General features: G+C 51.2%; 2 protein-coding genes and 1 pseudogene across 5 annotated transcripts; 2 read left to right on the forward strand and 1 right to left on the reverse strand.

Annotated features, from left to right (window-relative positions):
* The first annotated feature begins 6,260 nt into the window (after positions 1-6,260).
* NLRP5 (NLR family pyrin domain containing 5) lies at positions 6,261-36,787 on the forward strand. The gene is made up of 14 exons (XM_036013534.1): positions 6,261-6,267; positions 7,918-8,268; positions 11,397-11,474; positions 12,922-12,978; positions 13,889-15,467; positions 15,900-15,923; positions 16,698-16,868; positions 19,342-19,509; positions 25,316-25,486; positions 27,352-27,522; positions 30,493-30,663; positions 31,768-31,938; positions 33,662-33,832; positions 35,996-36,787. The coding sequence occupies exons 1-14, from the start codon at positions 6,261-6,263 to the stop codon at positions 36,177-36,179; spliced, it is 3,474 nt and encodes a 1,157-aa protein (XP_035869427.1). The 3' UTR covers positions 36,180-36,787.
* Positions 31,242-31,347, forward strand: LOC114511752 (annotated as a pseudogene).
* Positions 36,788-42,194: 5,407 nt separating the features above from the next.
* On the reverse strand, positions 42,195-59,433 carry ZNF787 (zinc finger protein 787). Of its 4 annotated transcripts, none has more exons than XM_036012737.1 (4): positions 59,042-59,433; positions 57,230-57,342; positions 48,927-49,015; positions 42,195-43,607 (listed from the first exon to the last, which is right to left on the reverse strand). In XM_036012737.1, the coding sequence occupies exons 2-4, from the start codon at positions 57,262-57,264 to the stop codon at positions 42,541-42,543; spliced, it is 1,191 nt and encodes a 396-aa protein (XP_035868630.1). In that variant the 5' UTR covers positions 57,265-57,342; positions 59,042-59,433; the 3' UTR covers positions 42,195-42,540. The 4 variants fall into 4 exon arrangements, with proteins under 4 accessions (XP_035868630.1, XP_035868629.1, XP_028385416.1 ...); XM_036012736.1 differs by having other exon boundaries at positions 57,230-57,366; XM_028529615.2 differs by lacking the exon at positions 57,230-57,342 and having other exon boundaries at positions 59,042-59,429.
* Positions 59,434-70,227: the final 10,794 nt, after the last annotated feature.

The raw sequence follows: 70,227 nt of genomic DNA on the forward strand, positions 1-70,227 counted from the left end.
AAAAGAGAATGTTTTCTGACCTGGCTGGGTGGCTCACTTGGTAGGAGCATCATTGGGTACACCACAAAAAAAAAAAGTTGTAGGTACAGTTCCTGGTCAGGGCACATACCTTAGGTTGCAAGTTCAATCCCATGTCAGATCACCATATGGGAGACAATCAATCGATGTTTCTCTCTCCCTCGCTTCCTCTCTCTCTCTCTCTCTCTCTCTCTCTCTCTCAAATCAACAAACATATACACAAGTGAGGATTCAAAAAGGAGGACATTTCCAAGGAAGACAATACAGTGTCCAGGAGGGCATAGGTCCCCTGTGTTTAGTTCTTACATCTAGAGTAATAAGAACATTGGGCCCTGGCTGGTGTGGCTCAGTGGATTGAGCACCAGCCTGAGAAACAAAGGGTCACCAGTTTGATCCCCAGTCAGGGCACATGCCTGGGTTGTGGGCCAGGTCCCCAGTAGTGGGTGCACAAGAGGCAACAACACACTGATGTTTCTCTCCCTCTTTTTCTCCCCACTTCCCCACTAAAAATGAATAAATAAAAATCAAATATTGAATGTGAGAGGTGGGGTGGGTAGGGCAGGGGAGAGTAATGGGGGGTGGAGAATGGGGACAACTATGTAATTGAATAATAAAAAATGAAAAGAAAAAATAAAAAGAAAAATACAAATGAGATCAATCCATGAATACTGTAAAACCAATCAGAGCGAATTGTCTCTGCTCGCAGCAGGCTGAACCGACCCCAGACTGGATCTAGAGAGCAGGGACCTGCCTTCTTAGTCTTCTTAAGGAGGGGACTTTGAGAAGCTGCAGGAATGAATGCCTAGGGAAGGGACTCCACATCTCCCAGTCGACCCCAAACCTTCTCCAGTCAGAGATGTCCAGTCTGTGATTAAAGGGCTTAGGCCAGCATTTGCAACTCAGTGAAGGAGAAAGCAATAGCAAGATTTCCTTCCCATTGAAAGAGTCATCTTTTCTACACAAAGTAACAATCAGGTGTTACGTGAGTTTCTCAACTCTCTAATGGGGTTTTTGTTGCAAAAGAGGAGAGGAGGTCCTCAACCCCACTCCATTCTTTGCTATTGTTTTCCTTTTTTTATTCTTCTCCTGAGGATATGTTTACTAATTTTTGAGAGAGAGAGAGAAACAGCAATCAGTTGCCTCCCGAGAGAACTCACAACCTAATTTTGGTGCACGGGATGGAAAACCAAGCAACTGAGCCACCCGGCCAAGGCCTTTTTCCTCTTTTAAAATTTATTTTTATTTTTCAATTACAGTTGACATTCCATACTGTTTTATAACAGCTTCAGGTGACACCCCCACCCCACCCCATTCTTAAGAGGCAGACAAAAAGCAGGCCCCCACAAAGGCAAGCCCTGTCACGGATTTGCTCTGCTCCTTCTGCAGCACCCCGAGTGGAGGAGCTGGAACGGAAGGACGCAGGGCCCCAGTGAAACGCCCCCTCCCCCGAGAATGAGCAGCTCCCTCTCTGGGGCCGTGCACTCAGACGTGGGTCCTGCAGAGCAAGGCACCGCCCACTGACATGCTCCCCCAAACGGCCCAGAAGACACCCCCTTTCCTAAAGCAATAAGAGAGCAAGCCTTGGGGAGACCAGGGCAGAGAGCTAGGCAGCGCGCCCCGATCTTGGTGGCACGCAGTGTTACACAGGGGACCTTTAAAAGTGCCCCCAGCCCCAGGCATCCTGACGACTGGAAGCGGGTGGGGCTTAAACTCCTGTATTAGAAATGTTCCCCCAGTTGAGTCTAACCTGACGTGGCATTGGGGAAGTATCGGTAGGAGATAGCATTACATTTCACAATACGTAAGTGTATCAAATTAAGCTTCAACCCACACAGCATTGCCAATTCTCAATTAAGCCAAGGAATAAAAAACTAAAGTAAAGTAAAGTAAAATAAAATAGCCCTGGCTGGTGTGGCTCAGTGGATTGAGCTCCGGCCTGTGAACCAAGGGTCACTGGTTTGATTCCCAGTCAGAGCACATGGCTGGGTTGCAGACCAGGTCCCCAATAGGGGGCGCTCCAGAGGCAACCACACATTGATGTTTCTCTTCCTCTCTTTCTCTTTCCCTTCCCCCTCTCTAAAAATAAATAAATAAAATCTGTTTTTTAAAGATAAAGCAAGATGAGATAAGATAAAATAAGATTTTGGGAGATAACCAGTAATGCGGAGACTGGAGGCTCAAGACAGCTGGTGTTTCTGCGCCCCAAGGCAGACACATTCAGCACGTTGGAGAATATTTATTGGACAACAAACAGAAATGCCCACTAGGAGTTGACGGGGAGCCCAGGTAAGAGAGTTTTATGGAGAAAGTCGAGGGAACAAACCACATCCTTAGAGAGCGGTCAATAAGTGACCACAGGTGAAACCCGCGGACAGCCAGCTGCAGGCTGTGCTCACTGCGAGGCCCTGGGCACAGGGGCTCCACGGGCAGGGCACGCAGATGCGCCAGGCAGCTGCCCCTCATCCCCCTGCGCCTGGTCCTTCGGAGGGAGGCAGCCAATGGACAGCGACGACGTCACCACCCGGGATTCCCCAAAAACTATGCTCGCGTGGTTGCTTCTTGGGATCTGACCCTGGAGGTAAGGCGTAGAGTCAGGTGAGTATTGTCTCTGTTACTGATTCAAACCCGAGCCGCAGTCGGTGCCCCTTCCTCTCCGAAGTCCAGGGGCCAAAGACACCCTTTGAAAGGATGGCATGTCCCATCTCCCAAATGAAACACGCCTGTGTGGCGTGTTTTAGGTACGTGCCTCACCCCTTGCAGTCCCTGCGTCTACAGCAGAGGACAGAGCTGGAGGAGGGGGGCGGGGCGTGACTCACAAGGTCAAGGTCAGCGGGTATCCGGTCCTCGGTCTTCGTTCCGTGGGAGCCCAGAGGCATTCCTGCGTTACCTGTGCTCCCCCGCGGACGGTGGCTCGCAGTCCCCTATCCTGAGGGTGCCCTTTGTGAAGGGAGGGGACCGAGTCGCAGACCACTGGCACGGCTTTGCCTGGGGCCGCCAGGGTCGAGCCCGGCTTCCCGGCCAATCCCTGGAAAGGGAGCGGCTTCTGGGGGTCACGAAACACCTGTGAGGTCCCAGGGGAGGCAGAGGGCGGAGAAAGGATGGAGACAAAGCGAAGCTTGGGCCAGTCTCGTAGGCTTCGAAAATGGCCTTCACCCCACCCCCCACCCCCGTCTTAGTTCACCTCCCTCCGAACTGCATTCCCGCCCCGCGGCTAATCCTTCCACTTGACCCCACTCACCTGTGTCTGTTGGGTGTGATTGACCGGCGTCCCCTCTCTGGGAGGTACTGGAAGAAGTACAGCTTTTCATCAGCTGCGTCTTGAAAATGCTTTTCATAGAAATACTCGGAGCTATTCGCTGAGCCAGAACTTTTTGACTCTGTGGAGGGAGGACGGTCAAACGTAGACAATGAGATTATCTGCAGAAAGTGTGAGGGTCGCACCGCCCACCTGCTGAGGAGGGGCTTAGACAAGAGTAGGCACGCATCGATTTCTGTTTCTTGGTTGCTCCAGCTTTTGTATATTCTTAGCAAGGAGCAACCTATAGGTTTTCTCCTTCCTCTCGTCCTCAGAGGAGCCCTCCTGCCCTGACTGGGGTGGCTCAGCGCGTGGGGCATCCTCCCACAAACCGAAAGGTCGCTGGTTTGATTCCTGGTCCCAGCACGTGCTTGGCTTGTGGGCCAGGTCCCTGGTTGGGGGCCTGTGACAGGCAACTGATTGGTGTCTCTCTCACACATTAAGGTTTCGTTCCTTCTCTTTCTCCCTACGTTCCCCCCACTCTAAGAAAAAAATAAACAAAATCTTAAAAAAAATAATAGCTCTCCCTGTGCCGGACTTTTTTTTTTTTTTTTTTTTTTTGCTACTACCACTAAGGGTTTGTGGCTTTTTATAGTCTCGGTTCTCTTCTTGCATCCCTAGATCCCCATGTTTGTGCTGTGTGTTTAATTCAAACATTTTCTTCAAATCACTGTGTATATATAAGTGGGTGTGGCCACCTGAAACAGGTTCTCTTTAAAATAAACTTCCTTCCTTAATTTCATCACTTAACTGAATAGTTCAGATATTTGTGTGTGTGTGTGTGTGTGTGTGTGTGTGTGTGTGTTGTTTTTAATCTCCATGTATACAGTTGCTTTTATGTTAGAAGAAATCTTAATTTTAATTTTAACCTAGGAAATTTTATATTTTTGTGGTTAAGATGCAACCTTTTGCCCTGGCTGGCGTAGCTCAGTAGATTGAGCGCGGGCTGGGAACCAAAGTGTCCCAGGTTCGATTCCCAGCCAGGGTATATGCCTGGGTTGCAGGCCATAACCCCCAGCAACCGCACATTGATGTTTCTCTCTCTCTCTCTCTCTATCTCCCTTCCTTCCCTCTCTAAAAATAACTAAATAAAATCTTTTAAAAAAAGGGGGGGAGGCCAAAAATTAAAAAAAAAAAAAAGATGCAACCTTTTCAACTTGTTCTTAGAAATATGTTGGGGGGGTTGTTTGTTTGTTTGTTTGTTTTGTGTCTTAACTACCAATTGGGAATGTGTAGAAACGCTTGTTTTCTTGCTAGAGTTCTGTTTTGAATAATCTAGTACGTAAACTTCATCATCTGTCCATCGTCAGTAATTTCCTCTTTCTGCCTCCCTCTCTCCTCCCTCATCATTCATGGATGGGTGATGGTAATAAACAACTCGATCATTTTAGTAAAATGCTCTTATTTTGACTAGCTTGCACTACAGTGCTATTTTCACAGAAAATGCCTTTTAGTATTTTATACCCACCTGATGTGAAGGTATAAAGTAAAATGTGTCCTTCAGTTCACCCATCCAGTCAATCCATTTCCTTGCTCATCCCCCCAAAATAGTGAGTGGACTGGGTTGGGGATGTTAATGTGTTACAGCCACAGGCACCATTTGGCACTGGCTGTTGGGCATTTTTAAGGATACAGAGCATTTTAAAGAGAATGAATGAACACACCTGTTCTTGACCAATTAGCTTTCACTCTTGCTGTCCCAGACAAGCCTGTGTCTAAAAATAGTTGCATTTAATGTGCACAGATCTTGCCAAATTGCCCTCTAAAGAGACACTCCTGGGGACACACCCACCCACCATCAGGCACACCTTCTTTTCAGCCTGCAGCAAAGCAGTAGGTAATCAAACATTATGGACATGGCCAGTTCGACATATAGGACTTGGCACCCACTGGCTTCATACAGCCAAGATATCCACCCCACCCCCCCACCCCCCCACCCCGACTTCTACGGCCTATTTTCACCTTTTTATAACCTGCCATTTATCATTCTTATTGGTCATCATTATCATTCATGACTACATCGGTTTCTCATACAAATGAAAGCCACATCCTTTTTTTTTTTTTTAAGCTTTTCAACTCTTGCTCATTTTAATGAATTGAACTATTGGTTGTTTTCACTGACTAGAGGAGTTCCTTCTATAATGTATTTATTCATTGTCCTGTATTTCAAATGTATTTGCACCAGTTTACTTTTTTTTTAAAATCCTCCCCTGAGGATATCTTCATTAGAGATAGAGGAAGGGAGAGAAAGATATACAGAGAGAAACATCAATGGGTTGCCTCCAGCATGCACCCTGACTGGGAATCGAACCCACAACCTTTTGGTGGACAGGATGACACTCCAACCAACTGAGCCACCCAGCTCAGGCTGTACCAGTCCATTTTTTAGGAGAGCTTTAAAGTTTTAGGGAGAGGGGAAAGTGGGCTGAGCTGAAGAATTTTCTCTTTTCTACTATGGATTATGTTTGGGGGTTACCTGTGAAGTAGGAATTCACAAACAAATATTTTTAAGTAGCATCTCTTATGTCTCAGATGCTCAGAAATGGTGACCTTCTCTCATGGAAGTTAACAGTCTTGCTCAGACACCAGCAGAATAAAGAAGCTTTTTTTTTTTTTTACCAGAATTTTATGGTCTTATTTTTGGCTTTTATAAGAACTCGAATGAGCTTCTAGTCCCAATAAAATTGTCAGCAGAGCTTCTTGGATGAATTGATATTCTGAAAATATACACTCTCTTTCCCATCCAGGTTTTTATCTGTCAGAAGCATTTTTAAAGCTTTCAAAACAAACACTTCACTTTCCTAAAATACATTTTTAGCTCTGTCACAGCTACATCTCATCTGATGTCTTTTGTTTGCTGACTAGTTATTAGAATTAGGGTGGAATTTTATTTTATCACCTAGGGTGGTATTTTAAATGTCAAATTTGTTACCAACCCAATTTAATGATGACTTGTGAGTTCTAATAGTTTTTCGAGGGATTTCCTTGGCTTTTTTAGGTCTGCAAATCCACTTGTGAATATTAATATCAGATTTTCCTTTCATACTTTTTCTCCTTTTTATTGAATTTATTGGGGTGACACTGGTTAACCAAGTGGTACAGATTTCAGGTGCACAATTCTACAACACGTCATCTGGACACTGTGTTGTGTGTTGACCACCCCAAGTCAGGTCTTCTTCTGTCATCATTTACTCCTCCTTTACTGTCCTCCATCACACCTCACCTCTCTGCCCCCAGCAATAACCACACTCTTGTCCATGTCTATGACTTTTTTCTCTTTGTTTTCTCTTTTTTGTTCAACCCTTCCACTCCCCTACCTCTCCCCCACAGCTATCAGCCTGCTCTCTATCTATGAGTCTGTCTCTATTTTGCATGTTAGTTCATTTTGTTCATTAGAATCCACCTATGGCACTCGTATTTCTCTGACTGGTTTATTTCACTTAGCATAATACTCTGCAGGTCCATCCATGCTGTCGCAAAAGGTAAGGCTTCTTTATTTTTTTAAGGCTGAGTAGTATTCCACTGTGTGAATGTACCACAGCTTTTTTATCCACTCATCTACTTGGGCTGTTTCCAGACCTTGGCTGTTGTCCTTTAACACGGTTATATCCCTTGATTCTTCATGTAACTGCTTTTCCAAAGAATAGATTAAATAATGCTGAAGAGAATACAAAACTGAGTAGTAATGCTGATAGCTGACATCTTCATCTGATTCTCTCAGCAAACCACTGCCTGAGGACCAAACCCATCCTTTTTTTTTTTTTAATTGATTGATTTTGTTCCTATTTTGTTCCTCAGTTTATCTTGTTCTTTAGATTCCACATATAAGTGAGATCATGTGGTTTTATACCAAACTCTCGACTGTGTTTATGTACCTTCATGTTACCTTAACGAGCACAACAGAATTGATCTAAAAATCGTGTCACTTATCTGTCTCATGCTCTGTAACTAGCATTTTTTCTTTAAAAAAATCTTTTTTCAATTTTTCTTATTAAATTTTCACAAAGTATCTGATGAACTTCTTCAAAGTTGATTTTTATGGTGAATCAATTTGAAATCCTCAATACCTTCAGTTGGCTTCTTTCTGCTGATATAATTAGGAAAATATTCTCTTTGTAGGTACGTATGTGAAAATATGTTAGCCCAGATATTTTCACAAGTGTATTCTTTTGCCTCCAAAGTACATTGCTTCAATAAAAATTTTACAACAAAACTCCTAAAAATAAATATAAAAACTGTGCAACTGATTTTCAGTAAGTGAGGGAAAATTATCTGCTTGTTCCCCTGAGTATTCACAGATTAACCAAAAGCATTCACTGATGAGGGTTTTGAGTTTCACTCTATGACTGGTGCTTTTCTGGGAACCAGGGAAATAGGCAGGAAGACATCCCAGAGCTTATAATCTAGTAACAAGATAGATACCAGGTCAAGTCCTTTTTTGTCTAGGAAGCATGATTACCTGTGTGAACTAGGGTTCTCTCGGTGTGTTTAACAAAGGCGTAGAGAACGTGGTCCATCTAGTGAGCTGATAGATGCTGGTTGTTTCAACGTGATCACTTGATTCGAGGCTGTCCTTTAAACTTTGTCACTGCCCCCCCAACCAGGTCCCGTTTGCTCCCTGCAGCCAAAGCATCTTCCTTTCCATCAACACCGCAGCCCTCAGCCCTGTGTTGAGATGGCAGAAGCCAGCGCATCCAACTATGGACTGCAGTGGTGTCTCGGGCAGCTGGGCAAAGAAGAGTTTCAGACATTTAAGATCTTGCTAAAGGAAAATGCTGCAGAACTGGTCACGTGCTCTTTTCCATGGGGCGAAGTGGATGACTCCAACACAGAACATTTAGCCTCCATCTTGCAAGAGCATTGCAAAGCACTTCTTGTCTGGAAGATATGCATGGACATCTTTCACAAGATGAACCTGCCAGTGCTCTCTGAGAAGGCGAGGGATGAAATGGAAAGTGAGTGAAGGCATGGCGCCAGTCTAGAGGTGGGAGCTGGGCGGTGGGGGGGGGGGGGGGGGGGGGGGGCGGTCTCAAGGTCCCATGGGAATGGAGAGGGCACCACTGTTCTCTCATTGGGTCCCATCAGAGTGTGAGCCCCAACTCTGAGAAGTGACTCACTGGTTACTCTCTGGCTGGAAATTCATGTTGTCTCTAGCCTGTGAAACAAAGAAGGAGAAGAAATAGCTAGAAGGACCCTCACTCTACCTGGACAGAATTTGGTTGACGTTAGTAGACAGGATTTATAGTTGTACCTACTAAACTTGCATTCTGGAGCTACCCCTTGTTATACTTGTAACTTGGGGCATGTCTCCTCCTACTCTGACCCTTGGGTTCCATGTCTTGGAACAGAAGCTGTGATGCTCCTATGTGCTGTGACAAAGGTTTGGCTTGACAAGATAATGTAGAGAGCCTTGGCTGGTGTGGCTCAGTGGACTGAGTGCTGGCCTGCAACTCGAGGGGTCATGAGTTCAGTTCCCAGTCAGGGCACGTGCCTGGGTTGTGGGCCAGGTCCCCAGTAGAGGCCATGAGAGAGGCAACCACACATTGATGTTTCTCTCCCTCTATTTCTCCCTCCCTTCCCCTCTGTCTAGAAATAAGTAAATCTTTAAAAATAAAAAGAAGATAAACAGAGAAAGTGGGTAATAAAGCTTCCTCTGTTTACTGACAACACTGTGGTGGTTGTACCATGAGTGCCCCCCTTATTTCTCACCCCGAGTAGAGGGATTAAGGTTTGAGGAATGCTTCTAGGGGTTGACCTTACTCAGACCATTGGTGCTGTATTAGAGCGATATACTTAGATCAATGGGTGGATTATCTGGAGGTATTTAGGAGAAAGGTAGTAGGAAGAAAAAAAAATAGCTGTCCTTTTTACCAGGAAGAATTCTCTTCTTCAACTGTGGACCAAAAAACTTAGCAAAGAGTCCCAGATGTGGGCAGGCAGACTGGCCCTGGAGAGCCCAGGTACCACATGCCTCAACATGACTCAGCATCTGTAGCTACAAAGGACATTAAGAGATGCCCTGTCTCCCAAGCTTCAAAAAACAAGCCCTGTGTGAAAAGCTCATTGGTATCATTCACAGGCAATGAGGGTTATAAACATTAAAATGATGGTTGATGTTTACTGAGTTAGTCCCCCAGCTTTGGCTCTATGCTGTCTGTGCCCTGCCATTGAACCTCAGACCTACTTGACGAAATAGGCTCCCCATGGCAGAAGATAAAACACAAGTTGTACCCCCAAGTTCCACAGTTTGACCCAAGTTCATGTGTTAATGCCTGACAAAGATGAGGCTCCTCATTAAATATTCATTTAGCATATATTTAAATTTTCTTGTGTTCTGCACCAGAGAGTTTCAGCTTTCAGTGCAGCAGTGAGGAGAAGCATAAAGGGATAATCTTTTTAAATCCTCACCCAAGGAGACATTTATTGATTTTGAGAGAGAGAGAGACAGACAGACAGACAGACGGACATCGATGCAAGAGAGAAACTTTGGTTGCCTCCTTTCTGTGCTCTGGCCGGGGATTGACCCCAAAACATTTCCATGCATGGGACAATGCTCCAACCAACTGAACCACCCAGCTAAGGCAAGAGGTGATTTTTAAAATGGAAGGTGTAGAAAAATATGAAAGTTTCCTATTTCAGACTAGAGGAAAGTGAAGATTAGAATCACTTCCTAGAAGAAGAAAGGTTTAGGCTGAGAGAAAAATGAAGAAAAGAAGTTAGTCAAGCTTCCTGGGCGTGTTGGTGGTGAACACTCTGAGCTAACAGCTTTATGAAGGGTTCGACAAAGAGCCAGAGCAAACCATGCAGACTCCGAGGGAACACGGCAGGAAATGACAGCAGAGAGATGGACTGGCTATCAGACAACAGAGCATCTTGAAAATAATTTTAATAGCAAAGAATAAGCAATTAAATAGCTATAAAGGGGTGGGGGTAGAAAATAATCCAATAGCCATTTCATCATTGCTACTGAAGGGTTGCATAGTCCAGAAAGAGTCATGAATATGTGTAAGGAGGCCCGTTGGGAGGCCATGGGAGAGAGAGAAGTGTGGTTTGGACAGGGAGGACAGCGGCAGCTGAAAAGAAAGAAGTAGAAATGGAGCCCTGGTTATTGTGGCTCAGGTGGTTGGAACATCATCCCATGCACTGAGAGGTTGTGGGTTCAATCCCTGATCAGGGCACATACCTGGGTTGCAGTTTGATCCCTGATCTGGGTGTGGGAGGCAATTGATCAATGTTTCTCTCTCATCTTCCCCTCTCCCCCTCTCCTCCTTTCTCCTCCTCCCTCTGTCCCTTCCTCTCTAAAATCAACAAACATATGCTCAGGTCAGGATTTTTTTTTTAAAGAAGTAGATGTGAGGAGGACTACATGCAGAGAGAGAATGTGGTACTGAGGATGATATCTAAGCTTCTGGCAGGAGAAACTGGGTAGATGGGATTCCATTGCCTCAGGAAATGCTGAAAGAGACATTTTGCAGCAAGTAGACCAAGGAAGGGGAGACCTCGTGAATTGAAGGTGTAACTATTTGGATAACTCTCAGGCATCTAGTGAGGAGTTCCCTAACTAATCTGAAGTTCAAGAACAGTGTTTAGGATGATTCCTGAAGATAAACATTTGGTAACTACAATATACTGCCCCATTATGTGGCTTACCTCAGACCATACAGCAAAATGAGGACAGAAGTTCAGGCCCTGGCCAGATAGCTCAGCTGGTTAGAGCATTGTCCCAATACACCAAGGTTGTGGGTTTGATCCCCAGTCAGGCCACATACAAGACTTGACCAATGAATGCATAAATAAGTGGAACAAATCTCTCTCTCATCAATTTAAAAAAATAATTATTAAAAGAAGTTTGTTTCCAAGTTCAAAATTGGAGCACTGTTCACATGGATGTCTGTTGCTTCTCTGTGGTGGTGGTGGTGGTGGTGGTGGTCCCCAAGGCTCTGCCTCCATCCCAGGCTGGTCACAAGATATACTGATTCATCTTGGTTCCCCTCAGTAATCAGGGCAGAGGGTGCCCTCATCCCTGGTCAAGGTCATTGCTGCAACATTGTGGAAACTGTCTGTCATCTGCTCTGTGTTGCAGAGTCTTCACTGGCTGAAAGACTAGGAGATTCTCCACCCCCAAAGACTGATCAAGGAACCAGCGTGAAGGGACTTCCAGGTCAGTGTGGGGCAGGGGTAACACATTTTCTACCTTTGTCATGGGCCCTGCTGTCCATGGAGCTACTCTCACCAAAAGCCCATTCATTTTTTAGTCAGTTTATTCCTGATTCTTTCTTTACTCTGCCCTCTGCCTATTTAATCAGAAAATCATGAGACCTAGCTCTGAAGTGTGATTCGTTTCTACACATTCTTTCCCATAGCCTGTGTGTCAGAATCATCACCCTTGACTCACTAACCTGTTTCCACTCTGGTTACATGAAATCCATTTTCCCCTCAATAAGGACCAAAGTGATCTTTTAAAAATATCCACCTGAGCCCTGAGCATGTAGCTCAGTTGGTTAGAGCTTCATTGCAATAGCCACGGTTGTTGGTTCGATCCCCAGTCCAAGTACATACAAGAGGCAGCCAATGAGTGCATGAATAAATGGAACAACTAATTGTTTCTCTTTCTCTCTCTCTCAAATCAATCAATAATTAAAAAATTGTTTTTTGATTTTCCTTCTGATACTTTTACTCCCCTGCTTAACAATCCTGAAATGGTTTTCCATTGTATCTGTGATCAAGTACATGACTTTTCTGTAACTGGTGAGTCTAACACGATCCTTATGACTATTTTTAAAACAGGGCAATTCATTCCAACCTCATCTAAGACAAATATGTACGTAGCTGCACTTGTAGGCAACCATTCCCTAGTAAGTATACATAGTGGCTATTCTCAGTAAGTGTTAGCTACAAGAGGTTGGAGGCTGTGCTGTTCTTTACCAGATCACCTCATGTGATCTTCAGAGCAACTTCACAGCATGGGAACTATTATCCTTGCTCCTGTGATAAACATACAGAAGCATGTAAGCCTGGTTTTTTTTTTCTTTTTTCTTTTATTGTTTTTTTCCTTACGTAAGCCTGTTGAGTTATGTAAGTCCTCACCAATAGTGACAAAATTCACATTTAGACCAAGTGTCTGACTCCAGACCCTTAATGTTTTTTAATGTTTAATTGGTTTTTAGAGAGAGAGGAAAGGAGGAAGAGAGATAAACATCCATCTCTTGAGAGGCAACAGATGTTAATAGGCCTCTCATACAAGCCCTGACCCAGAATAGAACTTGCAACCTTTGGGTTTATGGAATGATACTCCAACCCACTGAGCCACACCACCAGGGCTCCAAAGCCTTACTTTTTAACAACTAGATTTGACCTCTCATTTCAATGACTTATCCAAAGGTCTCCAAATGACAAAAAACAGAAATAAGACTAGAGCCCAAACCTTCTCATCTTGAACCCAGTGCTCATTTTACATACACTCTAACCCTCTAGTTGAGCCCGTGGCTCCAGACAGGTCAGAAGACAGAATCCGGCATTGCAAACCATGTCTCAGGGACTCTGCTGGTCTGACCTGGGTAATTCACCTAAGTGTGCGTGAGTTTGCTCTTCTTCCCTCTCTTTTGCAGAAATGTCACAAGATATGGAACAAAATGGTACCACCGCAACAGAGACAAAAGACCAAGGTAAAGAACCTTGATTGATTGATTGATTGATTGATTGATTGATTTTGCCATCTTGGAATGAAGCTGATGGGTGCGCTGTCTGAAGAGCATAGATGCTGGGAGAGTCCACTCTCCTTCTATCCATCCTCGTTTGTCTCTGATGTGTCTGTCCCTTCCCTCAGAGCTCTGGGGATCCCCACCACAGGTCCCCGGATGTCTACTGTCATTATCAGCAGCCTGTTTTTGTAAAGGTAAATTTCAAATTCCCAAGTTCATCTTACAGAATTTGGGCACCCAGGACCAGTCCGTTGGGCAGGTGCTAAATAGAGAGACAAGTTGAGTGACTTGTTTATTTTATTATAGATTTTAATCCTTAGCCAAGGATACTTTTATTGATTTGAGAGAGAGAAAGGGAGATGGGGGAAGAGAGAGAGAGAGAGAGAGAGAGATGTGAGAGATAAACATTGATTGTATACACCCCGACCTGGATGGAACTCTTAACCTAGATATGTGTCCCAATGGGGTGTCAAACCCTCAGCCTTTCTGTCTATGGGATGATGCTCCAACCAACAGAGCTACCCAGCTAAGGCATGTATAAGACTGATCTCTCTCTCCCCTTTCCTCTCCAAAATCAATTTAAAAAAAGAAAATCCTCAGGTGAATATTAAGGAAAAAAAAGAATATAAGGTCTCAGCTATTAGGTTCTGAAAAGAAAGATCAGGTTAAAGGGACAAACAGAGTTACTTGGTAGAAAGTCCGCAAGCCTTTGAGGATGTGATCTTTGAGTGAAGGGATGAGGGATGGAGCTCATCACCAATAGCATGTTTGCTGAAGAGAAACAAAAAGTCTCATACCCATAGAATGTCTGAAATTCAGCCCACCTTCAAACTCTGCCTCCTGCTCTCCCTTTCCCTTCTCTGGCCCCATGTAGACCATGGAGGTGATGAGTGGCTCTACAAACGTCATGTGATGGAGAAGTTCACAGGGACATTGGGTGCCCACCACGGTTCCGAAACCTTTGCCTCTGATTGTCCACAAATGCAAACATTATTTAGGGTCTTCACGCCAGACCAGCAGGGCTTCCGGCCTCTCACCGTGGTCCTGCACGGAAGACCAGGGGTAGGGAAGTCGACTTTGGCCAGAAGAATCCTGCTGCACTGGGCCCATGGGGAGCTCTACCAGGGCTTGTTCTCCTACATCTTCTTCCTTAATGCCAGGGACATACTGTTGAGGGAGAAAAGCAGTTTTGCAGAGTTAATTTTCAGGGAGTGGCCAGGCTCCTCAGACCCCACGACGAAGATCTTGTCCCAGCCAGAAAAGCTCTTGTTTGTGATCGATGGTTTTGATGACCTGAACACTGCCTTCGAAGATGCCAACGTGCATCTTTGTACCGACTGGACAGAGAAGCAGACAGGGTCCATCCTGATATATAGTCTGCTGAGAAAGGTCCTGTTCCCAGAGTCCTCCCTAATAGTCACTGTTAGAGATGTAGGTGTGGAAAAGCTCAAAGCCATGGTCACCACTCCCCAATACCTCTTTGTTGAAGGAATCTCGATGGAAAGAAGGATCCAGTTGTTCCTCAAGCACATCAAGAATGAGGACCAAAAAATGCAACTCCTGCACTCAGTGGTAGACAACCACATGCTGATTGATATGTGCAAGGTGTCCACCATGTGGTCACTCCTCTGTCAGGCTCTCGAGCTGCAGGTGGCATCAGGAAAGAGCCTGCTTCCTACCTGCCAGGTGCTCACGGGCTTGTACACTACCTTTTTGGTGCACCAGCTCACCCCTCGAGATGCCCCAGGGCGTGGTCTTAGTCCGGAGGAAAGAGTCATTCTGAAGGGTTTGTGCCGGATGGCCGTGCAGGGTATCTGGACCATGAAGTTTGTGTTTTACCCCGACGACCTGGCCATCCACGGACTGACAGAGCTGGAGCTCTCCTCTCTGTTTCGCAGAAACATCCTCCTCCAAGACACCCATGAGGACAGGTGTTTCACGTTCCTGCACCCAAGCCTGCAAGAGTTCTGTGCTGCCTTGTACTACGTGCTAGAAGGACTGGAAATGGAGTGGTATCCCCACCCTCTGTATGTGGAAAACATGAAGATATCGAAGGAGCTCAAACAGGTCAGCTTCAACATCCACTTGCTCCAGATGAAGCGTTTCTTGTTTGGCCTCATGAACCAAGAGCTGGTGAGGACGCTGAAGGACTTGCTGAGGTGTCCCCTTGCCCTGGTGGTGAGGCGGGTGCTTCTCCACTGGGTCTCTCTGTTGGGTCAACAGGCCAACACCTCCTCGACTCTGGACTTCCTAGACGCCTTCTACTGTCTCTTTGAGACCCAAGATGAAGAGTTTGTCCGTTCAGCATTGAAAGACTTCCAAGAAGTGAGGCTACTGGTGAGCCGGCCGATGGACCTCCTCGTGTCTTCCTTCTGTCTCCAGCATTGCCAGAACCTGCAGAAAATTCGAATGGACGTCAGAGAGATCTTCTCAGAAGACGAGTCTACTGAGGCACAGCTGGTCACTCTGCAAGGGTGAGTGTGTCCCTCTGCATTGTCTTTCTGTCTCGAGGGAGGTGTTGCTGTGTTGAGGTAATCATGGCTGCAATCAAGCTAATGAACATGGCCATCACTCACCTGGCTCCCATGTTCCTGTGCATCTGCAGGGTGAGAACACTCGAGACCTCCCTTCCTAGCAAATCTCAAGTGTGCAACACCCAACTGTTAATGATAGTTCTACTTTAGCTATCCCTTTCCTGCAGCTGAAACTCTGTGCCCTTCGCCCCATCCTACCCCCACCGCCCATGCCCCACGCCACGCCACGCCCCTGCCTCATTGCCACTGGCAACCACCAGGCACCCTCTACCTCTGTGACTTCGACTGCTTTAGATTCTGTAGGTGAGATCATGTGCATCTTTCTGTATCTGGCATTTCTCACTCAGCATTATGTCCTCTGCCTTTACCCATGTGGTTACAGATGGCAGGCAGCTCCTCCTTTTTTAAGGCTGAATAATATTCCATGGGGTGTGCACAACCTTCTCTCTATCCATTCATCCATCCACAGATATTTAACTTGTTTCTGTACCTTGGCTGTTGTGAGTCATAGAGTACAAATAATCTCTTAGGAGCCTGATGTTAAATCTTGCATATAAGTGGGATTATTGGATTATATGGAAGTTATTATTATTATTATTAATCTCATTGGAGAATATGTTTATTGACTTTTTTTAGAGAGAGAGAGAAACATTGATGTGAGAAAAACATTGGTCAGTTGCCTCCCATATGCACCCCGACCAGAAATCAAACCACAACCTAGATATGTGCCCTGACCTAGAATCGAACCCACAGACTTTTGGTGTAAGGGATGATGCTCCAATCCACTGAGTCACCCAGCCAGGGCTATGTTTAATTCCTTGAGAAATCTCCATACTGTTTTCCATAGTGGCTGCGCCATTTTATGTTCAAAGGGGAGCTAGAATTTAAACACAATCTGATGCCACAGCCTGAGTCTCCCAATCATCCTCTCCATACCCCTGGGCACCCAACACTCAGGACACAGAGGGAACAGAAGGAGTGTGCACATGCAGAGCATGAAGCGACATCCCTGAACTGTCCTCTGAGCCTCTAAAGCCATCCCTGTCTTGTTCTGATAGCCTGGTCTCTCTTCTCCGACACGGTTGTGGCCACTGTTCATGATCAAATCCATCCTGTGCAGGCAAGTGTTTCTTTCCTTCTCCATTGCAGGGTGCAGATCAAGCCCCTGGTGAATGAGTGGTGGAAGAACCTCTGCTCTGTGCTCAGCGCCCAGCCAAGCCTGCAGCAGCTGGACCTCAGCAGCAGCATCCTGAGTGAGTGGGCCATGAAGACCCTGTGCGTCAAGCTGAGACAGCCAACCTGTAGAGTCCAGAAGCTGATGTAAGGCCGCTCAGCCCCTCTGTGTGTCTTGTCACAGGTCTCCTTGCCCAACTCCCAAGACCAACCTATAAAATGTATTTGGAAAGGACATGTGCTATGGGAGGTATAGGAACCAAGTTCCCAAGAGCACAGAGTGGGGAGTGACTAAAGACCTTGTGGGTAGGGATTACTGAGGTGGGGGTCATTTACTCAGGGTTTTGAAGGATAAATAGGAGTTTGTTAGTAGGGGAGAAAGGAGGGAAGTTCAATTCAGGCAAGCAAATGATTTACAGAAGCCCTTAAATCACTCCTTAGTGTTTTTTAGGCTAATCCATAAGGTCACAAATATTTGAACGTCTAATAGTTTCTGGGTCTGTTGTAGACCCCAGGGTACTCACCAGGCACCTGAAGTGGGAGATGAAGGGCTCATTGAACTTCAAAGGTTCGATTTAATTTTCCTTCCAAGACCAAGGAAAGCCCATGGGGCAACACAACTAGGTTCCTAGTTGCAAACATCGTACCCTCACTGCTCTTCCTGCCTTTTTTTTTCTTTTAACATTTTATTTATTTAGTTTTAGGGAGAGGGGAAGTGAGGGAGAAAGAGAGGGAGAAGAAATATTGATGTGTAGTCGCTTCTCATGCGCCCCCTACTGGGGACCTGGCCTGCAACTCAGGCATGTGCCCTGACTGGGAACTGAACTGCCCACCCCCTGGTTCACAGGCCAGCATCCAATCCACTGAGCCACACCAGCCAGGGCGTCTTTCTGCCTTCCTTCAACGGGGCTGTGTCAAGGAGTGTGGTGATCCCAGAATAGCAAAGGAGGCCCTTGTCATCTTCAGTCCTGCACCTGTCGCTGTTACCTGACTGCTTTTCCTCTCCAGTAGCTGTCCCTGTTTTAAACTCCAGTCACACCCTGTGGTTTGTTCTAATCTCAGTTGTCACAGCACTTGTAATACAACAGTGACTCACGTCACGGCAGAGATTTAGGGATCACAAAGGTGATAAGTAAACCCCACCCCCCCACGCCTCTTCAACTTCCGATTTCCCTAATAAACAGCTCTCACATCTCACCTATTTTCCATGAAATTATATGCCCATATGGGTGGATGAATTTTTTTAACCCTTTGGGTCATGTTATACGTACTATTCTGACATTTGACTTTCTTCTTCGACTTGAGCTGTGTGAAGTTCTATTTTTTTTGTGGGGGTGGGTTTAAGATTTTATTTATTGAGAGAGGGTAAGGGAGGGAGAAAAAGAGAAAGAGAGAAACATCAATGTGTGGTTGCCTCTCACACGCCCCCAACCAGGGACCTGACCCACAACCTAGGCATGTGCCCTGACTGGGAATCAAACCGGTGACCCTTTGCAGGCTGGCACTCAATCCACTGAGCTACACCAGCTAGAGCTGGAGTTCTGTTATTAATGGATATACCATAGTTTATTTTGGGGGCAAGACGGGGTTTTTTTTAAGTTTTTATTTTTCAGTTTTTGTTGATATTCAATATTATATTACTTTTAGGTATACAGCATACCAGTGATTGGACATTTATATAATTTATGAAGTGATCCACCCCCCGATACTTTCAGTACCCACCTGGCACCATACATAGTTATTAGAATATTCCTGACTGTATTTCCTGTGCTGAGCTTGACATCCCCATGACTGTTCTGTAACTGCCAATCTGTGCTTCTCAATCCCTTCACCTTTTTGCCCAGCCTTCCAACCCCCTTCCCCTCTGGTGACTGTCAAAATGTTCTCTCTATGAGTTAGTCTGACTTTGTTTGTTCATGTATCATATTACATTCTTTTTAACAGGTTTGGGTTTTTTTAAAGATTTTATTTATTTCTAGAGAGAGGGGAAGGGAGAGAGAGAAACATCAATGTGTGGTTGCCTCTCACATGGCCCCCACTGGGGACCTGGCTTACAACCCAGGCATGTGCCCTGACTGGGAATCAAACCGGCGACCCTTTGACTCACAGCCCACGCTCAATCCACTGAGCTACACCAGCCAGGGCCCATATTATATTCTTAAGCATATCCTTTCGTGTGTCTCTGGTGACCGTCTCCTCTGTTAGCCTAAGCTTCAGGAGAACAGAGTATTCACATTGAAAATACTCTCCTCCCAGTGCCCGCTGCACCACAGGCACTTAAGTATTTGTTGCTTAAAATTAAATAAATGCACCCTGGCTGGTGTGGCTCAGTGGATTGAGCACCAACCTGTGAACCAAAAAAGTCACCAGTTCGATTCCCAGTCAGGGCACATGCCTGGGTTGTAGGCTGGATCCCCAGTTGGGGACAGGCAAGAGGCAACCAATTGATGTTTCCCTCCCTCTTTTTCTCCTTCCTTTCCTCTCTCTCTAAAATAAATAAAATATTTTTTAAAACATTAAATAAATGCAATTAACAAAAGATGGGAGTTGGGATGGGAGGGACATGGAAAGAAAACATTATGATGCACCTAATTCACACTCTCTTATTTCTCTTTCATAGATTTAAAGGTACGCAGATTACCCTTGGTCTCCATCACCTCTGGAAGACTCTCATCATCAGCCCCACTATTAAGTACGTAAACTTGGAAAGCACTCACCTGAAGGAGGAAGATTTAAGGATAGCATACGAAGCGCTGAAACACCCTAACTGTGTGTTGGAGTCTTTAAGGTAAGTCCTGACTAAGGTTTTTGCTTTTATGATTGTGTGCGGGAGGGGGGGTTGTCTTGTTGCTGTCATATTACTCTTACTTTTTATTTTGAAATGATTATTCAGGATGAGTTTCAGAAATATTGCAGAGGGTTGGAAGGATGGCAAAGTCGGGCAACAGAGGGTGGGAATGGTCGTACAGCAACATGTATGTACTTAATGCCACTGAACTCTGCACTTAAAAATGCTTAAAATGGTCCCTTTTATGTTGTGTCTATTTTACCACAAGAAAAAAGTAACTTTTGATGTTTCATAAACATTTTTAAAAATCACAGAGGGGTCGTGGGTTCCCTTCAGCCCATTTCTCCCTATGGCTGTATCTTATATGACTGTAGTACAATGTCAAAACCATGACCTCGACAGAGTTACGATGAATGTATACCCCTCTACGTCATTGTATCACATAAAATGCCAGTGTGTGTGCATTTGTGAGACCACGGTGTGACCATGATACACAAAGGCCACCCCCCTCGTGTTGCAGACACACCCCACCCTACCCCACCCCCTCAACCCCTGCCCATAACACATGTATATGGAATCATACAGCATGTCACAGCCTGAGGGTGCCTTTTTCTTTTAAGATTTTATTTATTTATTTTTAGACAGAGGGAGGGGAAGGAAAAAGAGAGAGAAACATCAGTGTGTGGTTGCCTCTCACATGGCTCCCACTGGGGACCTGGTCTGCAACCCAGGCATGTGCCCTGAGTGGGAATTAAACCAGCAACCACTTGGTTTACAGGTCAGCACTCAGTCCACTGAGCTACACCAGCCAGGACATGAGGTTGCCTTTGTTTGTTTTTTACCAGCAGATATCCTTGAGATCCACCTGACCCATTCTGTGTATCCTTAGCGTGTTTTTATTTATTGATTTTTAGGGGGAGAGAGAGAGGAGAGAGACTGATTTGTTGTCCTACTTATTTATGCACTCATTAGTTGATTCTTTTTTTTTTTTTTTTTTGAAATTTGGCTAGGATTTATTTCCTTCTTATTTTTTTTAATATATTTTATTGATTATGCTATTACAGTTGTCCCATTTCCCCCCTTCTCTCCCCTCCACCCTGTACCCCCCTCCCACCCACATTTCCCCCTTTAGTACATGTCCATGTGTCATACTTATGAGTTCTTTAGTTTCTACATTTCCCGTACTATTCTTCCCCTCCCCCTATCTATTTTCAACCTACATTCTATGCTACTTATTCTCTATACCTTTTCCCTCTCTCTCCTCCTCCCACCCCCCTGCTGCTAACCCTCCATGTGCCCTCCATTTCTGTGGTTCTGTTCCTGTTCTAATTGTTTACTTCGTTTCTTTTGGTTTTGCTTTAGGTGTGGTTGTTGATATTTGTGAGTTTGCTGTCCTTTTACTATACATGCCTTTTCTTTATCTTCTTTTCTTAGATAAGTCCCTTTAGCATTTTATAAAATAAGGGCTTGGTGACGATGAACTCCTTTAACTTGACCTTATCTGAGAAGCACTTTATCTGCCCTTCCATTCTAAATGAGAGCTTTGCTGGATAGAGCAATCTGGGATGTAGGTCCTTGTCTTTCATGACTTGGAATATTTCTTTCCAGCCCCTTCTTGCCTGTAAGGTCTCTTTGGAGAAATCAGCTGACAGTCTGATGGGAACTCCTTTGTAGGTGACTGTCCCCTTACCTCTTGCTGCTTCTAGAATTCTCTCCTTCGTTTTTACCTTGGCTAATGTAATTATGATGTGCCTTGGTGTGTTTCTTCTTGGGTCCAACTTCTTTGGGGTTCTCTGAGCTTCTTGGATTTCTTGAAAGACTGTTCCCTTTGCCAGATTGGGGAAGTTCTCATTTATTATTTGTTCAAATACGTGCTCAATCTGTTGCTTTTCCCCTTCCGATTCTGGTACCCCTATAATTCGGATATTGGAACGTTTAAAGGTGTCTTCGATGCTCTTAATCTTTTCCTCAATTTTTTGAATTCTTATTTCATCATGCTTTCCTGCTTGGTTGATTCTATCTTCCTTCTGGTCCACTGTATTGTTTTGAGACTCATATTCCTTCCTTTCACTATTGGCTCTCCTCCGCGTGTCTTCCTGCATCTGTTTTATGGTAATCTGCATTCTTTCATCTAAATTTCGTCCAAAATCAACCAGTTCCGTGAGCTTTCTGATCACCAGTGTTTTGAACTGTGCATCTGATAGATTGGCTAATTCTTGGTCGCTCAGAAGGATGAGTCCTGGGGGACTGATCTGCTCTATTGAAAACATGGTTTCTTTTTTTTTTTTCCCCTGTCTCTCCTTTTTTTGTTTTCCGGTCTGGTTGCTCTGGTTACGGTGGGGGGCGGAGCCTTAGGTGCTCACCGGGGCTGGGCACCCCGGTCGCTAGATTGTGACGTTATATGTGGGGGCGGGGCAGGAGCGGGGGCGGGGCAGGAGCGGGAGCGGGGCAGGGGAAAACAATGGCGGTAGTTCCGTTCCCCTGGACTCAGACCCTTGTCTGGGCTTCCGGGCTGCGAGTTCTGCCCTGGTCCACAATCGCTGCCCCTCTGGGTCTGCCAGCCGCAGCTTGCGTACTCAGGGATCACCGCTGCCTTCTTACATGCCCCATGGCTTTTGCGCCAATTTCTCGCCAAACCTTCCCCCGACCTCCGCACCCTGCCGACCCGAGCCAGCCCCGCGCCCGCCGGCTCGTCTTCTCCTACCAGTCCAGATGAACGCGTCTACTTCAACTTCTTGGCTGCCCGACTTCCATTCAGATAAATCCTCTGCCGGATCTGGGTGTTATTCTGATAGTAAATTATTGTTGTAAATTATTGGTTTTCTAATCTTAGTTGTACGAGGAGGTACGGTACGTCCACCTATTCCTCCATCTTGCCGGAAGTCCATTAGTTGATTCTTGTCTGTGCCCTGACGGGGATTGAACCTGCAACCTTGGCGTATGGGAACAACACTGTAACCAGCTGAGCTACCCAGCTGGGACTGCGTGTTTCTTTTTATTGCTGGGTGCCCTAGGGTGGCAACCATGTACCACGGTCGGTGTCACCGTTCTCCCTTCCAGGGACATTTTGGTCATCCCAGGTTTGGGACTGTGACCACAGTTTTGTACATCCTGGGGCCAGGGTGTTGTCAGTTCGAGTGACCTGGTCTGAAGGCACTGCCGTGCCCAGGGTGTCCTGAGACAGAAGACGAACTCTGTCTCCAGCTTTATTTTCTGACACACACACACACAGTGCAGGGAAGCTGTGTAGCTCGCAAGCATCCCTCTTAAGAAGGTAACCCAAGGCAGCCAGCCAGCCAGCCAGGGCATGATAGGCCTTAAAGAACCCGAGTGCACAGGTGTTTGCCCAGCACAGGTGAGTGTTACAGCCATCTCTGGGAATGAAGAGGAAGCAGCTGCTGAGTCTCTCTGGTGCTCCAGCTCAAAAAAAAAAAAAAAAAATAAGGAAGAGACACGTTGTTAGAAAAGATGAGAGGGAGAGAGGCTACTGGGGACCGAGAGAACGTGCAAAGTTCTGTGGTGGGAGGAACCAGCCCTATTGTGGTGACTCCGAGGACAGGGGTGTTGTTCTGGTTCGCTTTCTGCGGTAGTCCCAGACCTACGCACTGAGTGGAGGGGAGGGGGGATGGTTGATTGGCTCACCCTCCAAATGGGAGACAGCTCAGAAAGACAGACCGGCAGATGTAGTAAAGCGTTTTGATTGCAAACTCACTGTGAGGTGCAAACTCAATGTTCTCATGCATTCAGCAAACAGGGAGCTCAGATGATGTTCTTAACGTTATGCGTTGGGTCCCGCGATGTGCAGAATGAATGGGAGCAGGTTCCTTTTCTCAGGGTGCTCACAGACTCCCATGGGTACACCAAGACCAAGGAACCCCCCAGTTATTCACCATCAACACGTGTGTTTGGAGGACTCGAAAATGTTGGTCTACAATTCAAGAGTCCGCACTTGAAATCGTGGTCTATGCAGAAGTGTATTCCTAGGTCCTGGAACAAATACACACACAATGCGTAACAGCTCAGAAATAACAGAAGGGTATTTCTTGACTCTACAGAATTAGCCCAAGGGGGTTTCAGATGGACGTCCAAGCGAGCAAAGATTCTGCCATTAACACTTCCAAGACCTTGCTGGGCACAGACATTCAGCTTACAGAAGGAGGAGGCGCTCCAAAACCTCCCCTACCCATTCTCTGAGCTAGAACGCAGTCATGTGATCGCTCCTGCTGCAAGGAAGCCTGGGAAATGTAGTCCAGCTCTGCCTCCACCTGGAAGCAGGAACAGCTTTGCACAGTTTTAAAAAAAACAAAAACAAAAACCACCCAGCTGCGCCAACAGAAGGAATCCTACTGTTTGCAGCAACCTGGGTCGACCGCAAGGGTATCCTGCTGAGTAGGCAAAGCAGACAGAAAGACAAATACTGTAGGATATCACTTACACATGGACTGTAAAATTACTTTTAAAAGGTGAATCTGTGAAAACAGAGTAAGACGCCAGTTACCAACCAGAAGATATTATTTAAGGCTACAAACTTGCAACTTGTAGACAAGTACCATATTTTGCTGTGTTTAATGCACACCTGTGTCTAGTGTGCAACCCCTTTTTTTGGCCCAAACTTTTAGGGAAAAAAATCTTTCATTTTAATTTTTTAATTTATTTTTTTATTTCTTTATATTTAGATACTTCTGGAGGGTTGCATTTTAAAGGGATTTTACCATTTATTTTTGAACATATTATGGTACAAGAAATTTTATGTAACAAATAGTTACCAAACACAAGAACAAATAAAAGGTATTCCAGGTACTACCCCTGTAGAATACACATCCTTATTTTTCCCTCAAAAATTTGGGCAAAAAAAGTGCATATTATATATGGTGAAATGCGGCAGATCGTGGGCATACAATGCATGTACTAATGATTATAGACAATGATATTGCATAATAGACACCAAACTTGCTAAGAGACTTGCTCATTTATTTATTTAGGTACTCAAGTATGTGTTCATTTACATAAATTTTGGGGAGAAATCTTTGCCTGAAGCTGAATATACTATACAAATATGTATTGGCATTTAGACCTGGCATTAAAGACCTATATGTTCTATAAGCAAAAAGGATATAAAAGTTTTGTGTTAAGATTAAGCCACTCTACTAACTAAAAAAATAAAAATAAAAATAAAAATAAAGGCAGTAAGGTGTTTGCCTAATGGAAAGCAAGCAACTCAAGAGAGCTGGAGGAGGGCTTCCTGGAGGAAGGGTTTCCCTGGGCTTTCTTTGCAGAGAAAATCACTGCCTGTTCTCCTAAGGGACTGGGTCATGGTTATTCCCACCGCAAGAAAGAAATGGTAACTATGTGATCTGATAGAGTGGTAACTATTTCTACAATGGCAATTATATTACCATCGCTAAATATATCAAACCCCCATGTTTATACATTACACTTACGGTTTTGTATGTCATAAATGGAGTGTTTGCAGGGGACCAATGCTGTGAATAAAATCATGCTGGGGAGAGGGAGAGGGGTGAGGTGGGGCGGACAGGGTTGAAGGTAATGAGACAGGCTTGCTTGGAAGAAAGAAGATTCAGGAGTTCTGAACAAGAGCCTAAACTGCATAAAGACTTCGGCCTGGGGACGAGCAAGGATGCTACAAATAGAGGAACAGTAGGTGCTCAGACTCGGAGGCCACAACAGCCAAGGTCCAGGCGCCAGCCAGAGGGGGTGACAGGAGACGCTGGTTTGCAGGGAGTGGGGGAAGCTGGGTTGCCTTGGGGACAGACGAGGGTGTGATTCACTGGAGCTGTGTCTGCAGGTTAGATCACTGCGGATTAACCCACCCCTGCTGCCAGCTGCTCTCCCAAATCCTGCTGACCTCCACCAGTCTGAGATGTCTGAGCCTCGCCGGAAATAAGGTGGCAGGCCTGGGCGTCGCGTCTCTCTGCGAGGCCATGAAGGTCTCCCAGTGTTCCTTGCAGAGGCTGATGTGAGTGGGGCTCCCTTTCACGGGGGTTGTTTGGTCTGAACTGAGGCCGACCATGTACTGGGGGAGGGGAGGGGAGGGGAGGGGGGCGGGGCGGGGCGGGGCTGGAGAGGGGAACTGGCTGATGCATAAGCCAAGAATTGCAGTGGGAGTTCAGATCTCGTGGGAATGCTCCGTTGTTGAGGTTTGATAGAGACCCAATAAGCAACACCTGTGTCTTCACAGAGTCATAGACTCGAAGATGGTGGTTACTTAGGGCTGGGGGGCAGGGAGGGGGCAGGAGCGGTGGGTGGCACATGAAGAGATGTTGATCAAAGGGTACAAACTTTCAGTCATAAGATGAGTAAATTCTGGGTGTTTACAATACTGTGTGGTATACTTGAAAATTTCACCAATGCTGAAACCCCAGGGAGGCAAAGGCTTGTGGTTAGACCTGCTGGCTGAGCTAAGGGTTCTGTCTCCCATTAACACTGTCTTCACAAACAACCTAGCAGGTAGGAATTGCTTCCCTTCCATTCCCTGACAAAGAAAGTCGGCTCTAGCAGAAGGAGGGAGGTCTCTTGTCCAAGGTCACACAGGGAGTGCAGGGCACAGCCAAAGCAGGAGCCCTCAAGAACGGATCCATTCCCTGGAGCTGTCTGTCCTCCAACCTGGGCAAGGTGGTCTCTCCACACCGCTTCCAAAGCGTGTAACATGCCTTCTTCAGCAGAAGTTCAGTTCTAAAGCCTTAGCAAAGGTTGAAAAGCAAATAATAACATAGAGTACCCTTTGTAGAAGGTAATAGTAGGAGCAAGATATCTTCTCTTCATTAGTCTTTAAAGGAGGAAAACAAAACACACACACACACATACACACACTTTTTATCCTCCCTCTTAGGTTCCAGGTCTGGGGCCTACAAATTAAGCTGATAATACACAAATTAGCAAGAGAAAAAGCATACAAATTTTATCGATGTTAATTTTGTAAGTATGTGAGGATGTCCCAGAAAGGAAGAAACCCAAGGAGAGGGTAGACTCAGGAGCTTATATACCATTTTAACAAAAAAGCAATAAATTATGGAGAAGTAATTAGACAAAGAAAAGGGGATGGGGGCTTCTAGGGCTGATAAGTTGTGGGAACATGACTAGGACATATATGGGGAGAATTAAAGGTAGATAAGGATTAAATGAAGACTCCTCTCTATTGCTGGTGATGAGGGCCATTGTTCTCCCCTGGTACAAGAGAGGGAGACACTCACACAAGAGAAATCTTTGCCACACTTTTAGGCAGGTGGTGGGGAAGGCAGACAGTTCTTATTGTTTCTGCTTTTTCTCAGTTGCCATTAGCTGAAAATAATCTAAAAGTGGCATATTTTGGGGTGTCTTCTTGAAGTCCAACCCAACCAGCATCCCCGGGTTCATTTATTTCACTTTGCCCACAGGCCACAACAGAGGGAGTGATAAACCCTGACTTTCAAAGTCTGATTGCTTCCTAAGCTTCAAAAAATGGACGGGTGATCTCATTTACGTCTGAGGGTCACGACATGTTGAATGCAGGTTCCCCTAAAGAGCAAGGTCACTTGTCTTGGCAAAAGCCTTGCCCTGTAGCGCAAGTGGGAGCAGAAACAACCAGATGAGCGAGCAGAGTCACGAGGCCTGTGGGTTTCCCATTGTAGGCCCCACAGTTCTAACCCGCCACCATGCTCAGCCCTCTTGTTGGACGGAAGCATTGCAGTTGAGTGCCTGAGGTAAACACAGACACGATATGACATCGCCATATATCTGTGAGGGCGTGCCAGCCATGGGAGTGACATTTCTCTCCTCTTGCATGCAAGCGAGGCATGTGATGCACGGACCTCCTCATTTATTTTCTGGGCTGTCTTCTTGCAGACTAGGGAACTGCAGTCTCACAACCGCCAATTGCTGGGACCTGGCCTCGGTGCTGTGCTGCAACCAGAGACTGACACACCTGGACCTGTCCGTCAACACACTGGTGGCAGAAGGTGTGACTGCATTGTGTCGACCCTTAAAGCTTGTCAACTGTGCTCTACAGAGGCTGAGGTGAGTCAAATGCACTCCCCTGCGAGGACTTGGTGGCTTTGTGGTAAATGGCATGTGACTGTCTCAAAAGAGTGGGGAGGGAGCAAATGCTCAGGAGGAGGCGCCTGCCACGTGACCCATCGTGTCCCTACGAATCACCTCCTAGAGTTCACACGCCCTTGGAAAAATCTCTGTGTGTTTACATTTGCTTGTGGTGGAAAGTTGTTTGTCCAAATACAGTCGATTGTCACGATGTGTGGTATTCACATTCTGTAAAGTCAGAGAGAACATTGAATTACTGAGAGTGGACCCTGATACCCTGGGAAAACACGGGGTTCAGTTCCTATTGCCAAGGTCATGACATTTTCATCCATGGATCCATAGCTAACCTTGTTGGGGGTGGTTTTGGTTTAAAACCCTATATTGAATATGTATTGCGGATTCATTAACATTGAACTTGTGGTCAAGAGTGGTATGAATCATGCCTGAACAAAGCCTATGCTATACGTGTTTTTCCTCCTTAAAACACATCCCAGTTTTCTTGTTTAACTTTATTTTTATTGTTGACACTATTACAGATGTCCCCATTCCCCACCCCCCACCGTTGCACGTAACCACCCAGCACCTGACCCCCTTCCCTCTGGCCATCACCACACTGCTGTCTGTGTCTACGCGTCAAGCATATATTCTCTTTGGCTAATCCCTTGCCCTACCTTCTCCCAGTCTCCCCTCCCCTGCTTCCCTCTACAGCTGTCAGTCTGCTCCATGTGTCCACGCCTCTGTTTCTATTTTGTTCATTCGATTCCGCATATAAATGAGATCATGGGTTGTTTGTCTTTCTCTGACTGGCTTATTTCACTTAGCGTAATTATTTCCAGACCCATCCATGTTATCGCAAAAGGTAAGAGTTTCTTCTTTTTTTACAAGCCGTGTAGCATTCCCACTGTGTGAATTTTTAGCCACTCAGCTCCTGATGGGCACCTGGGCTGCTTCCAGAACTTTACAATAGCCAAGCTCTGGAAACACCCTAGCTTTCTTGTGCTCAACACACTAGACCACACTTCAGCTCCACATCTTAAACAATGAAGCCACAAACCCCCCAAAACCACAGAGATGCAGAAAATGTGGCGTTCTCTGAAAGGACATTTGTTCACTGCAGGAGGAGAACTGGACGTGAGTTCAACCTTAGCTGGGAACGTGAGTGACAGGCAACTCCCATTTTTCTGCGTGTGTCTGTCAAGGACTGTGAGCACCATGAGTATTGACGGGGGGAGTCACCGGTAAATCTGAGTGAGAAGGCAAACTCCCAAATACAGAACTCATGACTATACAGGTTGGCTGTATTTATGGAGCCCCTACTTTGGGTGCATGCTCTTAGCTGCTAGTGATAGGGAGATGAAAGATGGATGGGGTCCCTATTTTTTTGCACGGCTTAAGTTCTGGTAGAGGTGAGTTGAATGGTAAGTCAATGAGGTTTTTGAACAGTGACACAGAGCTGATGGCCACGCAGTGTGTGTGTGGCCAGGAGGACACTATTGTATGGTAAGGTGCCCCTATGGCTATTTCAACAAGTGCCTCCTTGTGTAGCTAAATTGACTCTCTATCCCATATCTTTTTCATTCTTTACCTGAGGCTATGTTTATTGATTTGGGAAGGTGGGGAGGGGGAAAAGAGGGAGAGACATCTGTCAGTTGCCTCCCCCACACACCCGGACTGGGGATCAAACCCGCAACCTTTCAGTGTACGGGGCAATGCTCCAACCAACTGAGCCATCCAGCCAGGGTTATCCCAAATCTCTGGTTGATGGTAAGAATGAGAGATTTTTGTCGTTCTTCTTCTGCACTGTCAGCTTGCTTCGTGGAATCACTTTGCTTTGTGTCATTCCATCTTGTTGACCCCTGATTCCACAGGAGTGAAAAATATATGAGTTCATGGTAGACCTACAACCAGAAATTCTGCTAAAGAATAGAACTTTAATGCACATGTCTATGACCTTTAGCATTCTAAGGGCCCCTGGTAACTCGGCAATGGAGACATCCCAAGTACAGTAGATGGAATGATAGAACAATCTGACCCCTCCTCCAAAGTTGTCTATGTCCTAATCCTTGGAACCTGTGAGTAGAGGACCTTCCGTGGCAAAAGTGACTTTGCAGATGTGGAAAGATGTCGAGATGGGAGGTGACCCTGGGTCATCTGCCTGGGCCCAGTGTCATCACAAAGGTTCTTAGAAGGGAAGGAAGGAGCCCAGAGACTCAGAGGAGATTCGATAATGAGGGTCCATGTGGTGAGGCTGCGGGCCCAGGACCAGGCACGGAGGAATCTGGGCAGCTTGTAGACACTGGAAAAGGCAGGGAGCTGGTTCTCCCCTGGAGTCTCCGGAAGGAACAGGGTCCCACTGACAGTGCGGCTCTGGCCTCCAGAGCTGCGGGACGACATGTGTGACTTAAGGCATGTGGTTTGTGACCGCGGCAACAGGCAACTCATACCTTGAGTTGGAAAGAAAATGGGAAAGAGAGGGTCGAAGCATACAGCACTCGCGTTAGGCATTGTGCCGAGAACATCCGGGTCATCTTGTCACCTACGCTAGACAACCTTCTTAGATACCAGCACAATCTCCTCCCAAATGAGGAGCAGGAGAGGCTAAGAGAAGCGGCTGAGCCCTGCTGGGTAGCACAGTTGGTTGGAGTGTCGTTTTCTTCACCAAAACGTGGGTTTGATTCCTGTTCAGGGCACAGATCTGGGTCTTGTGTTCGAGCCCCCGTCAGGGTGGGTACGGGAGACGACCAGTCGATGTCTCTCTCCCTCTCCCCCTCTGCCTTCCTCTCTCTCTCAAGTCAGTAAACATATCCTTGAGTAAGGATTTCTTTTTCGTTTGTTTTTAATTTTATTTTAATTGTTGTTCAAGGATTTCTTTTTTTTTAAAGTGGCTTCCCCAAGGGGACACTGAGTCAGGTGTGTGTCCACCCTCTCTCCCTTGCCTGTGCCCTGCAGGCTCAGAGAATGCAACCTGGACATCCTGGGCTGCAGCTTCCTTGCCCTCACCCTAACGAGCAACCGTCACCTGACGCACCTGAGCCTCAGCGTGAACCCTTTGGGAGATGATGGCATCAATCTTCTGTGTGAGGTCCTGGTGGAAACATCCTGTCACCTCCAAGACCTGGAGTGAGTCTCCCCTGGTTGTGGGGTGGGGGGGTCGCCTCTACCAGCGTGGGGGCTGAGGTTCCTAGATTGTCAGGAGCCAGGAGTAGTGGACCTGGAACCTAAATGGAAGCTCCAGCGTCCTCAGAGCCTCATGGTCTCCAGTGGACACTGTGGGTAAGTTGAAGTGTTGGACAGGACAGTGACTGTGGGAAGGACAGAAATTATTCTGAATGGGATCCATGGAGCTGGAAGTTGCTGTGAATCTCCGAAACCTGTGCATTGCTCCTTTTACCTCTCTGCATGTCTCTCCCTCTCCCTTTCTTGGTCTCTGTCTCTCTCTCTGTCTCTCTCTCTCTCTATATATATATATACACACACACATACTTCTATCACTCTCTCCATATATATATGTATATATATATATGTAGACATATATATACCTTTGTCTTTCTACCACTATCTCTCTATACATATCTTTCTCTGTCTCTGTCTCTCTCTGTCTCTCTCCCCATTTACATATATACAAATCTGTCTATATATTTCTGTCTATCTCTCTATACATATCTATCTATCTATCTCTCATATATAGCTATCTTTCAATCGCTTCTTGGCCTTTTGGCTAAAAATCAAGTATAGTATCTGTTCTTATCAGTTTAATATATATATATATGTGTGTGTGTGTATATATATTTATATCTGCCTCTATATATGTATTTAAATCTCTCTATATATTTGTTTCTCTCTCTCTATATATATATACCTCTACCTCCCTCTCATATATTTATATATATACACACACACACACACATATAAATCTATCTCTATATTTCCCTCTATCTTTGTCTCTCTATACATATCTGTCTCTATCTCTCTATATATGTAAATTTATATATATATACACACACATATATAAATCTCTATATTTCCCTGTATCTTTGTCTCTCTATACATATGTCTCTCTCTATATATATATATATAAATCTATCTCTCTATATCTCTGTCTCTATCTCTATCTCTCCATATATATCTGCCTCTCTGTCTCTCTATATCTCTCTCTGTCTCTGTATATATCTGTCTCTTGCTCTGTCTCCACGCACACACACACACACATGCGTCCTTTTGCAGGCTGATGAAATGCTGCCTCACGGCCGCCTGCTGCAAAAGCCTGTGCACCGTGATCACCCGGAGCAAGCACCTGAGGAGCCTGGACCTCGCCGCCAACGCCCTGGGTGATGTGGGTGTGGCAGCCCTGTGTGAGGGACTGAAGCAAAGGACAACAGGTCTGAAGAGACTCGGGTAGGCCCCCAGGGTCGTCTCCTGGAGGGCTGAGCACAGAGGGAGGGGAACCCGAGCACGAGGTTGCTGGAATGGAGACCAGGATCGGAGTCCCACGATTCCAGGAACTCAGGACCCCCTTGGCCTGGGCAGAGTGGGGCTGGGCTGTGACCTGTGGAAGGAGGGGGATGGCAGGGGCTTGGGAACATTGTCTGGAAGTCACAAGCCCTCCATACATGTTTATCAGAAGAGTTGGGTACTCAGCAGGGTGCCAACTGGTGGCAGGACCAAGGTGCATAGGTTTTGGCATTGCAGAATACACAGTTTAAAGGGAGAGAAGGGCCAGAAAAGCAGTGGGGACACTGGCAGTTCTCAAACCAAGTGTTAGCCTCAGAGTCGCCCAGGAGGCTTGTGGAAAAAATGGTTCTGGTACACTTGGTGGAATATTACGTGGCCATAAAAAAGGAATGGAGTGCTAACTAACACAGGCTATAGCTTAGATGAACCTTGAGAACATGATGAGGCAGGATTCCCAATTCAGAATTCACTGTGGATTTGGTGTATTTGGGATCAGGACATCTACACCTTCTAGACCCACTGGCTAGTTTAAACTACCTACCTACCTGGTGGTGAACTAGTTATATCAAGCTATGGGTTTTAACGTTCCACCCCCAAGTACCCCAACATACATGTCTAAAATACACAAGGTCTGGCAGAAGTGAGGCTTGCTTGAGTGCAGCTGGTATGATAATAACATGGGTGTAATAATTTATACTTTTAATTTGAACATTTCACCTAAAAGGTCATATGGTGTGCTTGAGTGTGATATTGTTATGTTACAGAATGACATGCTTACGATTTTGTAATTTAAAAAGGGGGTGTTATTTGTGCCAGACCCTGTATAAGAACCCTGTTACAATACTGTTATCACACCTAACAATGCTCTTTGGCGTCTCCATGCTGAGGGTAAAATCCTAAACCCTTCATGGGACCCCAAAATGCCCAGCCTCCCCTCACACCGCTGTCTCCGATCCACTCCAGACACCCTGTGGACATAGGTGTCCACTCCCTCCTTCCACGAGGACATGGGACACCACATTTCCTAAGCACACCACTCCTTCCTGCCCCCTGCCCACTGAGCACACTTCCTCTCCACTCTCCAGTTTTAGGTGAAAGGTCCTGCACTTTCTCGGCAAGTCTTTCTCTGTGTTCCCTGTTTTGTGTCCTAGTTATAGACACTCTCACCCTTTACCTTCCTTTCTTTGCACAACTATGAGTCATCAGCAGCTCTCGGCATGAGAACCAGAAGTGGTGTCTGGAAACTCCTTAGAAATGCACTTTTTTTTTTTGGTCCCTGCCCAGAACTGCTGAGTCCAAAACTCTAGGAATGGAGCCCACGGTTCCCCTTTTTCTTGTTTAGCCTTACCCAAGGATGTGTGTGTGTGTTGATTTTGGGGGGAGAGAGGAAGGGAGAGAGAGAGAAACACCAACTGGTTGCCTCCCCTAGGTGCCCCAACTGGGGACTGAACCCACAACCCAGGCACGTGTCCTGACTGGGAATAGAACCCACAACCTTTTGGTGTACGGGATGATGCTCCAACCAACTGAGCCACCCAGCTAGGGTGCCCTTGTTCTTTTTTTTTTTTTTTTTTTTTTTTAACCATGAGGATGGAAGTCAATTGGGTTGAAGGAAGAAGGATCGATTGTTGATCTTTGGGGATGTTTTGGGGCCCCCTCTCTGCAGGTTGGAGGCATGTGGATTGACGTCTGACTGCTGTGGGGTCCTGGCCTCGGCTCTCGTCTCCAACCAGCACCTCAGCAGCCTGAACCTCATGCGGAATAATTTTACTCCTGAGGGAATAAAGAAGCTGTGCTCAGCCTTTGAACACCCCATGTCTAATCTACAAGTTATTGGGTGAGTCCTGGCAGTTGTCTTCTCAGACACAAACCTTCTCTTACATGCTAGTTGGCAAAGAAGGGGGTTATCAGAGAAAGTAAGATCGTGGCGAAGTTGGCGGATCTTTATCCAACCAAATATCCGCTGCATTCCGGGCACTGGGCTGGGTGCTGGGGACCCAGGGATGACGGGAGATAGCGGCAAGGCATTGATACCACGAAGGTTACTCTGGGGTGGGTTTGGGAAGAGTGGAAAGACAACATACAAATGAAATGTTTCTATCCCCCCAAAAAACTAAAAATAGAATTGCTATCTGAGCCAACAATTCCACATCTGGGTATGTAATTAAAAGTATGGCCCTGGCTGGTGTGGCTCAGTGGATTGAGTGCCGGCCTGCGAACCAAAAGGTCATCGGTTTGATTCTCACTCAGGGCACATGCCTGGGTTGCGCACCAGGTCCCCAGTGCGGGGCACTCGAGAGGCAACCACACATTGAAAGATGTTTCTCTCCCTCTCTCCCTCCCTCTCTTTCCCTCTCTAAAAATAAATAAATAAAATCTTTTTTTAAAAAAGTATGGAAAGCAGGACCTCAGAGAGACTTGCACACCTGTGTTCCACAGCAGCCTTATTCACAATAGCCGTGAGGTGGAAGCAACCCTGTGTCCATTGTCAGGTGAACGGATAAACAAAATGTGGTCCATTGACAAAGTGGAATATTTAGTATTCAGCTCTACAAGGAAGGAGATTCTGACACCTGCTATGATGTGGATGAACCCTAGAGACATTATACTGAGTGAAATAAGCCAGACACAAAAAGACAAAAATACTGCATACTGCATAATTCTACTTAGTGTGAGGTACCTAGACTGGTCCAATCCATAGACAGAAAGTAGAATGGGGTGGGGTGGGGGTGCCCTGGGACAACTAAGAAGAGGAGGACTGTGTCGTTTACTGGGCACATAGTGGTATATTTTTTAATTGTACTTATTTTTAGAGAGGGGGATGAAGGGAGATAGAGATGGAAACATAGATGTGTGAGAGATACATCAATCAGTTGCCTCTAGCTCGCCCTCAACTGGAGACCTGGCCTGCAACCCAGGCATGTGCCCTGACTGGGAATCGAACCAGTGACCTTTTGGTTCACAAGCCGGCCCTCAGTCCACTGAGCCACAGCAGCCAGGGCATAGGCACATAGTTTTAGCCGGGGACGAAGAAAAGAGTTATGTGGATAGACAGTGGTGATGGTCACACAACAACGTGCATGTGCTTCGTGCCCCCAAACGGTTTGCTGAGACGTGACTACAGTGGACAATCCTCTGAGGCTGGCTGTGACGTATTTATAGCAAGAGCAAACTTGCCCAGCTGAGCAGCTGTCCTCTCCGCTGTGGCCCCGCTCACTGATCTATCCTGGAGTCAGGTTTCAGCTGACGAATGTCAAGAGCAGCCCGCAAAAGAGTGGTTGTAGTGCGGGATCTGAGTGGGAGGCAGGAGGGAAAGGAAGACAGGAGGTGAGTGGTGGGTTCGAGAACACAGCTCAATAGACTTGGGGTCTCTATGTGGTGAGAGGGAGAGGGAGAGAGAGAGAGCGAGAGCTCACAGCAAGCACTTCAGCTGGAGAGGCGGCAGATTCGGGTTGGAGGAGAAGAGAGCATCCATATCAGGATGGAGGAAGCAGCCCAGCCGTAGGCAAAATCAGCTCTTGATGAACAGGCTCCCCAGAGAAACAGAAGTCACCCCTGGAGTTTCCTAATTGCCATTTTGGGGGCCTGTACCCTCCTCTCCCTCCCCCCGCCCCCAGGTATCTATGTGATTACCTGTTTCCCCATCCTCTTCTGAATTACAAGCTGTGTGAGGGCAGGGGCATCACCGTGTTCGTCGCTGTGCCTCCAAACCCTGTAGCAGGACCTGGCACAACGTTGGTTCCCGAGAAAGACACGGTGACTCGGTGACTCGGCCAGGCCTGCCCCGTAGGTGTGCGGCCAGGGGCTGATTCCTGCAAAAGACAGAGACTTGGCTTCTGTTCTCTGGGGAGCATACCAACGTCCTCCACAGACAAGAGGGTTCAGATCCTTGATGGGAGGCTCCCAGGAATCTGGAGGGAGGGAGAAGAGTAGGAAGCACATTCCTGGAGTCATGAGCCCTTTTTGTGTGCCCCGCTACCCCCCGCCCATTCCCTGCCAGGCTGTGGAAGTGGCAATATCCTGATCCGACAAGAAAACTGCTGGAGAAGGTCCAGGCACTGAAGCCCCACATGGTGATTGGCGATGACTGGTATTCTTTCGACGAGGACGACCGGTACTGGTGGAAAACCGAAGCCAGGAAACCCCGCCCACCTACTCTGGGTGGCGCAGGAACCTCGACCTGAAGGCCGTCTGCTCCCAGTACGCTGTGCCCTGAAGGGGGCGCTCCTCCTCAGAAGCGGGAACAGATATCCGATTGTCACAAAGCCCCCCACTGGCGGTGACCCTGTGTGTCCTTTGTACCTTGGTTCATATGGTGGCCTCAGATGTAGGCTGCAAGTCGCAGGACCCAAGTCGCTGCAAAATGTCCGTCCTACCTCTCAGATGAGGTCCAATAAACACTGAGCATTTGCAGAGGTGTGAAGCGTCCTACTTGCTCAAGAGCAGAGGTGGCAGGACGTAGGAATTTTGACAACACGACTCTGGTGGTGGTAAAAATAAACCTTTAACGAGTACCCATCTGAATGTCTAAGAAGGATGTGGCAAGTCCTGGCCCGGTGGCTCTGCTGGTTAATTTGTTGCCCTGGTCACCAAAAGGTGCCAGGTTTGATCCCTGGTTAGGGCACACACCTAGGTGGCAGGTTCAATCCCCCGCCCAAAGGATTGTCTGCGGGAGGCAACAGATCTATCTCTCTCTCTCTCCCTCTCCCCTCCCTCTCTTCCCCCCTTTCTCTCCCTCTACCCTCCTTTCCTCTTTCTCTAAAATCAGTCATAAAAATCCTCATGTGAGGATGTTAAAAGACAGACAGAAATGAGCTACAAAACCACGAAAAGACCTGAAGGAACCACAGATGCATGTGACTGAGGGAAGGAAACCCACGTGAAAGGCCCCACACCACATGAGTCCAACTCCGACATTCCAGAAGAGGCAAACCCATGGGTAACAGCAAATCCTGCTATCTTGTAATAAATATTTTCACTAATTCACATATGCTGTGCTGTTCTCAAGAATTCAGATGGTGGCAGGAGACACCAGCCTTTTTCTAGAGACCCCCTCCCCCCCAAGCTTCCCCCCACCCCCAGGAAGCTCCAGAACAAGAAGCCTCACCTCCCAGGGTTGCAGGGAGCGGTTCTGCCTGCATGCCTCAGCTCAGTCGACACACAGAGGCTGTGGGTACATTGCTCTGGACGCATCCACAGCAGCACAAGGGGCCAAGGATAGGGAGGGGCCGCTGAGGTCCAAGAGCAGGGGATCCAGAGGGAGGGAGCTGCTGAGCTAGATGGGGTTCTGGGCAGTATTTTTATCCCGTGGTGACGGCCACCCCTCCACAGATCTCAGGCAAGTGACTTTGCTGAAACAAAATCCAGCGACGTTGATGGCATGGCAGAACCCGGGGGCTGACCCCAGTGTCTGTGGGTCTCCTCTCTAAGGCAGCTTCTCCTCTGTCCAGGGTCAGTGTAAAGTTCAGGCAAGATGTCCATGAAGCGCCGGGCATGCATTAGGTGCACATTAAATTGTATCTCCTCCTGACGGCCCCCACCCCACCCCCACCCCAAAAAGGTCCTGGCTGGTGTAGCTCAGTGGATTGAGTGTGGGCTGCGAACCAAAGTGTCGCAGGTTCGATTCCCAGTCAGGCCACACACCTGGGTTGCAGGCCACGGCCCCCAGCAACCACACATTGATGTTTCTCTCTCTTTCTCCCTCCCTTCCCTCTCTAAAAATAAATAAAGTTAAATAAAATAAAATAAAGAAATATTTGCTTGGAAAAAAAAGAGTTTCATTTAAAGAAAAAAATTGTATCTCCCCTCGCTGAGTCAGATATCAGCCCTGTCAAACCCTTACCGGCATGTCCCCTCCCCCTCCCTGGGGCGGGGTGGGGAGTGCAGGCAAGGACAGTCACTTCCTGCAGTGCTGGGAGCCCAGCAGCCCTCCGGGGGAGAGGCCTTACCTGTCAGAACATAATGCACCGCCCCGCATCCACCCCCCCCCCCCCCCCCCCGCCCCGCCTTTGTGCAGCTGCCGCAGCTGCTGGTGGCAAGACAGGAATGAAGAGATTCCTGTAGGCTCCTCAAAGCAGCAAAACTGCTCTGTCCAACTCCCTCAGCCCTGGCTGGTGTGGTTCAGTGGATTGAGCACCAGCCTATGGACCAAAAGGTCCCCAGTTTGATTCCCAGTCAGGACACACTCCCAGGTTGCCCATCAGGTCCCTGGTTGGAGGCATGCAAGGGGCCACCCATTGAAGTTTCTCTCACACATCATGTTTTTTTCTCCTTCCCCTCTCTCTGAAAATAAATAAAAATTTAAAAAATGTTTTGCCTCTTTGGGAGGTAAGTGGAAGGGAAAAGATGAGTGGATTATAACAGACACACAAATACACACCCACCCAGAAATGTATGTAGTTGTTCCTCAGCATCTGTGGCAGATTGGCTGCAGGACCCCTTCCCCGGAGCCCCCATGGATACCCAAATCCGCGGATGCTCCAGTCCCTTCTGTAAAATGACGTGGTATTTGCATGTAGTTTATATCTGCCTTCCCTGGTTGCAATGTAGAGTGTGCATCCCAGACTTGAAACACTTGGCCTCCAGAACCAACTCCCCCAGCTGGAAGAGAATCCCCAAGTAGCCTGAGTCTGCCAGCCATACAGACCCCTGCGTCGGGGTCCCCGTGACCAAGAACAACTGTTGACAGGGGAGACCTGGTTCTTCTTGCTGACGCATGTAAAGAATTACATATCAGCAAATCTACTAGTATGTAATCAGTTTATCAGTGGCCTGTTCCCATGGAAGAGAACAGGACTGGGTAGAATAGGGAGGTGAAAGGGAAAGTTTCAGGGCAAAGCAGGGTGAAAAAAAGCAAGAGAGGGTGGAGACCAGGGTGGCAAGTCCCTGGGCAGCTTGAGGCCAGGTGGCCAGAGGCCCTGTGGCCTGAGAGCCAAGAGCCTGAGAGAAGAGAGAGAGAGAGACCTTTGTTCTGAGGATTTATGTAGTTGGTGGGATAGGAGGGAAAAAGTTATATATTGATTAACGAGTGAAGGTGGTGCCAGCTTTCCTGGGGGGATGTGACTACCCAAACTTAGGTATGTGTGGCGGTCTGTTATCCCGAATCCTTATCTTGCTCCAGGCCCCATTTGTTCACCTTGTTGTAAAACAAATATGTGACAGGAGGCAGTTAATTAAAATTGGGGCACTTTCCAAAGTTATTATGGGCTCTTTCTGTAAGCATCAGGGACCCCCTTGTAAAATAGACAGTGACCAGAGACCGGCAATTAACCAAAGTTGTTTTATGGGCTCCTTTTTGGGGCACCAGGGACCCTCTCCCACATTCCAGGTCTTGGGATAAAAGCACTGTTTCAAGGCTTACTTTCCCAGATAATGGAAATGCTACATAGAATTTCAAGGACTTCCCTTCTTTCTTGCTAACATAGTGTTTCTTGTGATGTCAGAACACCTGGCAATATTATCAGAACAGGCTCAGGACTGCTGAGTTAGCATGTGAGATTTGTCTCCTTCCTCCTTCCTGCCTTGGTTTACTATTTATTCTACCTAACTGGTAAAAGGCATTTCCTGGCAACCAGGGTGCTCAATGCTGGCCAGTGACAGTACTGCAGCCTCAGAGTTCTTCCTATGCTGTCTCCTGCCTCACAACTGGCAGCCCTGCCTCTGGGCTTGGGGGTGTGTCTGACTCTGAAGGACAGACAGACAAACACACCCCTCCCGCCAGCTGTCTCTGTTCAATACGAAGCCCTGGGTGGCAGAGTCTCAGGGGGCAGGTTTGGGGCTCAAACCGGAAATCTCACTTCCTCCTGTGGCCCCTCCTTGGCTGGTGACCCTTGTCTGCCGAGGTTACGGGAACGAGGAGCCCTCTCCGGCCTCCTCCGCACGACCATGGCTGTCCAGACCTGATTTTTTCTGAGAGAAATCAGGAAAATCCAGATTTTTAAAGTAACATCGGACTTTTAAAATCCCGGCTCAAGACCCTGAGAAGGAGGCCAAGGTTTCGGATGCAGGCTCCCAAAACCCTGACTCTCACTGTATGTTTTCAGCTCTGTCGAAGGGTGGAGGGCAGGGAAAATGGTAGGATGTTCAGCCTGTGCTCCTCGTTGATTCAACACGGGTGCACTTGGTGAAGGGGTTCCCGATGCCTCATCAGCCCCACATCTGTCACTGCACGTCACCCCTCTGTTTGCTTGCTTGTTTGTGCTGAGCACGTGGCCCCCTGGCATCCACGCTGCAGCACTGGAAACCACAGGCCCTCAGACCAAAATGGGCCACCGGTGTGTTCAGGTGGGCTCACTCCAGGCTTTAAAAACACTCCGTTGGGGATTGAGCACCAGGCCCCCGACAGACACCCTCAGGGGAGCCCTTGAAACAGACACCCCCAGGGGAGCCTTTGAAACAGTTGCAGGGACAGGCGAGCTCTTCTTTGCTCAGAGGAGGCCCCGAGGGCCAGAGAGGCTAGTTCACTTGCCCCGGGGCCATGGAAATTGGCCCTGGACCGTTCTTGCCACCCCTTGCTGGGCAGGAAGCCGAGGACAAGGCAGCATGAGAGTGGACTCTCCCTGTGTCCGCCTCCCAGCTCCACCCTGAGCTGCTGCAGCAAACCCCACTGCCGGCTTCTGTGGGAGTGACTGGGCACCACTGGCCACCCTGGTGCCCACAACGCTCCTCCTCCCTCCTGCCTCCAGAAGCACCCAAGGCCCACAGGCCGCCAATGGGCCCTGGGGACACCAGGCGGTGCTGTCACAGCCCTGGAGCCCCTGTGCTCTCTTTGGGCCGAGTTCCACCCTGTCCCTCCCTTAACATGTGACCTGAGAGGTCAGAATTGCCCCGACTGAGTCTGCCAACCCCAAGCAGGGTGATGGGATTGAAAACATGCCTTTCTGACCTAAAAGTCATGCCGGTGGGCTAATACATCCTCCAAGGAGCCCCAGCCTGCCAACCCGGGGACCACCCCCAACCTCTGCATATCTAAGGTCCCCTTGTTGGGGGGGGTGTCATGATCTGCTCAAGGGTGACAGAAGCCCATCTGGCTGATTTGGGGCTCAAACCAGAAATCTCGCTTCTTCCTGCAGCCCCTCCTCAGCTAGTGACCTATCTCTCTCCTTGTCTGCAGAGGTTACAGGAGCATGGGGCCCTCTCCGGCCTCCTCCGCACGACCATGACCCATCAACCAACCCCTCTGAGAAAGGCCCCTGGCAGGGATCTCTCCTCAGTGGGACCACCCACGGCCATCTCCCGAGATCCCAGAGACACAGGTCCCCAGGCCCCCGGCTGTGGGGTCCAGGAAACTGGAACTGACACCAGGGGCCCCACCCTGGCGAAACAATGGCCACCCCGCCCCACGGCTGGCTCCTGCAGCTGGACCCTGCCCAGGCAGACGGGCGACTGCCCACCCGTCCCTCATCCTCGGCCCACAGTGTGGCTTCGTCCCAGGGAAGCAGCAGCCCAGCCAGGGACACCTCCAGCCTCCTCTGCAATGAGACATGACCCAACCTCACCCTCCATCCACCCCCCACCCCCTGACTGCCCTGCACGCCAGTGGGATGTGAGGAGGGGGCCCAGGTGCATCCCTAGGCCAAGCCCTCCCACTCCCAGCAGGGGGTGGAGGGAGGGGCCTTGGGGCTGGCGGAGGCCAGCACAGGCTCCTCACCGCCTTGTGTAGGAATGCCACCCCCCCCCCAAGGGAACAGGACGTATGTTAACTGAGACTGAGGGATTCCTTTGAAAAGCAGCCGCCTGCAGCTCCTCACAAGGCTGGACACGTAGTGGCCATCCCTCTGTGACCCAGAGCCCACAGCAGGCACCCAGGTCGCATCACCTTCAGGGACAACAGCCCAGGTGGGCATGGATCCACTGGGCAGCTGCCCAGCCACCGCCACTGTGCTCCATGGTCCTGGCCCCTGGGCGGTGTTCCTCCACAGGCTCGGCCCTCCTCTCCCTCCAAAAAGCAGGCGCAGCAAAGACAATCGGATAGTGCCCTTTATTGGCCTCCGCACCCCTCCGCCTCCGCCCAGGCCTCTACACAGGGACCCCAGTTCTCTGAGGGGGCCTTGTGCCAGCCCAGTTCCGTTCCCACACTCCTGTGCTCCAGGCCCGGCTGGGGAGAGAGGGCTTAGGCAAGAAAAAGAACGAACCCATGGGAGAGAAGAAAAACAATGGTGGGTGGGGTCAGGTGGGTACAATTAAAAGAAAATTCTAAAAGGGAAAAGGACCCCTCTTTCCCTTCCCTCTCCACTCCTTGCCGCGCCCCCAATGGTGAGGGAAGAGAAAGTGAGGAAATGGTCTTTCTCGAGTGGGTTTGTCGTCTCTTGGTCTCTAGTTCACATCCTCTACCTCGGGCTCCGCCGAGAACCTATGAGGGGCAGGCCAGGTCCACCGCCAGGGCTCGCAGAGGGCGCGGAGGCCAGGCGAGCACCCCCCGGCGCCCCTCCCTGAGGCCACTGCGAGTAGGGGCGCCCTCAGTCCATTCCTCCCTGGGTCTCTGGGTCCTGCGCCATCGCTCCCGCCGAGCCCGAGGGGCCCTGCCCCCCCTCGGGCCCCCCACCCCTACCGAGCCTCCACGCCGCGGCACTCGCTGCACTGGCCGCCGGCCGCCTCGTCCTCGTCAGCCTCGTCCCCGCCAGCCCGGTAGTAGCTCTGTCCGCAGCGGCTGCAGACGGAGGGCGCGCCCACCGCGTGGACCTTCTTGTGTCTACGCAACGCCGCGCCCTGCACGAAGCCCTCACCACACTCCACGCAGATGTGCGCGGGCTCCTCGCCCCCCGCCGCCCCGAGCCCGTCCCCGTGCTGGGCGCGCTGGTGCGCCAGGAGCCCCGCCGCCTGCCCGAAGCCCTGCCCGCACTCCATGCACACGTATGGTTTGGGGGCCGGCGCGCGCCGCGAGCGGGGCCCTGGCGCCTTGGCCCCCGCACCCGCCACGGCTGCAGTCGCCGCGGCCCCCTCCCCCGGTGCGCCCACCACGATGATCCCGTCCCCGTCGCCCACAGGGATAGCGATCTCGCCGTCCGCCGCCGCCGCCTCCTCAGGCGCCTTGGCCCGGCGCACGCTGGCCGCCAGCACCTTGGCCGCCACGCCGGGCCCCGACAGCTCTGGGTGCAGGCGCAGGTGGCGCGCCAGGCTCTTGGGCTGGCTGAAGCCGCGGCCGCAGCGCGGGCAAACGAAGGGCTTCAGGCCGCTGTGCGAGCGCCGGTGCTTGGCCAGGCTCTTGCTCTGCGTGAAGCTGCGGCCGCACTCAGGGCAGGCGTAGGGCTTCTCGCCCGTGTGGATGCGCTGGTGCTGCATGAGGTTAGAGCTCCAGCTGAAGCGCTTGCCGCACTCGGAGCAGGCGTAGGGCTTCTCGCCGGTGTGGATGCGCCGGTGCTGCACCAGGTGCGAGCTCTGCGAGAAGGTCTTGCCGCAGTCGGTGCAGGCGTTGGGCCGCTCGCCCGTGTGCGTGCGCTGGTGTCGCGTCAGCTTGGACCAGTGGCTGAAGCTCTTGCCGCACTCGTTGCAGATGTACGGCGCAGGTGGCCGAGGCCGAGGCGGGGGGCCAGCGGGGGGCGCCGACTGGGGCGGGGACAGCTTGGTCGGGGGCCAGGTGGGGACGTCGTCGTCATCCATTATGAGGATGTCCACTAGGAGGCAAGAGGGTGGGAGGTGACAGGAGTCAGAGAGAAACTCACACAGGACCCACCCAGGTGTGAGAGCTGCAGGGCAGGGGGCTTCACCTGGGCTGCCCCACCGGCCTCTGTGTGCCCTCCCAGGCTCCCCCCACACCTGGCCTCAGTAGGGCGCGCCTGTCTGCACCGCCCTGGCCCTCGGAGGTGTCCTGTCCGTCTCCACCCCTCCCCCACCCTCCTTCCCTCAGAGTACCAGTAGTCCTGCCTCTTCACTAAACTGTCACCTGTCCACTCCCTGTCCCTCAGGACTTCTCACAGATGTCACCCCACCCCCGGAACAGTGCCTGCGGTGCGACAGGGACACCAGGCTGGGGGCAGGAGGCTCTCGGGAGAGCTCACTGAGAGGGAGAGGGTGGCGGGGCCCAGGAACCCTGACAGCACCCTAGCTGGAGAGCCATGGCATCACCTGCGGGCTGCAGGACACGACCCTGGCCACAGAGTGGAGGAGAGAAGGAAGACGAACCGGCCCGGTGAACGGAACCACAGGCCAGCCGGTGGTCCCGATCCCCACCTGCCCTCACGGAACACAGGCGCCGTTACAGAACATCCTCCTCACACGCGCCCCTGGTTTTCTGTGAGTCCTGGCTACCCAGAGGGGCCCTGGTCCTGCCGCCTGCAAACCAAGGGCACCCCCACAGCCATTTGCACATTTACACCACCCTGGCCCTGAGCAGTCTCCAGGGATAAAGGAGCAAGGCCACCTCCCCCGCATCCACCTGGAGACAGGTCTGTGCACCTGCTGCAACTCCTGCTCCCCCAGCTGGCTGGGCCTGTGCCAGCCAGAGGGCTCCAGGGGGCTGACCACCCCAGCGTGGCCCAGCTGTGCCCCGAGCACACTCCGGTGTTCCAGCACCACACACAGTGAGGCACACACTGCCCCACATTGTCCCCGAGACCACATGGGTGAATATGTGAAGCAGGTCACGAGGTACCAAGGACAGTCGCACCAGACAGGCACGTGGCTGCCAGTCTGTCCCTGTCCGACTACTCTGGGCTCACAGAGACGCCTGCATGCCTAGGGCATGCTGTCAGTGTGGCCCCGGGGGCAGGGGGGTTTGCCGTGTGGGGCTGTGTTCTATGTGGGGCTTTCGGATCCAGGGCTCAGGTGAGGCATCCGAGGTGACCTCTCAGAGGTGTCTAGAGCTTGATGACCCATGACAGTGAGCTGAGGGGACAGCACAGCTCCATCCCCTGCAGGTGATTCCCAGAACACTGGTTGCCATCTTTCTTGTTGCCATCTCCTCAGCTTCAGGATCTTCCATATTTCTATTCATTTTTTGGATTGCTTCTCTTTCTGAACACCTGTAGCTAAGGACCCAAGATGGACCTGAAGGCTCTTGCTACGCCCCCACTGCCTGGCCCCACACCCCTCGAATCCCACCCTGGGAACTCCAGGCTGGGGCCACCAGGACATGGGCCCGAGGCAGCAGCTGGGAAGCCTACTGGGCTCTGGGCTGCAGATCTGCCCTCCTCACCATCATGGACTTGCCCGTGAGATAGTGCGGCAGACTGCTGTCCCTGCACCCAGCACCTCCCATCAGCATCCCGACCAGGCAGGGTGAGAGACTTTCGTGAGATGACCCACTGGCCCAGGGTGCCCAGTGCAGAGCTCGGGGCACACAGGGAAAATCCATGGAGTAGCAGCCACTACCAACACAGCATCGGGAATCTGGACACACTCACTCCCCACCAAGGTTCACATACAAGGGAAAAGGATAACATTTCTGAGGTTCCCAAATGCCCTGGGTAAGTCGATCTCATCTGAAAGCAGAATCGACTCCTTAGACCTCTTCCATCTAAGTCACTGACTGGAAAAGCGCCGTGCCGGCCCGAGCAGCATGATCACCACAGGTCACAGCCCGGCAGCAGGGCCAACCTGACCAGCAGGTGAATGACAGAAGGTGGGAAGAGATGTTTCTTGTGCTGTCAGTAGGCACAGGGCTGTCCTGGGGAACTTTACTTCAGACCCATGTAAACAAATACAGGCGCCTGGGGCATGTGCAGACCCACAAAGCAATCCTGTAGTCAACTCCGGGCCTTGACCAGTCACGAGGACACGCCGTGGGAGTGGGAGCCGCCGCACAGGAACGAAGGCAGCTGGGGCCTGGCCTGCTGGACACTGTCTCCTCCACCATGTCTCTTGAGGTGCCTCCTTGTCATCGGGGCGGGGAAGTCCAAACTTCTGAGGACAGAGGGCTGGAATCTTTTCTTCAGACATCTCATCCTGAGGCCCTACCACCCAGCCCAACGTCTCCAAGGAACACTACGTTTACAAAGCCACTGGCCTTGGGGAAGGAGTCTCTGGCCCACGACGGCCTGGGGAAAGGCTGCTCACAGCTCCAGAGCAGCCAGCCACCTCCACAGAACATTCCCCAGGCTCAGCATCCTTCCCCATGATGGCTCCAGACAGCTCCTGGAGTCCTCGTGAGACCACGCGATGCTATTCTCCGTGCAGGACGATGCAGGGGCAGTCTCCTCCTCCTTGCCAGAAGAGTCCCAAACATGGCGCTGAGCCAGAAAAAACCAGTCAGGGTGACTTGAAGGGCACCTCCCTAGGTCACGTGTCCCAATCTGGCCAGTGAGACTGGAGCTGGGGGCTAAAGGAGGGCCCAGGAAGCAGGCCCTGCCTCCCTCACCCCACCCTTCCTTTCCTTCCTGTGTCTCTGTCCTTGGTGGTTTCCTAGGAGGGAGTGATGGCTGGAGCTGAGGCTCTATCCCTGGACAGCACAGAAGAGGCCATCAGGGCCTGGACACCGGTGGCTCCCAAAGGAACGGTTGAATTAACCACTCCTGGAACTGCTCGCCTCCAGCCAGGTGCCAAGGACCATTCAACATCTTTTTGGTTGGAGCCACCACTGGGTGGGTTCCCTGGGGCAGCTGAAAGGGTCCCCACAGGCCCTGCCACACGGCCTCATGTCCTTCCTCAAGCTGTCCATCAGCTACCACATCTCCTTCAGCAGGCAGCCCCTTCCTGAGCACAGCAAGGCCTGTGCTCAGATGGCCTTCTCCAGACAGGCGGTCTTTGCTGGAATCCCGCTGGTGATACCACACAAGTTAGTGCTCCTATCAACTGTGCTGGGACGCATCTGTGCTGGGGACGACATGCCAGGCGGCCACAGGCTAGATGAGCGCAGGGCATGGGCACCACTCCAGATGAGCCAGGACCTGGCCTCCATTTCAAGAGGTTCATACTGACAGCTGTGGACAACGGTGGATGCCAATTGTGGACACAGGGACGGTAGGGAAATCAGTGCAGCCGACGATCTGGCAATCCAATGGCTGGGGTCTGGCAGAGCTGACCAGCTTCCTTCAGAGTGTATTTGAGTGCAGGAGCACATGCATAGAAGTCCAGTGTGTGTGGGGTCAGGCTGGAGGAGGCCGCAGGGCCATCCCACTGGATGGCTGAGTCTGGGCTCACACCGCCCACTTTTCCCCTGGAGTGAAGCTGCACCTGGACCATGACAGACATGAGCACTCCAGGGATCCTCGGCACCCTGCTCGCCATCGCCTAGAGCCTCTCCACCCACTGGGGCTCAGCATCCACTCGCCACCTCCCTTCTCTCCTCCCCTTCAGTGACTCCTCTGGGGCCCCCGGAGCCTCCAAGTCAGTGGAAGACCTGCCTTTACTTGGCCAGGGGCACCAGGGCATCTCAGGGCCAGGCTGCTCCTTGTGCTGGGATGGGAGTCTGCTAGGCTGAATTGCACCAGGAGATAGTCACTCACCTCTCCACGGAGGCCCCCTAGCCGCCCATGTGCCTGCCCCAGGCCCCAGACCCAAGGTTCCTCACAGGCCAGAAAGACAGGACCAGAGCTATTCCTGGCTCCCCAGGGGGCATCAGCCCAGCACTGTCACCTCACAGGTGGGACCGAGGTCAGCAGAGCTAGGGGACGTTACAAGGTGCTGGCACCCCAGCAGAGATTTCCAGCAGACTCCTGACAGGTTAAACAGGTTGGGGATAGCAAGCTAGACAAGGAGAACATGAGAACCCACCTGCATGTTATATGCAAAGAACTATATTACCAAGTGACTTGTAAAGTTAAAACTTAGCTTACTCCAAGGGACACATAACATTTTGGAGACATCTCTGAATATTTTAACATGGACTGGGTGTTAGATAATATTAAGGAGTAACTTTTTATTATGTGAGATAACATTCTGTAGTTGGTTTTCTCATTTGGTTGGGATTGTTTGTTTGTTTTTGAGTCCTTATCTCTGTTGGAGAATTTATAGGTGAAATGATATGTTTGGAATTTTCATTAAAATATTCTAGGAAAAACAAACCCACAGAACTAGGGGGACAGTGGTGAAAAGAGACTGGCCAAGTGTTGCTAACCACTGAGGCTGGTAGGGCAAAGTGGATAGTCATTACCCTGCTTATTTGTTTGAAATTTCCAGTGAACCAGATTTTCAAGTTAATTTTTGAAAAGCAAAACGGCCAAGGACGTAGGCCAGAAAACAGGAGGGAGCAGGCCCGGGATGAAAACGGGAGGACGGAGGCAGGCCCCATGGCCCCTACGGCTCACCCGCAACAAGGCGGCGGGATCTGCCCCGGGGCCCCTCCCGGTCCTCCGCGGACCTCAGACGTGTAAGCAGGAGGCACCGGGGAGTTTCATCACAACCCCTTCCCATCCCCAGGGCCCCGTAACCTGTCCCCCCAGACATCCAGGCAATGCAGGAGCAGGGATACACATTCAGCGCCCGCACTGCGTATAGTTTTATTAGTACGCGGTCGCACCCACTCACTTCTGCAGTCAGCTGCTGCTTCCGCTACCGGGGCGCACCGGAAGTATTTCCGCAGCGGCCGTCCCAGTAACAGCAGGGAGACGCATGGGCAGCAGCATGAAAGATGTCACACTCTATTTCCTGAGTGCCCCGCGTGAAACCCCTGGACAGGGAACATGGCTTCCACTTAAGGATGTTTTATTCAACCTAGATACTTTATTAAATAAACCCGATGCCGAATTGAAAGTGAAAGATTTCACACAAAAACCCAGATGCCCAGCTTTCCCTGCAGTCCGATCTTTCTCTACCAGTGACGTCCCGGCCACCAGCAGCAATGGCCCCCCTCCAAGTTTGCGGCCGGCAGAATGGGGGCGGCAGGAGCGACACCTAACAAGGGCTGGTGAACAGGCGCCCCCGAGGCTGGCAGCTGGAAGGGAACTTGCAGACTCTCCCCAGCCCAGGAGGGGCCTCTGCAGGAAGGATGGGTGCTCCCAGAGACACAGGTCTGGGGGGCGGGCATGGCCCACTGACACCTGCGGAGGCCACCTCACCTGGGTTCTCGTGACTAGCCATCTGCTGGTCCTCAGAATCCAGCGGCCCCGGAGACCAGGCCTCTTCCCGCAGCTCCATGTGTGGGTCACTGTACAAAGGGGATGAGAGAGAAGAAAAGAGTTTATGGGACGCCTGACAGGCAGGGGTGGGGGGCATTTCAGCTCAAGTACTGCTCGCAGCAGAATCCCCCACGGCCCGGTTCTGCAGACAGCAAGATGGTGGAGAAACGGCCTGGCCTTCTTGTCTCCACCAGACAGGGGACCAGCCCAAGGCGACACACAGTCTGGGGGATGAGAGGTGCAGCAAGCAAGCTGCATCCTCCAAGAACCACCGGCACACCCCAGTGACAGCCCCCTTTCCAACCCGCACGGAGACCTATGGACACAGCCTCCCTCAGTCCTTCCCCATATTCTCATGTAGGAGTCCCGCAGGACCAGGACGGGGGCCACAACTGGCAGGAAGAAGAGTCAGGCACAGAGGCACGGGCTGAAGGAGAGGCATGCAAGGAGACAGGGACAGTGCACGCAAAGACCCGGGCACACCCAGGCCGGCGGGAGCGTGCTCAGATTCTCCCGCCAGGCCTCACAGGCTGGGTTGTGCCTGGAGAGTCATTGGAAATGCGGGTCCCTTTGAGGTGGGCACCATCACACTTGTTTTACAGATGCAGAAACGAGGTTGGAGGCACAAGGACAGACACCTGGATGGCAGCAGCCATGGCAGGGCAGCAAGATCACTCAGGGCCTACCAGGCTCCAGGGACAACTCCCAGGACACGTGAGGTCAGGACAGGAGGCAGATGTGCCCACCTGCAGCCACCTTCCACCAGGGCATCGGGGCTTCACCCCCTTAGAGAAGCCCCCACTCCCCACCTCTCCCACCCCGCAATGCTGCAAGTGCTGAGCACCCAACACCTGCAACACAGGGAGCTGGGGGTGGGTAAAACCCACACAGTCCAGGCAACATGGACCAATCACAAGGCAGCCTCTGACCCGTGACCCTGCTCCTCCACCTGTTGAGAAGAAACCCAAACCTCAGAAAATGCTTCCTGCAGACATATTTTAAAAGTCCATCACAGCAAGATTCAGAGGAGGGGAAACCTGGAAAGCACCCAGGGGTACACCCAGTGGACAAGGCCCATGGGTGTCACGGCCTCCAAAACAGCAGTCACTGACTGTCCCCATTGAGAACCCAAAGTGCAACTGTAACATTCTTACAATAACGAATAATGCTTCTCTGGTAAGGGAAGAAGACGAGTTTTTTGTTGATGTTGTTTTTGATGGCCAAGAGGATTGTGCATCATACGGGACCATCTCGCAGTGTTGTGGAGTAAAGCAGGATGGAGACTCACACGGCACTCAGGTTACACCTGGTAAACACGGGCACTGCAAGGGGGCCCTCGTGCATGGCTCTGGGGCCAGACAGCTGCTGTGGAAAATGGTCTGGCAGATCCTCAGAGGGGAAGCAGTTACCAGGCGACCCTGCAACTCCACTCCAGGTGTGCCTAAGAAACACAGCAGGTATCCACACAGACCTGAGCTGAATGTTCCCGCAGTGCTGTTGCTGACAGCAGCAGGAAACTAGAGATGACCCAAAGGCTGGGTGAAAGGAGCAGCCACAAAGGGCCACATAGAAGTGTCTGGGATGAGGTATGCGGCCAGGTGGGGTGGGAACACAGGGTGTTTCTGGACCGACGGAGCACCTGGGACAAGACAGCAGTGATGGCTGCCCACTGTGTGAACAGGAGAGCCACACTTAACTGCACACGCTCATAAAGGGGTGAATCTCACAGCGTGGGAGTTACGGCTCAGCTAAAAAGTGAACAGACTTTAGGCCCCGGCTGGGTGGCTCAGTTAATCAAAGCATTGTCCCCTACACTAAAAGGTCACAGGTTTGATTCCCAGTCAGGGTGCATACCTAGTTCATGGGTTTGATCCCTGAATGGATGTTTCTCCCATCGATGATTTTCTCTCTCTCCCCCTTCCTCTCTAAAATCAATAAAAACACATCCTCCCCCTGGCTTGTGTGGCTCAGTGGCCTGAGTGCCAGCATGTGAACTGACAGGTCGTCAGTTCTATTCCCAGTCAGGGTACATGCCTGGGTTGCGGGCCAGGTCCCTGGTTGGGGACGTGTGCGAGGCAACCAACTGACATTTCTCTCCCTCCCTTCCCCTCTCTATGAAAATAAATAAAATCTTAAAAAAAACACAACACCCTCTGGCTGGCGAGGATTTAAAAAAAGAAGACTGGGCCCTTTATTTACCCTGTAAACAAAGATGCTATAAAGATGCCAACACGGGGGGGGGGGCAGGGGGGGACAGGAGAGGCTGCTCCTCTGCCTCTCCTGTCCAGACTTGTTTGCCAAGGGCTCCCCGTGCTCCCCTGGAATGACTGGGTGCGCAGCACTGAAGGGGGCTGGCTTCCCGCAGCACGGGCACCCTCGTCTGTCCCAGGGGACCCGTGGGCTCGGGGGCAGTCTTGGGCTGGGCAGCTGGGGACAGTGCCCCTTCTGTCTGCAGAGTGCAAACAGTGCAGGCCGCCTCTCAGCTGGTGCCTGCTTACTGACAGCCAGGAGCTGCGCTGTCAGGACCCAGCAGAGAGGAAACGTGCACACAGGAGCACACACACCCTCCCACAGTTTCCGTGGCGGGGAAGGCTGGGAAGACGGTGAAGGAGAACGAAGCAGGAGGGCTGGACTTGAGGAAAAGTGCCAGAAACAGCCCACTTTGCCAGTTTATCTTGACTTCAAGGCAACAGCAGATACAAGAAGGGCACTCAGCCCCCCTTCTTCCCACAGCAGGAGATAAAGCCGCAGCCCCACCCTGAGAGTGCCCGTCTGCAGGGAGGAAGAAAGTCTTATCTCCAGCCATGGGGAGTCAGGCCGAGGCAGCAATCTGTGCAAACAGACCCTCCAAGGATCTCCCCAGCTGTACAACACGCTGGCCTGGGCACCCTTCGGGTCTTCCTGCCACGGAAACACAATTCTTAGGCTTCTTTTATCCGAGTTTGCCCCGCCGGAAACCCTAAATGCTTAAGGCAGAGGAGAAGCCTGCCTCCCCCACAGACAGAGGGAAGGTGGAGGCTGAGATGAGGGGTGGCACAGAGGCTCACCCGCCTGACCCTGCCCTCCAGCTAAGAATGGGTTCTACCTGCATATTCCAGTGACCCTGCACACCTGCTGGGCCGCTCCAGGCCTCAGCACACAGGAACAACAAGCACGCGCACAGCTGGGTGCTCGAGGGCCAGCTGGGTGTGCGCTGCAAGGGTCCTGGGGAACGCCAAGAGGGGCATTCGCTACCGTGACCCGGGTCTTTCCTGCTCACTTGCTCGCTCCTTCATTCATTCAGACACCCTCCCTCACTCACACAGCTGACAAGGCCTCTGGTCCTGTTCCCTTCCCATCAGCGGTGACTACAGAGAAGCACCACGAGGGCCATGGCCTGGGCAGCCCCACCGGCTGGCAAGGCCCACAGCTCCCTGGACAAGGCCCTGGCAATTCCAGAGTGGGTCTGACTGCAGAAGTGGCCAACTTTGAAGCTGAGAAGGGGCTCCCACCCTGCCTCAACCTCCCCACCCAGCTCCCCCAGTTCGCAGCAGGATGCTCAAAGACATGCCATGCCCCTCCACATCCCCACTCCCTGCCCAGCCTGGCCAGGCCCTTGAGCAATCCAATTAGCATGCAGAGCTGTAGGTGCCCAGCGGCTACAAAGCTGTAGACAAATTATTGTTATTGTTGTTATTAGAGCCAACCTACCTCCTCTGGAGGCCTGCCCACCAATTACCCAGCGCTTTCTTCTAATGCCAGCCCGCCTCCTCCTCCTCCTCCTCCCCACCTCGCCCCGCAGCCGCAGCAGCTGGCTCACTCACTGGGCTTCTCCCCAGGCAGGAGGCACTGTCTGCCCTCTCCTCTCCCTGCTCCTGCCTTTCTCTCACCAGCCCGCCAGCTTTCGCCCAACTCCCTGCTTCCTCTCCTCCCCTGACCCCCCCATACACCCAAACCACTGCCCCACTAACCCTCAGCTCACCAAACCCAGCAACCACTTTGAGGCCATGACTCCCCACCCCGTGAAGTCACGTGGATGGGTGTTCCCCTGCTTGCCCCCCCCAATCAAAGACAAACTCATCTTTGTAAGTCGTGCAGGTCAAATAACCCGTTAAAAAAGGCAAAGGATCACAACAGCCACGTCTCCAAAGAAAACACGCAAGGGGCTGACAGGCACGTGACAAGATGCTCAATGTCACTGTCACTGAGCACACACACACACCACGGGGACGGATGAAGAAGGCAGCAGGTGTGGTCGAGGACATGGAGGCCCTGGACTCGTGGGACCCCACCACCTGCTTCTGGCCACGTGCCCCAGAGAATGACAACACGTCCACACAGCCCGGCACACTCTCGCTCGCTGAGACCTGAGTCATAGAGACCAAGGCGGAACTGCAACACCAGCCACCTTGCATGTCACCTCAGCAAACAAGTGTGTCCCTTGTACATGAAACGTCCACACAGGCAGATCTACGGCCAGATGACCACTCAGAGGCTCCTGGGGCCGGGGTAGGGTCTCTTTTGGGGATCCCAGGAACACCCTAAAAGCACAGTGCTGACAGCCTCACCCCTGCAAACACAACCACCACTGGGCGAGCTGGGGATGGGTGGTACAGTGCGGGAACCACACCTAAATAACGCTGTTTTCCTAGAGGAAGCTCAGTTCACATCACCCCCGCCCCCACCCCAGCCTAAACCACCCCACTGCACGGCCAGTCCGCTCTCCCCCCAGGCACCCTGCAAAGGTGCAGTCCCCTTGGGTCCCCCACACCCAGTCCACCTCCTGTCTCTCTAGAAAGCCCGCCCAGTCCTCCACCTGCCAGGGCCAGCTCACCTTTCCAGGGTGAGCTCGAGTGTCCCCTCCCTGGGGGCCATGCCTGGCCCCTATCACATCACAGGGCCTCCTCCTTCCAGCGTCCACGAGTCTTCCTCACTTCCTCCTTGGGGCCTGGTCTCCCGCCCACTGGACTGCTGCCGACTGAGCACAGCTGCCTCTGACCTTTACAGCCCCCTCAGCCCGCTGGCACTGCCCCCTGGGTGGCCCCCAGGGGTGGGAAGCCCCACAGCATCAGTCTGTCCTCACTTCCCTTCTCTGTGAGCGGCTTCAGCCCTCCCTCCAGGCCTGAATCCTGGACTCTCTGTGGCCCTCACCTATGGTCAGACACTAGGGCAAATCTCTGCCCCCCACCCTGGTGGCTGGTCTGGGTGAACTTCCCTCCCCCTTCAGACTGAGCCAGGAGATCACACAGCCCCGGAACGCTACCTGCACCTCCCTGAGGTTCCCCGTGCAGCCAACAGAGTGGCACTGCAGGCCCCATTCTCTTCTCTTGCCATCTCCCCCTCACTCCCCAACCAGGTGCCTCTCCAAGGCATCTCACTGCCTCGTTCCGCCCACCTCTCACACCTGGACCACCTGGCCTCGCAGGTCCCCTGGGACTCATGCCCTCACTGCCCATCACCCCACCTGCAGCCCTTGGCAGCCTCCCCAGGGCCCAGGCCAGAACATGAGTGAGGTCAGGGGAGCATGTGTGGCCCTCATCACCATGCCCCACTTTCCCCAGAAGACAGACTTTCTAGAACTCCTAGAACCTTGACCGACTGGTAGGGCAGCAGGCCCACCTGGGAGTGGCCACCTGCCACCACCCAGGGTTTCCAGATGCTTGAATGCTGGTGAGTAACTGAAAATTCTTTAGCGAACAAAAATACTCATCAGGCCAAAAGATCTGGAACACCCCTACGGGCCACCTCAGGGCTGTCACCCTCGGTCAGGCCGCCAGGCCAGCCCCCGTCCTCTGGATGGGCATGAGCTCCCACCCTGGCCTTTCTGCAGGCACGTCCTTCCAGGCCTGTTGCCAGGGCGAGGTGAAAACAGCACCTCCCCCAGGAAGCCTTCCCAGCCTAGTCATTTCCCTCTGTATAACTGTCCTCTCACAGCAGAACGTGTTCACCAAGCACAGGCTACACTGCAGACCCCAGGTGCGGGAGGCCACAGGCAACCACCCGGAGAGACAAGCTCCGGGAGCAGGCTGCCGAGTCAGACTCCGGCCCCACCCTCTGCTCCAGTGCGTCCTGTGAGGTGCCCACAGGGCCAGGGTGCTCAGTGAAGGGCCACAGCACTGGCTGGGCCGGTCAGAGCCCCACACCAGGGCTCAGATGCACACAGCACCCTGTCCCACAGCCGGGGTAGCAGGGCCGGGACTCGCTGGGCGGCCTGACTCCAAGGAGGTTTCTGTCTGTCTCCCTTAGGACTGTGGTATTTGTCCACTGTACCTCCCATCATTACAGGTGAGTCCTGCATCCCTGGGGAGGAGGGGCCCTGCCCCCAGCAGACTGAGAGCCCTGAGCTCCACTCCCAGAGGGCAGGGACCAGCTCCTGGCACAGACCCACACACAGCAGCCCCAGGAACCCATCCCTCCCTGCCCTGCCTGCACTTCAAGGCTGGTACCACACCTGATGCCTCCCTGGGTCGTCCCCTGCATCACCTGTCACGAGGCCACCCCAGACTCCCCGTTCCCACCAGAGAGAAGCCAGTGTTCTGGCAGCACAAAGGCCAGGCGCAGACAGAAGCAGGAAGCCCATGGCTCTCTGTGGCCCAGCAACAGGGCTACCGACCCCGGCAGTGGCACAGCTCCCCTGCCTGCCCTTGGCCAGCCAGCTGTGAAAGCCACACCTGAAGTGAGGAGCAGGCTCTTGGAGTCCCCTGAGCCAGCCAGCAGCCCAACCCAGCCCGATGACCGACACCTAAGAGGCCTCAGCAGAGCAGCCCATCTCCCCAGACCCCAGCCTCCACCGGAAGAAACAGGACAACAGAGGTGGTAGCACCACAGTCAAGGGCCATGCCCCGGAACCACAGGCAGCCGGCGCTGACACTGTGTGATGCCTGGGCTCCATCCCAGGCCCTTCAGATGAGGGGACCACCACCACCCAGGACCTCTGACAGCCTATGACAGTGAGCACCAGGCAGGCGCCTGCCCAGTGCTCGGCAAGCGAGTGTGGTCACATCTGCAGTCCGCCTCCAGCAGGACACCCTGGGTAGCGCCCAGGAGGAACAAGCGAGGCTAGGGGCCTGTGTGACAACCACGTGGCCAGACCTTCACCACGGCCCACTCACAGCTCATCACTGTCCTCCTAGAGTCCAAGGTTCTCCCAGCCCATTCCTCAGTCCTTAGAGTCTCAGGAAAACCCACTTCCCCCAAATATCCTTCCCTGACCCTGACCACGGTGAGGCAGGAGAGCACAAAGCTGGGAAAATTCCTTGGCAAGTGGAATGGGGAAACTGAGACCAGCAGCTGATTGGAACTGGCCTCTCCCATCACTCTGATCCCCCTCCCTCCTCCCCTCTGGCAAGACCACTCCTGTCGGCACCAAGCCCTCTGGACAACAGCGTTCTGGCCCACATCAAATAACCTTAGGAACAGAGCCAGCATTTTGGTCACACTAGAGACAACGCGGAGGCCTCCACTGTGTTTCAGCTCCAGGCCCAGGAAAGCAGCAAGTCCAGGGGAAGCGGCACCGTGGCTGCATCAGGACCAGTGCATCGACCAGGGACTGCCGCCCCAGTGCCAGCCAATCAGTGGAGCCCACGGCCCTGCAGGACACACACCCTGATATGGACAGCTAATGAACATTCTACTGAGATCCCCCTCCCCTGAGACCTCCCCTGAAGTCCCCACCTTTAGAAAACAGATAAAAACCATTAAGGCAGAAGACTGACACCCGTGCCCCCGCCCCACCCCGGCACAGCTCCCACTCAAGAGCACACCTGTGACTTCAGCCCGTCTTCTTTCCTAAGGTGGGTGCCTTTGCTTTCTTTCTCCAAGGGCCCTCCTTCTGCCTCAGGAACTAGTTTCCCGAGTCCACACAGCCCCACTGGCTCACTTCTTCTGCCTCTTCCACATGTTTCCGAAGGGCCAAGGCAGCCCCGCCTAGGCTCACTCCTGTTAATGCTTCTTTCTTAAGCTCTTCCTTCATTTCGCTGTCCCCGCCTTTAATAAACCTACTCTCAAAATCACCTGGACCTGGGTTGCGAAATCTTTCCTGTGCTGAGAGCCCACATCGCCCCTAACATCAGCACCCTGCCTCCCCTCCCCACTCCCACAGCTCCAGGGGGACTATTCTGCATAACCCCCAACCCCTCTGCCTGGTGCTTCTGTGCTCATGTCTCCCCACAGCGTTCTGAGCTGCTCCAGAACAGAACTGACACCCAGCATCACCCAGCTCTGGGTCTGGCCCATGGGAGCCTGGAGAAATGGTGCCAACTAACCTCTTCTCCCACCCAGAGCAGAGGGTTCTGCCCATGTGCCCAGCACAGGGCGGGAATGTGCGGCAGGCTGATAGACAAGGTTTATCCACGGAAGAGTGGGCTCTGCTCTCCACCTTTGGGGACGAAGAGGAAACAGCCTGGGAAAGAGGAAGCAACAGGTCTAAGGTCATGGGGCTGGAAGAGAGTAAGCCAAGGATAGGCTAAGAACACCTGGCTCCAGAGCCCTTTGCATGCTCTACAACCACCTCTCTGGCTCTAAAAGGCAAGTATACCAAGGTCAGCGCCATTATTATCCCTGTTTTATCCGGGTGGAAACCCAAGTTAATTATCTAAGGTCACAAAGGTCTGACTGGTGGAGTTGGGATTCAAACCCAGGTCTGTCTGACCCCAAAGCAGGGGCCCAGGACCATGATAAATCCTTCCTGTAGTGTCCGGGTGGGGGTGGGGGGGTAGCTCTGTAAGGCTTCCGGGAGGCAAGGACGAAGATACAAACCGAGAGGAATCTGATCTGAACCCTCCCTGAGGCTGAGACAGAGGGAACTAAGGGGAGGCCTGTACCAGCAGCCGCTGAAGGCCAGCTGCATTTAGCAAAGAGGCTTACAGACTTAGGGAGAAGATAAGCCGGGATCAACAGCACCTGTGCTTCTCGAGCCAGGCCAGTTCTGCCTCCCAGCTGGGTCCTCGGCATTACCCAACCTGGAGCCTGACACCAGGAAACACAGGAAAACCCCGGCCAAGTCACTCCCTTCCTAAAAGTCGGACCGCCCCGCTAAGCTGGGCTAGGCTGGGCTAGGCTGGGCTTTGGGCTACCCTGGCCCCTTGGACCTCTCCATGAGGCCTCTGGTCAGCGGATGAGACTCTCTGCCCAGGTCTACGTCTCTGCTCCAGGTCCTGTCCTTCGTCCTCACACTGGAGGAGCCTGCGTCCACACTCACTGTCAACTCTCAAATCCCTGGGTTATGTTTCTGGCTGATTGCGCGATCCTAGGCTTGCAGAATCGCGCAGATCTGAGGGACGCTCAACTCTACAGACTGGAGTGTCCTTTGTTTGTGCCCCGGAGTGGGGGACACAGTGGGGGGGGGGGGGTGCAAGCCTCAGGGGTAGCCAGCAGGCCCGACCGCCGTCCTCGCCCTGCACCTGGACCACAAGGGATCTGACCTTGGCCTAGCCACTCCCCCCCCCAGGCGCACGCGCTTCCTACGCCCGCGCGCTCAGAACGAATGAATGGGCCTCCGCCGGCCGAAACACCCTCAATTACGGCCGGAATCAAAGGCCGCACACGGCCCGCCCGGGGCATCAACGGGTCTGGGTGCTTTGAAAAGGGGAAGGAGTGGGGGACAGACTTCCGGTCAGGCGGGACCGGCCAGCGCGACGCCCACCCCCAACCAGACCCTCAACTTCCCCTAGAGTCTCCACCACTTCCGGCCACTACCAGCCAGGAAGGCCAGGGGGACGCGGCGACCCCACCCAATGCTGAGCCCTAGAGCTGAGCCCTAGAGCTAAGCCCCATGGCAGTGTCCCGAATGCTGCGCACGCGCCCTCCTACCGGGCGCGCTACCCGCCTCAGCGCGACCGCGCACCCGCATTCCCCGCCGCGCACGCGCTACCCCGCGGCGCGCCCCCGCCCGCCCCGCCCCGCTTGGCCGGCCGCGCGCCCTCACGCCCCCCCACCCCCAGCAGCGCGCACGCGCACTCACCGCCCAGTCGCGCTCGTCGCCCGCCTCCCCGCCTGCCCCCCGCCCGCAGCCTGGCTCCCGAGGCGCGCCCCCCGGCCCTGGACGCACGCCCTCCGCTCCCGCGCCCGCCCCTCACCTCCTAGGTCCCGGGGCCGCCGTGCCGCACTTCTTCTCCTCTCTCCTCCCTCGCGGATGGTGGCAGCGGCAGCAGCGGCGACTCAGACCCTGGGGTCAGGGGGACGGGCACCCAGGCCGGAAGTGACCTTCCTGGCCGCTTCCGCCCGCGCCGCTTCCCCCCTCCCCCACCCCCTCCGGCCGCCACCCCGTTCCAGTCGCTCTAGGATGGTGAGCCCGCGACCCTCCCCCCCCCCCGCCACCGCCCCCCCCGCCGGCTTGACGGTGCGGAGTCGGCGCTCAGGAAACCACTTCCGGGCACGTCTAGGATGCGGGTCCTCCGGGCGCGCTCTATGGCGCGGTGCGCCGAAGGGCTGCGGCCCCGCCCCCCCCCAGGACCGGAGGCGCGGGCTGGGCCCGTTAGGCGGAGACTTCCGGTGTGTAGAGACTTGCCCCCCTCTCCGGGAGCGGGGCTCCCGCGCCTGCGCAGTCCGCTCCCCGGGCCAGCGGCGGGTGGGAGGTTCGCAGCGAGTGCCCAGGGCCTCTCGTGCCGCCCCAGGTCCTCCAGTCTTCCTCTCTATCATCATAACCCCTTCCCTGCCGATGTTCCTCGCAGTGACCGACGCCCGCGTGCTGAAGGGGACTGCCTCTTAGACCCTGGTCCTTTCGAGAGTGGACAGAGCGTGCTGGCCTTTAGGTGCCTTTTGTGTCCACGTCTACCTCTCAGCCTCAGTTTCTCCACTCTGGAGTAATAACACAGTGCGAGCGTCCAAGGGCTTTGCATGCATAAGTTCCTATTAATAACCTCTAATCTGTCCCCACTTTGCAGCTAAGGAAGGACAGACAGGTCAAGGCACTTGCAGAATGTCACAGGCCGATAATGCAGAGACCAGGCTTGAACCCGGGAGTCCGGCTGCCAATGCTCACATTTAACTGTGGCTAATCAGACTGCCATCTAGAATAATAGAATATTGGTCACAGCCACTAGGATTCATCCCCTTGCCCCATGCAAAGCAGGCAACTAGTGAGCACTGGCTGAATGTTTGCCAATTATGTTAGCATTCTTCTATACAATGTATTTTTAAAATTGTTTGCACCAGAGTGTCCTTGCAGGCTGGTCCTTGTAGTCCCTTCTGTGTTTTGTACTGGGATGGCTCTCACCTAAACGCCTGATGATTTGATCTATTACTATTTATAACCATTTTATTGTTATAAAAGTCACCAAGCTTGGGAGTAGGAAAGGGGATGTACAATTCACTTGGATAACACCTTTCAAAGCCTTGATTTAGCAAAATGTTCTGTGTAAGTGTGCTTATTTCCATTCTAGGCTCATAGTAAGTTCTCACTGAAAATGCTCATTAGGAGCATTATTTCTACTCCTGTAGACGCTATATACCCCAAATTCTCCATCAGCATCAATCATAAGATGTGCACTGTTGAGTGAATAACATCTTCCAGGAGAGAGAAAAAAACAGGAATGTATTAACAATGCATGGAAGTACAGCAAGGTATATCTGTCTCACCTTTGGAAAGGTCACAAAGTAAAATGTTTCAATGTGTCTCAGAAGAGAGGGATGGTGCTGTGAGAATAACAGTCAACACAGATTATTAGCATGGACCTGAAGTTTGCACTGTGCAACCTGTGAGTACAAAATGCCACACACCTGCGCTCCTCTGAATCATATCATCAACAAGGTGCCTGCAGTGGCCCGGTAGTGGGAGGGCACAGCTTCCACCCTCGCCTTCTTGTGCCCCCTCCTGAATGGTTAAATTGAGGACCAACAGGTGAAATCTTGAATCATGAGATGGAAGTCTGGACTGACAAGCTACAAGGAACAAGATAGGCCCTTGCTGGCTTCTGTGTCAGCTGAGATGTCACATGAGAGATGACTTTCTGATTAAAATCATGGGTCATTCAGCCCCGGATGGGTAGCTCCATTGGTTAGAATGTTGTCCTGATATGCCAAGGTTGTGTGTTCCATCCCCGGTCAGGGCACATACAAGAAGCAACCTATGAATGCATAAGTAAGTGGAACAACAAATTGATCTCTCTCTCCCCTCCCTCCCTCTCTCAAAATCAATAAGTGAAAAAAATTACTTAAAAAAAAATCATGGGTCATTCAGAATCTCTCTTCAGACAGCCAAATCGATGTTGAGATGTTTCCCAGGCACAGGAAGGGGTTGCCGTAGAGATGGCTAATTCACCACCAAAACTTGCCCTTTCCTTCCAAAGGGTGGAATTAATAACTCCTGGAATGCGGCTCCCACCCAGGGGCTGCACTGAGCGTGGCCTTGTGATTGCTTCTCACTAGCTAGGAACCAGAAATGTGACCATGTGGGCACCTTGATCTCGGACTTCCAGCTACCAAAACTGTGAGCATCAAATCTCTGTTGTTTATAATCCACCCAGGCAGTGGCATTTTGTTATATCAGCCACAACAGACTAAGATATGGGTGTTTTTCTTCAGGAAGCTTCCCCTGCGCTAGGCAGTAAAAAACAATGCTAGACTCCCCTTTGGAGATTCAACAGCATCTGGACAGAATTGAAAGCCACAAGATTGTGGAAGATCATGGGGGAAGAGAGAGAGAATGGAACACGAGTATGGAGAGAAGCAGTTCTATCTGTGGTCATCTGTGGACTTCCCTGGGACTTTTCCCTCTGGAATTGAGAAAATAGTGTCTACCTCTCTGGGATATGACTTGGGAGCAATGGCAGCCTCTTTGTCACCAGGTGGAGAAAGCCAACTTTCAAGAGGAGAAAATGAAGCTACACAGAGAGACAAAAGGTGGACAGAGAGATTAACTGGCTGAATTCTGTGCCCCCAATACCTTGAAACCCTCTGAGGTGTGGGTGTCAGCTCACCTCTTAAGTGAGTCTCTGAAGATCCCCAGTCTCCCACAGCACTTTGTGCACTCAAAGCCCCATTCAGTGTTGAGAGGAGGAAGTGAAGACGAGTTGGACGAGGTGATGTGTAAGCCTCTAGTGTGGCTGCATGTACTGACATCCCAGCTGCAGAGCCCAAGAAACAGCTCCCACTCTGAACCCCTCACAGCCCCCTCGTGGGTTTCTCTCATGACATCTCCTCTGCTGAGTGACAGGAACAGCAGTGAATGGATTGGAGATAGAGAGTTTGCAGCTGTCGAAATACAAGTGCCAAGAAGTCCCCTCACTCACGTGCACGCATGCACACACACACACATCATACTTTTCACAATAAGTCTGAGACACCCTGGTTCCAGGTCAGCTCCAGCTACATTTGCATTCCAAACACACAATAAGTAATTTTTCCTAATATGAAACTATCCCAATGCCTATCCAAAATACCTGTCTTTGGTTGGAGATACAGGTGGGACTGTGCATTTTTATTTGCTAAATCTGGCTGCCCTGGGTAGCAGACACTATGGGTGCAACTGTAACCCCATCCACCCTCTTTTCTTCACGAGTTTCCTCAGATTTCCATGACTCCTCTGTACATGGGAGGGAGGGGGCAACTCCACCCCCATATTTTAAAACGTGAGTGTAACACTTGCCTTAGATCCAAGCTAACCAAAGTAAAATCCCAGCCCAGAGCCCTTATCTGGGTCCCAATTCATGCCAATATGACGAAGTGTTTTGAGTGGGTTCTGGCAAATAAGCTCCCCCGTCTCTCTTAATGAATGGGGAGATAGTGATACGATGGTTAGAGCAGTGGCGGTCATTTTGCCACCATGAGGGATACCAGCCTGAGGACAGAGCCACAGAATAGGCTAACCCTTTGTGACATTTTTGAGTGACTGGATCAAATTGACCTCAGAACTGTCCTTTGCTCAGGACATTCCTGCTGGCCAATAAATCCTCCTTTGCGTTCGAGCAAGTGGAGATGAGCTTCCCAGGACTGAGCACATCCCAACTGATATGGGCAGGAGCTGCTGTGCATTCCAGTTCATACAGGAGGAAACTGGTGATGGCAGAGAGGAGCTTACATGCTCAACGCCACGTGGTTGCCTTGTTCATTCCACATTTGCCTGACACCAAAGGCTGTGCATAGAGCCATTTCCCTCATCACGCAATTTGGGAAACCCCCTTCCTAAGGGGACACCCAAGACTTGCACACGTTCCAAGCACCTTCACACTCACAATGTTACTTGAAGGAGGCAGGGGAGGCCCTTGTCTTGAGTTTCAGTCAAAAAAGCTGAGACTCAGAGAGGTTCAGTAGCACGCACATGGCCACACAGCAAGCGGTGGAGTTGGGATTTGAACACAGCTTGCTGAGCCTTCTCTCAGCTCCAGGCCACCATTCTGGGCTCTGTCCCATCCTCCCTGCCTTCAATCTCTCCCCCCAGTAGCCCCAGGAAGAGCTTTCTAATGCCCCATCCACAACACTCCTGTTAAGGAGGAAGCCAGAGCTGTTCACACTGACCTCCAAGACCCTTCATCCCAACCCTCGCATGCCTCGGGGTCCCCCCACACGGACCCGCAAGGTAACACTAGTCTGTGGCCCTGGGAAGGTACTGGAGAGCTTCCCTGATGTGCTCCACCTCCTTGAGGTGTTCCCACCACCTTCCACCGTTGCTGCCGAGTTTCGGCTTTTGTCCCCCGATATACAAGAATTTAGATCAGGACACCAGCAGAAGGAAAGGCAGACATTTCAAGACTCTGCAGAGGGTGGTAACCCTGAGCTAGGGTCCCAGGTTGCATGCAAAGAGGGATTTGGAATATATGGGGTCAGAACGTGGAAACTGAGATAGGGAGCCAATAGGTGGTTGAGTTTAATTTAAAAGAAAAATTTTTTTTTTGTCCTGGCCGGTGTGGCTCAGTGGATTGAGCATCGGCCTGTGAACCAAAGGGTCACTGGTTCGATTCCCAGTCAGGGCACATGCCTGGGTTGCAGGCTGGGCCCCCAGTTGGGGACATGTGAGGAACAACCACACAATGATGTTTCTCTCCCTCTCTTACTCCTTCCCTTCCCCTCTAAATAAATAAATAAATAAAATCTTTAAAAATAATAATAAAGCACCTCTTCAAAAAAAAAAATCCCCAAAGGAGCCTGAACTGGCTATTGATTGCACTTTCTGTTCCCTAAAACTCCTCACACCAAAAACAAACAAAAACCCCTCAAAGACTCCCTTAACTATAAAGCCAACTTAATAAGCTTTTCATTAATTTTAAAAATATATTACGATCCTGTTTGACAAGACAAATATATGACAGCATCTTACATGTCAGCATGTTTCAGGAGAAACTGCTTCGGCAATTACAAAATGTTACAAGACCATTAACGATAACTCATAAGTGGTATAACCTGGTGTAAATAAACTGTAAAATCTGTTGCTTTGCTCTCTTGGGTGGTGGCACGTTCTTGGAGCTATGAAACATTCAACCTGAATGCCCAGAGCTTGAAAAGGACCAAGAGACACTTCTCTTTTTCCTTGCTGAAGGGGTTCATTTCTAAAATAAGGGCTCATGGCACATAAGACGAATGGGGTTGCTGGTGCTACAGCTGACCTGACCTCATACCTCCCTGGCCCCTGGGGTCCCTGGAGGGCAGGTGAAGGGCAACCCTGAACTCAGTTCAGCCCCACTGGGGTTCTCTTTCCCACTCTCTATCTCCTTCTAATATTTTTAAGATTTTATTTATTTTTAGAGAGAAGGGAAGGGAGGGGGAAAGAGAGGGAGAGAAACATCAATATGTGGTTGTCTCTTGCATGCCCCCTACTGGGGACCTGGCCTGCAACCCAGGCACATGCCCTGACTGGGAATCGAACCAGCGACCCTTTGATTCACAGCTCCTGCTCAATCCACTGAGCCACACCAGCCAGGGCTCCCTTTAATATGTTATATCCATGACTATATCTCTAGGTGTCTATGTTCATCTCTCTATCTCTATGTCTTAGTCTATTCTCTCTCTCCCTCTCTCTCTCTCTCTCTCTCTCTCTGCTGCTTTTGGATCCTCAGGAGCCTCTGTAGAAAGGCACTAACCCTTCCACCAGCTCTTCACATCCTTGAATCAGCAGCACTGGGAAAAGTCTACTTCACACAGCACCCTGTACTTCATATTTATCAGCTTCGATTAGGATTGATTCATATTCTCTCTCTCTCTCTCTCTCTCTCTCTTCCTCACCCTAAGGATATGCTTATTGATTTGAGAGAGAAAGGAAGGGAGAGAGAAACACTGACCAGCTGCCTCTCGCACACGCGCAAGCAGAGATCCAACCCACAACCTCTGGGTATATGAGACGATGCTCCAACCAACTGACCCACCCGGCCAGGGCAGGATTCTCTTGCGGAAAGAAACTAAATGTTACTTGTAAAACACAGTCGGCCCTCTCTATGGGTGGATTTCACATCCGCAAAGTGACCTACTCATTGAAATTTGTAAAACACCCACCCCGCAGACACGTGGACCCCTGAGCCTGTCAGTGTCTGCCTGACTCTTCCCTGTGGTAGCCTCTGCTCACTGCCTCTGTGTCCCGAGAACAGCGTGTCTGGCCAGGAGAAGACCTACGGTCTGGGCTGGCCCAGGGTCCTCCCGGAGCCGAGCCAGCTAGCGAGCAGGCCCCCCGACCGGCCGCCACCTCTGGTCGCCAAACCTTGCTCCGGCTCCACCTCTGCCTCCTCTGGGGAAGGTGCGCCAACCAACCTCCCCGAGCCGCTGCAAACAAGGCTGACACTTTGATCTGTGGGCAGCCCATCATTAAGCAATTCATTCACAATTTAATTATTCATTCTCGAGTGTTTCCCGGGGCTGGGAGAACATGACTCAGGCTCCAACCCAGGCCCCCAGCTGTCCTCCCTGTGGGCTGCAGACCGACAGGGGCTTGCCCTGCTTGTGTTCCAGCACTTTCCCCACTCTTGCGTTCACCTGCTCATTTATCATCCGTTTATGCACCAAACAGTGCCTGAGCCTCCGGGTGCGTGCGGGGGTGGAGACCCAGGGATGACCCCTCCGCACCCTCCTGTACCTGCCGGCTTTGGAGCCCCACACAAAGAGAAACGTTAATTATTATTTTGGGTAATAATTATAGCGGTGCTACAAAGGAGCAGGCTGGCTTGGGTAGGGTGTGGGCTGCCAAAGGAATTCTCGCCCCCCGGGGCCTGGGAATTAGGGCGAGAAGCAGTTTTTCTCCGTCCTTGTTTACGCAGCAGCCCCCACCTGGGAGCTGGCAACACTGTTGTTTGGTTTACGCGTTTGGTAGGCGGGCCAGACAGGCCGAATAAACAGTCCAGGCAGGAGATGGAGAGAGAAAGGGCACTGGGGAAGCTCAGAAGCGGTGCTTCTCACGTTTATTGGAGTTGGGGGCGGGGGGGGGGGGGTCTGGGAAGGCTTCAAAAAGAGGCGGCACTTGAACTCTGAGGGATGTAGCAAGTTAGCTGGTGAAGAGGAGGAAGGACAGCCAGGGAGTCGCCCCTTCGTTGCACTCCTCACGCAGGTTGATGATGCGTTTTAGGGCTGAAGAGATGGTGCTGGCGTGAAAATACTGCACAAATCAGCAGGGTGATGTTAGGGGAATGGCTACTTAATGTGTGGGGCCCAGAGCAGATGAAAAAATGCAGAGACACAAGTTTAAAAAAAAAAAACCTTAAGATTTTAGGATGCCCTGGCTGGGTAGCTGAATTGGTTAGGGCATCGTCCTGGATACGCCAAAGTTGTGGGTTCGATCCTCTGTTGGGGGCACATGCACAATTCAACCAAGGAATGCAACAAGTGGAACATATCAATCTCTGAAATCAATCAATAAAAATTTTATGAGCATGGGCCTGCAAACCCAAGGGTCACTGGTTCGTTTCCCAGTCAGGGTACATGCCTGGGTTGCAGGCCAGGTCCCCAGTAGGGGACACGTAAGAGGCAACCACACATTGATGTTTCTCTCCCTTTCTCCCTCCTTTCCCTTCTCTCTAAAAAATAAAATTTTAAAAAAATTTAGAAAGCAATTTTGGGATGGCCACAGAGAGCATTAAACTCTGCTTGGGGCTCTGGGCAACTGTCCATCCCACAAAATGGACCCTGGATGGGCGTGTGACTTTTGTCACTTCTGGGTTCAAGAACAGAGCGGCTCCAGGTGACTTCTTATTTCCCGTAAGGGAAGTTGGGAGGTAAGAGGTGGGCTCGCTCCGCTCCCCATCAGTCCCCTGTCGCTCCTCCCTCTGCTCAGGGCACCCTGATGACTCCCACAGTTCAAAGCATCACCCACAGACAGACACACGCCAGGACACCTCTCTTTTAAGAGCTGGGATAGCCTCGCCCACGAAGTTGCCTTCACACTCGTTGGCCAGAACGCCGCCTCAGCCTCCGCCAGTCACTGGCAAGAATGCAGCGTCAAGCTCTGCGTAGGCCAATAAGCTCGGCCTCTTTTTTAGAGTGGTATGTGTGTGTTGGGGGGGGGGGGGTGTCTCATTGTTTCCCTGGGACCCTGAGGGCACGTGATCTCCACGACAGATGAACACACCTATCACTTGGTTTGCCAGGAGTGTCCCAGTTGGGGTAGGGGGTGTTGGGTGGTGGTCTTGCACACACCCACGTGCAGTGAGCGCCGGAAACTCGGGATGGACCTGGAGTTTGTATCCCCCCCAACCCCCCCGCCCTGGGCTTGCCCAGCATCTGCTTCATAGGGGCACCCAGTACATGAGCATGGGACAGGACCCGGTGTGGTCAAATCAGCTGTTTTCACTCTGTGGTGGGTGTGAGGATTCGACTTTGCATCCACGTTGGGCTGGCTCTGATTAGTTCGCAGCTGTAGGTCAACTAAAGAAAAACAAAGGTGTTGTTTCTGATTCAGTGGGTCTGAGGCAGCTGCAGTGGGGGCTGAGAATTTGCATTTCCAATGGGTTTCCAGGTGCAGCTCTGGGCACCTGACTCAGAGGCACCTGCGTGTGCGGCCCACGGGGTGGGGCGCAGCAATCATACCCCGGGGTGGTGCTGGGGTGAGGCTCTGCTGAACCCTTGCACGGTCCCTATTGGCACCCAGCCCAGCAGGAATGGGAGCTGCACCCTCCTCATCTACCTGGCTCAGGCCTGTGGCCCTTCTCAGGAGTGCCCTTTTCTTATTTGCACAAAGGCACCCAGAGGAATTCTGGGATGGAAGGGGTACAATTATGTGGGGCTTTGCAGACCAGGGTCAAGAGTTTGTGCTGGGGAATTTTAAGCAAAAGAGTGACATGATTGCACTTAAGTTTTGTTTTAAAGGTTTTTATTTATTTATTTTTAGACAGGGGGGAATGGAGGGGGGAAGGAAGGGAGAAAGGGAGGGAAATATTAGTGTGTAGTTGCTTCTTGTGTGCCCTCCAGTGGGGACCTGGCCTGCAACCCAGGCATGTGCCCTGACTGGGAATCGAACTGGTGACCCTTTGGTTCACAGGCCAGAGCTCAAGCCACTGAGCCACACCAGCCAGGGCTCCGCTTGTTTTAAGAAGAGCCGTCCAATGGATGGACTAATACAATGTGGCCGAGCCATACAATAGAATATTATTCAGCTGTAAAAAAAGACGAAAATTTTGCCCTGGCCAGGTTGCTCAGTTAGTTGCAGTGTCGTCCTATACACCAAAAGGTTGCAGGTTCAATTCCCAAGTCAGGGCACACACCTAGATTGTGGGTTCAGTTCCGTGGAGGGCACATACAGGAGGTAATTGATCGATGTTTCTCTCTCCCTTCCTCTCTCTCTAAAATAAATAAACATATCTTTGGGTGAGGATTAAAAAAAAAACAGAAATTCTAGCCCTGGCTGGTGTAGCTCAGTAGATTGAGCGTGGGCCTGTGAACCAAAGAGTCCCCGGTTCGATTCCCAGTCAGGGCACATACCTGGGTTGCAGGCCAGGTCCCCAGTAGTGGGGCGTGAGAGGTAACCACACATTGACGTTTCATTCCCTCTCTTTCTCCCTCCCTTCCCTTCTCTCTAAAAATAAATAAAATGTTAAAAAAAAAACCAAAACCAGAAATTCTGACTGATGCTACAACAAGGATGAACCTGGAGGATGTCACACTCCATGAAACAGCAGTCCCAAAAGGACAACTGTTATGTGACTCTCCAGTGTCACCGGATGGGGACTGTCCGGGAGTGGGTCTGTCTCAGGCCAGCCTGTCGTGTGTGGGCTCTTCACTTTGTGCAGGAAAGACTTCACAACACGAGTCCAGGTGACTGTGAGAGGATGTTTGTTGAAGCAGAGGACAAATGACACATAAGGGAAGGACTTAGGGTAGACAAAGCAACAGGAGAGAGCCTCGGCTGTCTGCTTTGGCTCCCTAGAGAAGTTGTAGGGAAGGAGTGAGCCAGGGTGGGGCTGCTGTCAGCTCACTGGGAAGTCAGAGAAAAATGGGTCTTGGAGACAGGATGAGGGTAAGCCCAGCTCTGGCTGCCACTGCCTACCACTTCCCTGGCTGCAGGTCTCATGAGGACCCTTTGCGTTTAGGAGAAGGAAAGTAACAATTTCATGCTGAGGAAAAGGCATGGGTCTGTGCTACAGTGAGCCCATACCAGGTCTTTGTTGAGGGCTTTTTCTCTCTCTTCTGCAGGTGAGAATCTTAGGGGAGGGTTTCAGCAGAATACTCATCAGCTTTCCAGGTGTGTTTTGAATATGCTGATGCATCAAAGTGAGCGTATAAGGGAGTTTGGGATTATTCTCTGGTCAGCTTCACTGCTTTACATTTATCTTGGGTCTGTCTGGCTCTAATCAAGTTTTTGTTGTTTGTTCCCCTGGCTTCATCTGCTCTTGGGTTTATCTGGCAAAAAATGGCATTAATGGGGTCTCTGTCCCCTATCTCCCTGACCAGGGTGATTCAGCTGTGTATTCTCTGGTCATGGAAGAGAAGTATAAACCATTTGTTCTCAACTGTCCCTTGTTAAGGAAGATAAGCTCTGCGATTCACTAGCTAGCTGTAAATTGTTCAGCTTTGGCCTTGCTTAATTGACTTCTCTGTTTTCCCATTCCACTTGCCTTGGAATTTTTACCCGGTTCTTCCTATCTTGCCTCAATAGGTCAAATTAATGGACAGAACAAGTGGAGTGGTGAGTGCCAGCAGCTGGCAGAGGGGGAGGAGTGGGGAATGGGGATGGGGTGTCAGTTTGGGACTGTGACAAGAGCTCTGTGGCTGCATGGTGGTGCTGGTTGTGACAACAACGCGAACACCATGGAGCTGTATCCTTGGCAATGGTTAAAATGGTAAACTTTGTTATGTGCACTTTACAATTAAAAGAACAAGATTGCTCTGGCTGCACAAGGGTCTGGTGTACAGG

Source organism: Phyllostomus discolor, chromosome 12 (assembly GCF_004126475.2).
Source record: "Phyllostomus discolor isolate MPI-MPIP mPhyDis1 chromosome 12, mPhyDis1.pri.v3, whole genome shotgun sequence".
Taxonomy (NCBI): Eukaryota; Metazoa; Chordata; class Mammalia; order Chiroptera; family Phyllostomidae; genus Phyllostomus; species Phyllostomus discolor.

Excerpts from the sequence above, each read along its gene's own strand:
- NLRP5 (XM_036013534.1), top strand. Across the intron at positions 25,487-27,351 it reads TGTTCCTTGCAGAGGCTGAT|ACTAGGGAACTGCAGTCTCA; the intron begins GTGAGTGGGGCT and ends GTCTTCTTGCAG. Across the intron at positions 31,939-33,661 it reads ACAGGTCTGAAGAGACTCGG|GTTGGAGGCATGTGGATTGA; the intron begins GTAGGCCCCCAG and ends CCCTCTCTGCAG.
- ZNF787 (XM_036012735.1), bottom strand. The coding sequence starts at position 53,840 with ATGGCCCCCAGGGAGGGGACACTCGAGCTCACCCTGGAAAG. Across the intron at positions 49,016-53,799 it reads CTCGAGCTCACCCTGGAAAG|TGACCCACACATGGAGCTGC; the intron begins GTGAGCTGGCCC and ends CCCTTTGTACAG. Across the intron at positions 43,608-48,926 it reads GGCTAGTCACGAGAACCCAG|TGGACATCCTCATAATGGAT; the intron begins GTGAGGTGGCCT and ends CTTGCCTCCTAG.